The sequence below is a fragment of the Trematomus bernacchii genome, unplaced genomic scaffold (assembly GCF_902827165.1).
Source record: "Trematomus bernacchii unplaced genomic scaffold, fTreBer1.1, whole genome shotgun sequence".
NCBI classification, from domain to species: domain Eukaryota; kingdom Metazoa; phylum Chordata; class Actinopteri; order Perciformes; family Nototheniidae; genus Trematomus; species Trematomus bernacchii.
This window is the reverse complement of record NW_022988098.1, coordinates 4,665,870-4,727,185: the sequence shown is the minus strand read 5'-3', so window position 1 is coordinate 4,727,185 and position 61,316 is coordinate 4,665,870. Positions and strand designations below refer to the sequence as shown.

Below are 61,316 nucleotides of genomic sequence, written 5' to 3'. Positions count from 1 at the left end.
AATGACTCCTTTAAAAGTAATGTAAAGACTCTGTAACATCTCAGGGAATGTAATCAAGTGAAAAAACCTGAGTGCAGGAAAACACAGGATTTAAACTCAAATCTGTTAAATCTGGTAATTGAACGTCTGTTCAGCCAATTCAATTCATGAAATGCGGTTTAAAGAAAGTTCCATGATTGCCACCAAAGGAACTCTAATGAACACCTAATTGCTCTGAACAACAGGCTTTGTCCCAGTGGCTTAGGACGACTATTGAAACATAAAAATACATTCTCCACATATAAATAGTCTGCGTTGCATTTAAGGAGGCAGATTTTTTTAGCCAGTATGAATAAATGCAGAGCTGCAATGAGAGTCCTGATGAGAGCTCTTTATGAGGAAATGATCTGCTTTTAGGGAGCCTCTGGTGCTGCAGAGCCTTTTCTGTTCCCACCGCCTGCTGTGTTGCTCGGCTGGTTTTCCGTGTCCTTAAGCCGAGAACCGCCCAAACCAGTCTTTAAAAGCTGTCACACCCATTATGGGTTATAAACCTGTTCTTCTGTCCTCCCTGTGAATGACAAGCCGGTGTTTATAGCACCCAACCCTCCCTGTGGGCCTAGTGTTTTAGAAGTCTGCTGTACACATGTAGATTACGCTGAAACCCTTCACCTCCTTTTCCCACTCACTCTTCCTTCCTACATTCTTTCCACCACCAAATATCCTGCTTGCCTCTTTATGAAGGCCACAGTGGAGCAGTTTCACTTGCTCTCAGAATCAGGTTTATTACCAGGTAGGTTGACACGTACGAGGAATTTGACTTGATGTCATGGTGCATATATAAAAGTAAAACAAAAATTAAAAAACACAGATGGAGAACTATTTTAGGAAAACTATAATAACATATAAAGTCAAATATAGCAGTATTTACATAGAAATAGAATGGAATAAAATGCAGTGCTCCTTTCCAGTGTTTTGCCTCTTGAGCGAGCTCAGGGGAGGTCTCAGACACTTCCAGCTTCTCGGCTTTAACCCGAGGCAGAGAGAGGAACTGGTGGGTTGTGTGGGTGGGGGGGGGTCGTTCTGTATCCAGCTGTCTCCTTGTGTCTCTGCGCCGCTGCTGCTGCTGCTTCACACCAGCTGCAGACAGACATCAGGCGAGGCTGCTCCAGCTGACACTCCGCTACATCAACAATGGGCTCTTATGTGCTTCCCCCTCATCTAACACTACAGACAAAACTGGAAGATGGGGAAGATTATGGCGATTATGGGAAGAAAATGAGCCGGAAGTGTTGAAACCATTCTGGGGAACTTTTTAGTTTTTTGATAAACAAGCTCTATCTACTGATGTTCTTCGAAGCGTCTTATTAATGTTAAAAGCACAAAAACAAATTCCCATTGTCTTATTGTCATGGTAAAATAAAAAAGGCACTCTCCCGTGAGTTGAGTATCATTAGTGCCTTTCAGCCTCTTTGTTTTGGTTTTACGCCCCAAAACTTTTAGGTTCCACTGTTGTGAACCCTGTTTTTAGAAATAGCAAGAAGCTGTTTTTGGTAAAAAATAAAACTCATAATAAACCAACTGTAAGCTGCGTGACCAGCAGACAGACAGTGTTAACAACTTGCTAGGAAACATAGCGTAGCATTGGGCTAACCAGCCACATATTTCCCTTGGTATTTGGGCTCCTCGGAGCTTAAAGGAGAGTGAATATTGTCATAAAATGCATTCATTCATTGAATTGATTCAATAATATGACTGTAAATTAACTCTAATATTGTGCTGTGACTTTTTGATGTGTAAATAGGCAACTGTTGCCGAACAATTTAGCCATTACAACCTCATAAGATTATGTTGTACAATGTTGTATGACAGCTTGTTCTGCCCCAAAATGCTGCTTTAAATCACATTTATTTTATCAAGTAGTTACACATTGACTTGTGTTTCGACATTAGCATGTGGGGCTTTTTTGGTGATTGCAGTCAGGTTGTTGTGTCTTTCCAGGACAGTAGTCCAAGTTGTCTCTGCCCGAGACTTGAACATCTTGCGAGAGTTCAACCCAGTCTCACGGCATTTCGTGTTTTAATTCGAAATTAATTTCATCTATTGATTCGTGTTCACCAACACGATTTTCACCTTTTTTTCGTGTCACACAGAACGATTTTAAATACAATGTATTTCTATTGGTAGTATGTTTCGTGCCTGCAACACGTCTTTTTGTCCGGTCGGGTCTTGGAAGACCGGAAGCTGTGTGGTTCATAAAAACATGTTCTTACTCAATATCTTACCCTAAGCCTAACCCTATCCCTTTTATTTTAAATTGTATAATGTCTGAGTTGTTTTGCCGTCAGTGAGGAAAATAAATGGGGCTCAGAGCCTCAGAATACTGACATCTGTATTTTATGCCATCTTTTTTTCCTTCTAATTTGTTATTATTTGGTGCAGGCACGAAACATACTACCAATATAAATACATTGCTTCTAAAATCGTTCTGTGTCAGAATAGTTAAATCTGTATTTTTTTTAATGTGTTTTTCCTTCTAATTTGTTATTATTTACATTGCTTTTAAAATCGTTCTGTGTGACACGAAATAAATGGCGAAATCGTGTTGGTGAACACGAATCAATAGATTAATTTCGTGACTATAACACGAAATGCCGTGAGACTGTGTTGGAGAGTTTGTCAAATCTAGGATAAACATCTAGCCATGACCGGGTTATTGTAAAGAAACATGTTGGCATCAAAGTAAGCTTTTAAAATGGAATCGTTTTGGTGTCAGGACTGAAACGTACATTAGTGAATCTAGTATCACATAAACAACACCCATTAAGCAGATGGATGTCAGACATGTCACCGCTGCCATATGGCTCAGACAAGCTCAGATTAAATTGACTTTGTTGTGCCACGGCTTCCCCTGGATCAGCACACTTACCTTGATCCAGGGGGTAATGGCTTTGACACGTTGTGGGTGTGTGGAGAGGGAACAGTGGGATTAGCTGCGCGGTCACATGGGCTAATAATACAGACACCCTTCTGTAGAGGAGGCAGTGAAAGCAGCGTGGGTGTACGGTCAGATTGAAGAGCTCATAAGGATGTGGCAGCCTGCAGAGGTCACAGGGGGAATCTGTCACGTGATCAGCTGGGTCCAAGCAGGCAAACCTGCTTTTTTAACAGACTGACAGGCTGTCTGAGTTATGAGGCTTGCTAACTAGCTTGGCCAGTAAGAAACCAAAGCCTCACGGGCATGCTGAGGAATGGAGGGGTCAACCTGAGTGTGCATTACCAAAAACATTTAGGCTACCGGTGGCTGCCTGAATCTTCTTCAAGAAACTGATACTGGCCTACGTGCTGTGAATGGATCAGGCACTACATACGGGACATGGATGCACTTTGCTCCAAAGCGGCTAATCGGCTAGCTAGCAGTGGGAAGCAGCTATACCCCTCAATAAAAACATGCACTGTCTTGCAAAATGGTGGAACCAGATCTACATTGATATCAGAACTGCAGAAAGTCTACACATATTCCTTTACAGACTGAACACCGACCTATTTCAAGTGCAACATGGCCATCAAAAGCTAAAAAAACACATTTCTGTATGTAGCACTTTAGCCTTTTTGAAGCTAATGCACTCGCGCTTGAGATTCTTTGGCGTTATTGAAAGCCAATGTACTTGCAGAATTTCTCGCTGATAATCTTCATGGTTGATTGCACTTTTTGTAAGTCACTAAATGTAATGTAATGCCCCACGCCTATGTGCGGTGGAACCCAAACATGACACAGTCGTTGCAAGTGCTAGCAACTAGCGCAGAAACAGTACACAGGTTTGCTTTTGTGTCACTGACTCATACTGCCTCACTGAACATTACCTTTGAAGCAATTATGATGTTTCAAAACGACAAGGGTTCATACAAAAATACCAATAACTAATTAGTGTTGTTGTTTTCCTCTACTGGTTTCTGTCAAACACCAAAGACACACCTGTTGGGCATGCAGCACACACACACACACACACACACACACACACACACACACACACACACACACACACACACACACACACACACACACACACACACACACACACACACACACACACACACACACACACACACACACACACACACACACACACACACACGTGTTGATATGATCATCACAGCAGCTGCAGCTACACAAGGGCCTCCACTGTGCCCCCAGAGACAGACATGACTTTACACGAGTTTATTGCCACCAGTGCTTGTGTTCACTCCCTCGTGTTGCACAACATGGACGTAGATGAGGCACGGCAGGGGAGGACATTTATCACTACTGAAGCACTGAGGAGAGCCACTGGAGTACTGTCACACCTGAGTGTGCAGAGGTCATTAGCAGGGTTCATTTAGAAAAATACCACACATACCTTTCAAAGTAATGATGCAGCCTAAAATGGATTTTAGTCATTTAAAAACAGAAGGGCTAGGTCGTTTATAAACTGTAGGCACTGTAGAAAAAATACTGCTGATTTAATTATTCAAGATTATTTAAAGTTGCATGTTTTGGGAACATTTTCTGATATGAATCTGAAGCTTTGAGTGAAATGTAAACAAACCCCTTTGTTGACATGTTAGGAATATAGATAGGAATGAAACAGGAACATTTGGTTAAGTGCTACTGAAATGGAGGTTTCTGTCTCAAAAAACCTACATTTGCAAGGCCCTTAATGAACAAAATAGGGTGAAAATAGTAGTTACCACTTAAATAAAGATATTATATTTTTTGTACTGCATGTATCTGAAAGAAGACAAGTAAAACAAATTAGCCTAAATTGTTGAATTGACTACACTAAAAACTAGAGTTTTCTCTTGTAGTTTTTCACCTTAAAGGTGGGGTAGGTAATTCACTTCAGAAACACTTTTTGTTATATTCCATGGAATGCTCTTAACATCCCGATAGCAATGAATAAATTAAATGCTTTGACAATAAATATATACAAATATCTCATCTGTGGAAGCCGTGGCGCTGTAAAAAGCACGTCCAATCATCTGCCTTGGCCCGCGGAAGATAATTGGATGGCCTACCTGCCTGTCAGCCTTCCATCTGTGCACAAACTTATCTCGTGCCCTCATTGGACATGTGCGCGTTCGTGTGTGTTGGAGGTGGGGCGGCAGATTTTTTTCGGTTGTGTACTTTCAAATTCTAGCGCACTCAAGCTGGTTTCTCCATTCTTACCTACCCTACCTTTAAGTATATTAATAAGTGTAACGTTTGCACACCGCTATAACAAACAGTGGAGCAGCTGAGCATTTACTGTAAATCACATTTTCCTTACTGCTCCTAAACTTCAACTTTTCAATGCGCCAACCACCTCTTCGGGCTAGAAAAAATTAAGTAAGACAACCTTCATCAGAGAGCACTTATGTCAGATAGAAACATTTAACTAGTATGGAGAAAGTCTAGGAACAACACAAAATGTGCAATAATTGTGTCAGTGCAGGGAACTGTTTTGAGCAACAGCTAAATATTGCAACAAGTGGACATCAGGTCTGAATGAACACAGGCACTTTTAAAACCAGATTCAGTCTTTGAAGTTCTTTCCAATCCCCATCATTCTTATCTTCATGTTTCCCCCAAATCCTTACACACTGCCTGCCACGTTACATATAACACAGTTGCACATGGATTCTCCTTATCTGCAGCCAATTTCAAAAGGAATCCTATTTATGTTTTTGTCTGAAGTTGCTGACCCAGCGAGTTGAAGCGAGGTTTGGAGGTGAATGACTGCAGATGAATCTGTGCAGCACTCAGCTCTCCACACTATAATCTACTGCAGGCCATTGATTAGCATGAGGGTAAGTGGAGAGTTAGCCAATCCATCAGCCAGAGGGGCATTGTCAAAGATTAAACAGAGCAGTGAGAGGTGCGGCAGGAATACTGATGGTCAGGGTTAAGACCTCACACTCCTTTGAAGTCTTCATTTCTTATATTGACTCAGTGTTTGTAGAAGTATTTATTTCATAGCTCAAGACAAAGGTTTCTTTTCTGAACTGCATGAACATGAAGTTGGAAAGGTTTACAGTACAGTGAAGTACATATATTATACTTGTATACAAATGTGAGTTACGTTAGTTGAGCAGTCCCATTTCATGACAGGTTCTACTTCACTACATTTCAGAAAGATATTACATAGAAAACATATGAAACACTTTTAAAATACAATGCATTGTACACACGTTTGATTTTAAAAGATGAATCAGGAAGGAAACTCCATCTGGAGGGAACTTTGGGATTTTAGCCTTCGCAGACCATTTACATGCACAGAAAACCTATATAACACACTGACTACAGGGAAGGGAGAACTCAAAAAGCATTATAGGGCCTCTTTAATTGTGACGTTTTACAAATCACACAGTTCAATGATCAATCCAAAAAAATATTAAAATGAGCTCTGCTTGAACTTTATTGGGTCATAATGTATTGCAGTGTATTGCACATATACTCCCATTTGATGTATAAACTCACAGTAGACATGTTTCTGCATTGAGACATTTCACATTTGGTACTTCAAGTACATTTTCCTCATGATACTACTTACACATGTTCACATTTTCAAGGCTGGACAAGTATTTATTTACAGTGTAATATATATTTTTTGTGAATGATCTGAATACTTGCTCCACATGTAAAGAGAGATTATTCCAAAACTTCAACACTTTAGCCTTCAAAATACCCTGGCAGTGATATGTGTAGAGTCTGCACCCTTGTAGTCTTTGCCACAGAACGACACGTTGATTTCACAACTTCAACTGAGCCTAAACAGTTTCTGAGACTCATTAAACTGAATTATGACGTCTTCAGAGTCTGCAGCTGTGCACAGGAACACATTGCATAGCAGAGGAGTGAAGTGCATGAAGTAAAAGTGCCCCGACAAGTTCTGGGTGGAGCAAGAGATACCCTGAGGTAAAGATAAAGCCCTTCAGATTACAAGCTGTCTTTTTAAAAAAAACACAACACAGGAAAACAGACTTTAAAAGGGTTTAGACTGAGGCATTCACAGACAAATCCAAGTCACAATCTTTGGTGCGTAAAGTCCCTTCAATCCTTCAGTTTCTCCTCCAGGTAGTTCTGGATCTTCATAAGTTTCTCCTCTTGCTGACCCAGAGCCTGCAGCAGAAGACCCATGGGTGACCTCTTCAGCCCCACGGCCTCTATCTTGTTCTCCATCTTATTCTTCATGTTGCGCAGGCGATAGGATGCGTGTGCAAGTATCACTGAAAAGCAGATGGGGAGTGACTGTGAATGTTTGGCAAAAACAAGCCTATAAACTTTGTTTCGTGATGAGTCAAACCAGAAGAGTATCAGCGTTGAGAATCTAAATTTCAGTCCAAAACATGTTTCATTGATTTTTGAAAGATCTGTGTTGTCATTTCACAATACTCCAAATTATCCAGATTATGATACCATAGCTAGATGAAATATATATATGTAGTGTTGGGAGGGTTGCTTTCAAAATGTATTCTGTTTCAATTACTAGTTACCTGAGAAAAAATGGAATCAGTAATTTCATATAATTTGTATCTTAAAGGTGGGGTAGGTAATTCACTTCAGAAACACTTGTTATATTCCATGGAATGCTCTTAACATCCCGATAGCAATGGATACATTAAATGCTTTGACAATAAATACATACAAATATGTCATCTGTGGAAGCCGTGGCGCTGTAAAAAGCACGACCAATCATCTGAGCCGGCCCGACTAAAATAACTGGATGGCCTACCTGCCTGTCAGCCTTCCATCTCGTGCACAAACTTATCTCGTGAATGTGAACTTTGAAAATAAGAAACCTATTTATAGGAAAACCTGCCTTTCATTCAGCATATTCAGGCAGTAGCCTATACACCAACAATGAAACATGAGCACATACTACAGTTTAAAAAAGCAGAAATAAAATCTGAGCTCACAGGAAATACTCTGTTTTAGTTTAAATACATACAGTGAAGCTCACACACAGAAAAGGTTCACCTGCTGAATTAAAAAAAGAACAAATGAACCAAAGAAAGTGAAAACCATAAAGCAGATTCAGGCAGTAGACGTATAGATGCACACTTAAAGTATTATCCTACAGAACAGTACAGCTTACAGAGAAGAAATAAAATCTGATCCTTTTACAACAAACACTATATACTCTCTTCTTTAGTAATCCCCAATTTTTTGAAATGTAATAGTAATCTGATTACGCCTTTTTGTATGTAACTGTAAGGCAACACTGTTACTTTTTTTATTCTGATTACAGTATCCTGTGATTTCTGTTACTCCTCTAGCCTGTTAATATCCCTTATTCTATTGACATGTATATCGACTTTTTGCACTACTTTGTATTTTATTATATATGTTGCATTGTTGGAGCAGCTCAGGTCAGAAGAATTTCATTGCCATTTCTACACTGGAGCTTTGTGCTTAGGACAATAAAACCTTTGAAATTGAAATTGAAATCTGTGTGTTTACTTACAAGCCAGGGGGAGAGAGATGGCAGACAGGAACCATATGACGCTCCCCAGCATGCAGAGTAAGATGTAGCTGGTGACCGTGAGGCCGATCCCGAACACTACGGGGTTGACTCTCTTCAAGCTGCCCATGAAGTCTTGGTTCTCTGCGGCCCACACTAAGCCCAGGAAGATGGCCGACCCCAGGGCCATGGCTGCGAACATCCCCTCAGGGTTCAGGCACCTGGCAGGGACACACATGAGAGGAAACGGTCAGTTCAATGTATTTTTGGTTTTCCCTTTCCTGTAGTGTGTTATATAGGTTTTTTTTTGTGCATGTAAATGGTCTGCAAAGGCTAAAATCCCTAAGCTCCGGAACATAGTGACATCACTACTTAACACTCGCATTGCTATTGGCTGAAGCTCCAACACATTATACGTGATAGGCTAAGGGGCGGGACATTTCTAAGCGGTTGACCAATCACAACAGAGCCGGCCAGCTAACCAATCAGAGCAGACTGGGCTCTGGTTTCAGACAGAGGGTGAAAAGAGGTGCTGCAGCACAGGCAGTATGAGAAAAATAAAGAGCTTTTGAACATTAAAGCATGGAGACATGTCACAGTAGAGACACTACATACTAATATGAACCTGAAAATTAGCATAATTATTTTTAGTATAATAGGGCCCCCCTGTGTGTGTGTGTGTGTGTGTGTGTGTGTATGTGTGTGTATGTCTGGTCACTGGCTCCACCTAGTGGTTGGATGGAACATTGTACCTGTTAGTATCACAGACATTATGCATACCAGGACAGGCGCAAAGATACAGTAAATATACTTGTAATGCAATTCATTCATTTCAGCCCTGAAAACCCTTCAACAGTTTAATTTTTTTCCTCAATTGTAAAATGCACAGCTGCATTAATTTACTTGTGACACAAAATAATGCAAAATTGAAATTATCCATATATTGTAGAACAGTATATATATATTGCTCCAAAGAGTAATTTACATAAGGAGATACATCTTAACCCACTGTCCACTTTACAGGTGAGATCCTTAACTCGCCAGCGCCCTCTGGTGGACGAACTATGTAACAACCATCACATTTTTAAATCACCTGAAAAACATCTTTCTTGTTACTAATGGTCATCACATATTTGTTTATATCAACTTATCTGTCATAAGCTATAACAAAACAATATATTCTTCAGTAGTCTATCCACTGTAAGAAAGTTACTACATTTCTGAAAATCTCCAGACATCATGTAAATAAACCAAAAAGAAGGTTAGCTTAGCATTAGCCTTTTCCACCAGTCCTGCTAGAAATGCTAGCCCCTTGTATTCATGCTAAATATTTGCTTCCTGCATGTGTTTAAAACATTTTCCTGAGTCTGTAATTGAGTTGAGCAATTGTGCCTCTTTGCATGTGACTTTATATTTTAATCTCGATTCAATACAAGTTTTACCCTCCGCATATCTCACACACATCTCACACACACCCACACAAACACAGTGAATGTGCCAACAAGGGAACCATGCTTTCTATGTTTTAACTGTGTAAAAAACAAATGTAATGTGTCAGTCAAAGTCCATCTTTGCTTAGGATGATGACTCAGAATTGACTAAATTATCCAATACTGTGTGATCTCCCTAATCTGGGGTTCAGCTGTTTAAGGCGCTGTTTTCCCACTACTGTGCTTCTGCAAACGCTGACTAGACAAACCTTATGAGGCCTTCAGGACTAAAACACCAATATTTCAACACACAGGTCAGCAGACAGACCATGACGGAGCTATTCGTATGTAAATTAGGCTTTGGTTGTTGGAACAAAGTGGTGCCAACTATGAGAAGATATTTCCCCAGATGAGAGATTTAACCACTTGTTTCCTGATCTGAGTAAATCTGTCTTCCTCCTTAGATAATAAACTAGTTCTTCAGGAAGTGTGCAGCAGTCTAGATTAGAGCTGCTGCTTATACTTGAATGTATTTATTATGGCACAGGACTATGATAGAGCTCCAAAAGAGTGTTCATACTTTTAAGGGACAACTCAAGACATTTATATATACAGTCAATGCTCAAGACCCACTTTTTTAATTGGCTTTTAACTTAAATATATGCTTTATTCTGTCCTGTGTTCGTTGACTTCTGTTGGTATAAAGTGTATTTGTTAATTACAAAGTTAAGAGTTGCTCTATTAGGAGGGGGTTGGTATTGTTATTATTTTTGTTTGTTTGTTTTTTGTGTTTTATTTTGGTTACTTTCTGTTACTTTTGCATCTTAAAAGTGCTAAATAAATAACTTGAATGCGGTCTGTACTACCACATTACTACATAATAGGTGCTTCATGACATACATTTTGCATTATATGGTAATATCAATTAAAAAGTCTTACCTATATCCTACATAAGAGGACACATTGGTTAAAACTTGTTCAATTTGGTAGAAAGAAGACAGTTTTATACAGAAAGTAACAGTGCATCATGCTGAAACATTATTTTCCATTCACTCCTAAGGGACTCAATCCAACTGTCTGTGGTCTGAAGTGGAACAATTACTCAGATCTTATACTTAAGTAAGTACCAGAGTGTAGGAATACTCTGTTACAGTAAAAGTCCTGCATTCAAAAAGTTACTCAAGTAAAAGTCGATCAGTATTAGCATCAAAATATATTTAAAGTACCAAAAGTAAAACTACTCATTTTGCAGATTGGTCCATTTCAGAATAATATATATGATATGTTTTGTTTATAATTATTGATCATTAAAGTGTACTTTGTATACTGCAGGGTAGCTTGTGAATTTACTCCAGGTGGAACTAAAGTCTGATTTAAGAGCTGATTATATTTCATATCATTAAACTGCATCTGTAACTAAATGTATTAAATATATGTAGTGGAAAGTACACTATTTACCTCTGAATTGTAGTGGGGTAGAAGTACAAAGTAGCAAAAACATTGAAATCGTACTTGAGTTAATGTTAGTGACTTTACACCACTGTAAAACTCTTCTTCACAAAACTATATATCCTTTCTGCACATGTTTACTTAATCCCTTTAAAGTAGGCTACATTGCAGTTTAAACTAACAGGACAACAACAAAAAACAGCAATACACATGAGACAAAAACAACCATGAAAAGTGAATTTAGCTGCAAACAACCAAATAAGCACATCACCAACTCCTGTATGCATATTATGTAACTTACCCAACAACGATGAAAGCTACAAGGGCTATAGCGATGTAGTTGGTTTGATAGTAAAGCAGGTTGCTGACCACCCTGTTGCCCCATCTCGTCAGGTCCTTCCCGTCCGGTTTGCAGAACCTCTCCGAGCCGGGGAAGAAGTCTTCCCAGGATCTGAGCGGAGTCACCTCCACTTGAGCCATTTGCTGCCAGCTCCGTGTACTGATCTGACAGGACTTCATCACAAGCCGTGAAGTCACCAAAGCAACACACTGAACTCTCGCGAGAAGTTGTAGACAGCAAGCTGCTCTCGTCGGCGTGTTTTTTTTGTGTTAACTTTATTAATCAAGAGTCATTTCCAAACCTTTAAGGCACTTATTTTCAGTCAATAACATTGAATGGTGCAAATAAAGAATAGATAATCGTTAACAAGAAAGCAAGGGGTCTATCCAGTTACATAAATAAAGTCACTAAACCACCAAACTGAAATCTCGCGATCAGTTGTGGACAGCAAGCTGCTCTCGTCGGCGTGATAAAACCTCACGCTATTGGTCAGAAACCACCGAAACACTTCCTGCTTAGCTGCATGCTCATGTCAGAGAAGGATATCATAAATTCATAGTAGCGTTGTCTGGTAATAACACTTTCTATATGAGTGGCTCTCAGTTGTGTACGTTATGTTTGAAGCGTTAACATTGCCATGTTGTTTCTCATGTTCTCGCGATGTTTGAGCAGCTTTACAAGTCAGCCAGCCAGCGTGACTTCAATGACATGTAGCTAACAGTAAGCTAGCTCTCAAAAAGCTCTAAATAACAAACACTTGATAACTTATTGGTTGTTTGTACAGATGTGGAGCCGGATATTGAAGCCTCGGGTGATTGGTAGAACAGCTTTCTATTGGAGGAGTCTCTTCACCATGCAGCTGAAGACCAGTGAGTTCAAGTCTCTGTTCAGTGAGGGGCTGAAGGGATTAGCAGGTGAGATGTGACAACAAACACACCTCTAAACAGTGCTAATACAGACCTCTTGTCTTCAGTAAAGCTAGGTAGTGAACTTTCACAATAGAACAAGTAATAAGGTTCAAAGAGGAACATATTAGATCAATAATATGGCTGTCAGATATTAGCTTATTGCAGATACTGTAAACAATATATTGGTGGTGGCTATAACAACTCTTGCAGTACAGAACTATAGGAAAATACAAGTTTGAGACTCATATTATATTAGATAAGATATACCTTAATTCATCCCAAATTGGGACATTGTTTTGTCACAGTAGTAAAAAGTTAAAAGCAATTACACAAGCTCATGTAAAGCTAGGTTGCGGTCGAATACTCCAAAAAAACAGCTCCTAAGTTCTAACCCTATCGTCTATTCCTTGACCTCGGAGTGAAACGTCATGGGGTTAAGGGATAGTGGATAGGAGAATTCAAAAGGATTTAGGAGAAGAGACTGCGGTACTTTAGAGAATCCGACTGCACTTTCACTATCCGACGTGTTTATGATGCGCCAGCGGAGGTCATAAATGTGGCCTGCTGCGGTGGGGAAACTACAGTTTTCTATACAGCGGACTACAACAGGGATGTTTAATAAGAACGAGGGACTACTGTAAACTCTGCACCGTGCTCTGATTGATTGATTGAAAAGTTTATTAACAGCTTGTATATTGGGTACAGTACAGTACAGCTCAAAACATACAATTGTTAAGGGGATGCAGACCAGAGAAAGACTTTCGTCTTGTTTACATCAGGGTCCCCCATTTCCAATTCATCATATCATTTAAGACATATAAGACATATTTGACATACAGATGGCTTATTTACAATATACATACAGGTGGTTTTTTACATACAGATGGCTTATTTACAATTTTCATTTTAGATTTCGTTCTAATACATCCTAACCGGACATTTAAGACATACCAAGTCTACAGATATACAGTTAGTAACAGAGTCTAAAATGCGAGTATATACATAGATGGGGGGGGGAAGCTGTCCATTGTACGACAGGTTGAGATTTGTACCATTACCGGGGCCAGTTTTGCAATGCTTTCCCCCGAAGGTGCTCTTTAAGAGAGGTTTTGAAGGTAAGTATAGTTTTACTTTCCTTTACAGTTGTGGGAAGAGCGTTCCACCTTGATGTGGCATAATTGCGAAACGTGTATTCCCCTTTTTTTGTGCCAAATCTGGGTTTTACATGATTTGTGGAGCTCCCTCTGGTGTTATGATCATGGTATTCCTTGACCTTTGGGAAGAATTTTGACATGTACATGGGTACCATAGAGGTGTAGTGGATCTTGTAGACCAGGCCCATTGCAAGTAGCTGTACTCTGTCGTCTACTCTAAGCCATCCTAGGTTGTCAAAGTGGGCAGAGGTGAGGTGGGTTCTAGATGAAAGGTCAAGCAGTAGTCTGACCAGTTTATTTTGCGATGTTTGAAGTTTTATTTTTAGCGCCTTGGAGGTGCTATGGTACCATGACGTGCAAGCATAGTCATAGTACCCTTGAATGAGTGCTCCTGCCAGAGTTTTCAGGGTGTTTTTGTTTACCAGAGAGGAGATCCGGTATAGGAATCTAGTTCTTTGATTGACTTTTTTTATTACATTGGATGCCATTTTGTCACAGGAGAGGTTTGCCTCAAGAATAGATCCTAGGTATGTAATTTCCTTCTTACTTGTGACAATAATGTCACCCACTGCAACTGAGAAGTCGTCGGATTTGCTGAGATTATGTTTCGAACCGAAGAGAATGGACTCTGTTTTACCCAGGTGTAATGATAATTACTGATGCTGTTGTTTTATGCTTTATGAACGGGGACAACAGAGAAACATATTCTTCATGACCAAAGTTGGAATTGAAATAAAAAAGGAAAGTGAAATGTATGCTCGTCACCCTCTCCCTCCGGTCCACATTAATACAAATGATCCCAATACGTATGATTGTATGAACTATGAAAAGATCTTAAAATCAATACAAATGTATTTATTATAAACGTTAGTCCTTAACATCTATCACTGTGTATATCACCATTCAAACATCTTTTAAAAGTTGTTAAACCATCTCTCGTTTTTAATATAGACTTTATTTAGGGTCGATATGTGTTGACTTTACTTTAAAATAGCAGATCTCTGTGACATGATATAGTTTTTCCGCTTAGTGAACGTGTGTCTCTGCTCTCAGGAGCTGCAGCACCGCGGCTCGTGTGTGTGTGTGTGTGTGTGTGTGTGTGTGTGTGTGTGTGTGTGTGTGTGTGTGTGTGTGTGTGTGTGTGTGTGTGTGTGTGTGTGTGTGTGTGTGTGTGTGTGTGTGTGTGTGTGGTGTGTGTGTGTGTGTGTGTGTGTGTGTGTGTGTGTGTGTGTGTGTGTGTGTGTGTGTGTGTGTGTGTGTGGTGTGTGTGTGTGTGTGTGTGTGTGTGTGTGTGGTGTGGTGTGTTGTGTGTGTGTGTGTGTGTGTGTGTGTGTGTGTGTGTGTGTGTGTGTGTGTGTGTGTGTGTGTGTGTGTGTGTGTGTGTGTGTGTTAAAATGCGGTAAAATGCTTCAATCTGGTCCACTTTAAGCACACATTACTAGAGACTAGGGTTGCGTTCGAATACTCCAAAAAAACAGCTCCTAAGTTCTAACCCTATCGTCTATTCCTTGACCTCGGAGTGAAACGTCATGGGGTTAAGGGATAGTGGATAGGAGAATTCAAAAGGATTTAGGAGAAGAGACTGCGGCACTTTAGAGAATCCGACTGCACTTTCACTATCCGACGTGTTTATGATGCGCCAGCGGAGGTCATAAATGTGCGCCTGCTGCTGTGGGGAAACTATGGAAACTACAGTTTTCTATACAGCGGACTACAACATGGATGTTTAATAAGAACGAGGGACTACTGTAAACTCATCTAGAGACTCTGCACCGTGCTCTGATGCTGTTGTTTTATGCTTTATGAACGGGGACAACAGAGAAACATATTCTTCATGACCAAAGTTGGAATTGAAATAAAAAAGGAAAGTGAAACTTATGCTCGTCACCCTCTCCCTCCGGTCCACATTAATACAAATGATCCCAATACGTATGATTGTATGAACTATGAAAAGATCTTAAAATCAATACAAATGTATTTATTATAAACGTTAGTCCTTAACATCTATCACTGTGTATATCACCATTCAAACATCTTTTAAAAGTTGAACAAACCCCACACAGCTCAGTAAAGACTGTGAAATGTTGACTTTATTTGATCATTTCAGTAAAAACTAACGTTCATATTTCTCTTTTTGATTATAATACTGATGAACGTTCAAAACAAAGCACTTTGGCAACTTACCACATACGTTTTAAAATGCTTAATAAGCACCGTAACTTTCATGATATAATTTCTCGTTCATAATCGGTTGTTTCCGTGAATGGCCGACTGTTGTGTGACGGCAAATGCTGCGGCCGCAAGGCATTGTGGGGCAGCATTTTCTCCTCTCCTTTCGGTTAGGGAGGTCCAGTGGTTCCTAAGCTAAAGGAGGTTATAAAGGAAGTTTGAAACCTCCTTTCCTTTTAATTTAGAGAATTCGAACGGCACTTATCATGGCTGCCACTGAGGGACTTCCGGGTCATTTCACTCCGTTAGGAAGGTTCCTAAGCTAAATGGACTATTCGAATGCAACCCTGATCTAGGGGACTACAACTCTAAACACCCATATGAAAAAGATCGGTTTACATTTTAATAATCAAATATGTGAACATAACCAATAACCTACCATAACAAATAAATGTAACTTATTTTATTTTTGTTGTTCATTCATATCTTATTTTACCTAGTTAAAATGTATTTATGCATATTTTTATATCTCTCAAGTTTTAAACGATATTTTTGGTTTACTGTCCTATAGTATACATTGAAATGATTTCAAACCTGTTTATCCAAATAATTATAAAGGAGTGCCTTGGAAATATTTGTTCACATAAATTGCATTTATCTCTCTCGCTCGCTCCCACGCCCACTTTGGCTGTGAGCTGCGGACGCCTGATAAGCCAACACCCCCCACTTTCATCACTTACAGCGCCCATCGTACAGGGCAAATGAAAAGTGTAACCGGGGTGAAAAGGGTGTTACCTTTACTTAATTATGAATGTTGTTACATCAAGGCCGAAAATTAGGATGAGCGCAAACAGTCAAAAAGGTTTTTTTCCCTCCCGGTGCTACCAGCGCAGCCCCCCCCCCCAGAACTTGTTTAATTTGTTATCACAATTACAAATGTCATGTTTTTTTTTATTCTTGAAGAGAATGTCTTTTTTTCTGGCATTCTTCCAGGATTAACAAAAATAAGAATAACATTGAGAAAAATCTTTGAAGTAAATGGCTGTTGTTAAACGCTTCCCACATTTACTTCAATCGTTCAGTAGAAAAGATAAAAGTACCCCAGCAATACACAATAGAATATATAAAGAATAAATTAAAAATCTCTTCAAAAGACAAATACACTCCAAAAACTGAAACTTATTGACATAGGTAATATACATCAAAAAGGCTTCAAATGTATTCAGTATTGTATGAACATGTTTTAATTGGGGTGTGGACGTCACATCCTGTAGGGGGGTCCGGGGGTATGCCCCCCCGGGAAGAAATGTTTGAAAATGTAAAGTAAAATGCTTCAATCTGGTCCACTTTAAGCACACATTACTAGAGACTAGATCTAGGGGACTACAACTCTAAACACCCATATGAAAAAGATCGGTTTACATTTTAATAACCAAATATGTGAACATAACCAATAACCTACCATAGCCAATAACAAATAAATGTCATTACATGTCAATACATTCATATCTTATTTTACCTAGTTAAAATGTATTTATGCATATTTTTATATCTCTCAAGTTTTAAACGATATTTTTGGTTTACTGTCCTATAGTATACATTGAAATGATTTCTAACCTGTTTATCCAAATAATTATAAAGGAGTGTCTTGGAAATATTTGTTTACATAAATTGCATTTATCTCTCTCGCTCCCTCCCACGCCCACTTTGGCTGTGAGCTGCGGACGCCTGATAAGCCAACACCCCCCACTTTCATCACTTACAGCGCCCATCGTACAGGGCAAATGAAAAGTGTAACCGGGGTGAAAAGGGTGTTACCTTTACTTAATTATGAATGTTGTTACATCAAGGCTGAAAATTAGGATGAGCGCAAACAGTCAAAAAGTTTTTTTTCCCCCCCAGATCTGGCGCCCTAGGCGACCGCCTATGTCGCCTATGCCAAAAACCGGCCTTGTACACCATGCTAAATGTATGTCTGCATAAAGCTGAGTTATGATCGGTCATAATAACACAGAATTTGGTGATGATTAAATAGTTTACAGTGAGATTTACTTCCATACTTTTGTCCATACTCACGCAGCCCTACAAATGAATTGAGATTTCCACACAAATGTTCTTTAGCAAGTGTGCAGAGCAGTGTTGATTTAAAAAAGCAATTTGAAGGTTGGATATTTGTAAACCTTTTTTTGTGTATATATATTAATAATTTAAGATGTAAATTAATTCCAGTTTATTTGTAGTACTTTCTATTTTTATTGTGACATTTGGTGGCATCAATGTGTGCATTTGATACAGATAATGGAGCAGTTGCTTTAGGGCCACAGTGTAGGCCTATATCCCTTAAGGTCAAATAATGAGATCCTCGACCTCCGCCCCCCTCTCGCACCTCCATACAGAGCCCCCCCACATATCAAATCCCAACTTAACCCCTGGGTATATCAGTGGTGGCTTTAACAACTCACAGTAGTGTAGATAAAGACATGTGCGAGACTTATTCGAAATACTGTCTCTGTGAAGAGGATTACTTATGAAAACATAATAGTATTTTGGTGGAACTGTATTAATCTGATTTTAGTATTGCTCTTCATTTAAAAAATATGGTACTAGGCCTGATACAAATGAAAGGCAAACTCGACACAGGAGAGGCCAACATTTTCTGATGTGCTCACCTTGTTTGAACATTTCACCCTAATATGGGTCAAATATGATTATGTGTTTGTTAAACTAGAACTTCATACAAATGTTTAGCCTGGAGAACATTTCAAAAGCTGTTCTGCAAGCAACAATAATCGTATATTAAGTAAAAAGCAATAGGCATATAAGACTAATGGGCAAAGTGAGAACTGCAGTCAGGATATACACAACAAAAACATTTTAGTTTTCTCAGGTTTTGCCTTTCAAGTTTAATTCAAGCTAGTGCAATTGTTTGTGTGCCCTGACACATATCCTCTGTAAAGTCTCCCTCTAAGTGTGTGTTTGCTGTTTCCAGAGTTGTTTGGGAAGCACCAGCATGAGCTGAGGATCGCTGGCGGCGCCGTGCGGGACCTGCTGTCCGGGAAGCGGCCTGACGATGTGGACTTTGCCACCACAGCAACTCCAGAGGAGATGAAGCAAATGTTCCAGAAAGCTGGCATCAGGATGATCAACAACAAAGGAGAGAAACATGGGACCATTACAGCAAGAGTAAGAGGCACGCAGGATGTAACTGTATCCTGCTTTCAATTAGTTACATTTCTGCTTTCAAGCTGCTGTAAACACTACTTAAACTATTTGCCAAGTCCTTTACTTTTGCAGAACATTAGCTTAACTTTAAAGTACTCATTGTGCATAATAGCCCATTACATAATCATATGTATTAAATGATTGGATTATGACTATTGATGCATTTATGTATTCATCAAAGCTGGTAAATGTGGAGCAAAATTGAATTACTTTATATGCTGTTGCTGCTGGATTACTTAACCTTTTAATAATATAACAGTTTTTGGATAAATAGAAGAATCACTGTTCTCATAGCATTTGCTGATTGTGACACAATATATTTATTTTTTTCCTTTTAAAATATTTTTTATTGATATACTTAGTCCGTAACAGATGTGATTCGCTCAGAATACAAACTCAGGTTTGTTTTACATAAGGGAAATCACAACAAAGAATCAAAAAACAAAACAAAAATGAAATAAAAAGTATATTTAAATTGAAATTAAAGCTGATTACAGAGCAATGATATGCAGAGGGGACCTAGATATGTTCTCATTATGTCTCCCAGTCGCTTCTATTCATATTCATCGAAGGTCGAGCACTGTGCTGAATTTATGAATAACCATTCATACACACTTACCCAGCTATACCCATGTTCATATACATACATACTTACTTACTTGAATACATATACATATATACAAATGTACAAACATGGGCAGTCTCACAATCAGCAGGTAAGCAGAACTGAAAAGAACCCGTGTGCAGTGAAGGAAAACATGCTCAGGGTTAGGGCCCTCATTAAAAGAGCATTAATGTTGTATTTTAGTTTTTGTGTTTGCAATATTCTATCATTTTTCTCCATCTATTATCAGCTATGTGTTTTGGTTACTCGTTGTATATGTTTTCCTTTCCACATTAGACACTTGCCCTCTGAAATACTGCTAACCTTCATCTAAGAGAGTGGCTTTGACTTCAGAATGAGGCCATATTTACACGTCTCCAGGCATTAGGCATAATTCTTATTTTGCCTTTTTTAATCATCGGTGTTTTGTTTATCGGTTTCGCGCACAGCTACACAATGAGAACTTCGAGGTGACCACGTTGCGGGTGGATGTTCAGACGGATGGACGTCACGCAGAGGTGGAGTTCACCACCGACTGGCAGAAAGACTCTGAGCGCAGAGACCTCACCATCAACTCCATGTTTTTAGGTATTTGTGTTTTTTTCCCACTCAATTAAAGGACTTGTATTTGTGTTTGGTATTAGTTCACAAGACATTGTCCCCTATTTTATCACGATTAATTATACTTGTCAGACGTTTATCATCTTTATTTTACTCTCTCACAGGGCTTGATGGCACATTATACGACTATTTCAAAGGATACGAAGACCTGAAGGAGCGCAAAGTCCGCTTTGTTGGCAGCGCTGAACAAAGAATCCAAGAGGACTACCTGAGAATACTGCGCTATTTCAGGTGGGATGTCTTTATTTCACTTCAACCTTGTGTTAGGAAAATATCACTCGTCACCGGCTTGAGCTTCAATAACAGGATACATGTATTTATTATCCTTGCAAGAATAGAAGTAGTCATCACACACAGAGCATTTGGTACAACTAGTTCCTGAACAGTGTCCTTCACATGCTGATATACAAGAGAGGGAGTTACACAGTCACAAGATGGAGGAATACCGGTTCAAAGCAGTATTCAATGTTTAGTTCAGATTAGCTCCACGTCAGAAATGAACATGCTTGTCATATGTCTATCTCCATAGAGGCTGAATCATCATGTTAATCACATAGCTATCGTATGCCTAAAACAGTCCTGATGCTCTTCTAGGTAATCATACATCCTGTCATGTACACAGCTACGTAGGGCCTTTGTTATCATGTGTACTCTGATATTGGAAGAGTACATTCAGTATTTTCCCAACACCTTAAAAGGAAAAATTAAATAAATTAGCAGAGAATCACTTATATTTCTACTTTATCCCTCATCTCACTTTGAACTAAAATAGCCAATGAAAGAAAGAAGAAATTCATCATTTGTATTTGTTTGACGTACAAGAACCTCAACCTCCAGTCTCTTATTCCCCCCCCCCCAGGTTTTACGGCAGGGTGGCTCCGGAGCCCGACCGTCACGACCCGAAGACGCTGGTCGCCATCCGGGAAAACGGTCGTGGCCTTGCAGCGATATCTGGAGAACGGATTTGGACGGAGCTGAAGAAGATGGTTGTTGGTAACCATGCTGATCACCTGCTGGAGCTGATGTACAGTCTGGAGCTGGTCCAGTACATAGGTGAGAGGGGGGGGGCAATCAAAGGTATTCAAAGATCATTATTTTTCGCCTTTTTTCAGATAAGGCACACAGATGGAGTGGAAAGTATAAAAGAGAGGAGACAACGATGACATTTAGCAAAGAGCTGTGGGTCAATATATCTGGGTCCATTATGAAATATGTTTAAATATTTATTTACTCAAGAACACACGAGAAAAGGTTGTACTTAAATAAACCTGACCTGATGGCAGTTATTTATGATAGTACTTACCATTATTTACCATTTAAGAAAAGAATAGACACTTTTATATGAAGCTGGGGCAGAGGGCAGTTTGCTCACCTCTACTTAAACACTAGAAAAAAAGGAAATCGGAACGTGTTTACTTAACATTTTTTCAGTGCTGTTTTTCGATTAAAGGGGGGATATGTGGTTACAGTATGGATGCACATGGCTGTTTCAAACTACTGCATTTGGCCAAGTTTGGTAAACATGTCCCCACCTGTTGGAACGTCTCCTCCAATTTGGTCCTGGCTCAGACCCCTTTTTGAAAATGTTCTGAGACAACATGTAGCATGCTAATAAGTCATTGGTGCAATCCCAAATCCTACACTTGCAGAGTTTGTGGTGTATTCCAGCTTTATATGCCTCTGTATCGTTTTATGCGTTTCCATGTCGGCCTCGTGTGGCCGAACCGTCTATATGATAGAGAACTGTAGCGGATATGACCGTTGTCGTCCTCGTGTGGCTGGGGCCTAAGGATCATTGGGATTTGGCCATTGTTTCCAAAGTACATGCATCAGTAAATGGGATCAGTAGTGTCAAGAATCGGATCATTGGAGCTGATTCTAAATGAGGAAATATTAAATGTTCTTCCCTGAGATGGAGTGGATTCAGTGCCCCTTGACTTATGTGAACTCTGGTATTAGTGATCACTAGGCAGAAATGATTCAATGCCTCTTGATTGTTGAAGTCTTCTCAAGTAATTCTGTACGATTTCTACAAGGATATTAAGACTTTTCGGCTTTTTACCAACAGCAAAATGTAGTATTCTGTGTTGTTGTACTTGTTAAAGTCACGTCTGCTGCTCCTCAGGTTTGCCTCCAGATGGCAACGTGGAGGAGATTAAGCGAGTGTGGCAGAAAGCCAAAGACCACTCTCCCAAACCCATGACCGTCCTGGCTGCTCTTTTCCGCCGCCCGGAGGAGGTGGAGAGGATGGACCTCCGGCTGAAGGTGTCCAAGGAGGAGAAGACCCTGGCTCTGTTCCTGGTCAAATACAGACAGGAGCTGTGCAAGAGCAGAGAGGAGCCGGACAGCCTGAAACCCTTCACTGACTTCATCATCGACGTGAGTTTAAGCCTCCTCTGTAGAAACAAGCCCATGCTAATTGTACATGTGTGGTGTTATAAAAAAGACAGGAGAGATTTATGGTTTGGACACTTAACAGAACAATGTAGTCATTGATTAATATAACATATTCTTATCAGGCTTGATTTTTCATCAGCTTAGTGATGTGCCAGTTGATGAAGTGACTGCTAACTTAACATCATAGTGTCTATCACACTTAAAACAGATCAAAGTACAGAAGTATAAAATATAAATACTAGCACAACTATAATGTTACAATTAATTTAATCTAACATTTCACAATACAGTCCGAGTAATGCTGTTCAACATCCATTTTCTGCACCATGGGAAAAATAGTGGAAGTCTGTGCACGTCTTAAACTCAGCTGGAAGCATGTTCCAATGTTCGATGGCCATAAAAGAAAAGGCAGCAAACCTAACAGGTTCCAGATTAAATGTGCATGTTTTCCTCGCCAGCTATGATGTTACCTGTACAAAGCACGTTTGCGTTCTGAACTGTCTGTCAGACAAAACAAGACAAATTTGAAGACTTAACATTGGGACATTGCGCTCTTGGGAAATGTGTTCAGCTCTCCCCAGGGGACACAAATAATCAAGTCATTTAATCAGCCACTGAACCACACATGAACATAATTGTGACTCCAGCCAACTTTGAATGCAGGAAACACACTTCGTTAACTCGCTTCCTTCATCTTGCTGGACAGTTTCCACCTCCATCCATCACCCACTTCTGAATGAAAAGTGGGTTTTTAAATATCTACACACCGTTTACTTTGCTTTGTGTTAGAAGTGGGGAAAAAAGGAGATGTCACACATTTCTGTGAAACAATTAGGAATATTTTCTTCAAAATAGTACGACAGTTGTCAGCTGCTGTCAATCAAATCCAATCAAACACGCCCACAAATCCTGATGAAGCAAATCAGAGGAGTCTTGAACTCTAAATAAATAATTACCAACTTCCCCCTTTTTTAATAGTGCTTATAATTATTTGATAGGAAGTACTTTAAATCTGACAGGGGCTTTAAAGGTCCCCTGTTATACTGTTTTTCATCAATATATTATAGGTCTCAGATATATACAAAACATGTCTCTGAAGTGATTGGCACCAAACACCAAACAGATCATTTCAGCATCCCATAATCCCCTCTGATTCAGCCCTGTTTCAAAAGTGTTGATTCTCTGTCTGTTACTTTAGATGAAAAATAAGGAGCCCCTCCCCACGCCCCTCTGAGAGATATTTGGTTAAAAAGAACACAATGGTGCTCGAGGAGGAGATTCAGGTGATAAGGTGGGGGGGGGGGGGTTACCTTGGTTGGTGATTGGCTAATGGTTACATTACACAAGTGGCCAAAATCTGATCAGCTCATTTTCAGACAGGTTTTTATATAAATGGATCAGGACAAAAAGAGAAAGAATATTTTTTCCTGAAACTTTCAGAATCTCTTTCCACAGAGGGGACACATGTTGATGTAGAAGAGACATGAAGAAGAGGGGACACATGTTGATGTAGAAGAGACATGAAAAAGTGGATTTTGCATAATAGGTGACCTTTAACTCAAATGTGTCTTTTCAGAGTCGAGAGCTGGACACCCAGAGTAAAGTGTGTGAGCTGCTGAAGTATCAGGGTGAGGAGAAGCTGCATGCGGAGCTCAGCGGGTGGTCCGTCCCTCGCTTCCCCGTCAACGGACACGACCTCCGGAGGATGGGCATCACGACGGGAAAGGAGATCGGCTCCACCTTACAGGACCTCCGCGACGTCTGGAAGAAAAGCGGCTATCAGATGGACAAAGATGAACTCCTCAGTCACGTAAAGTCGTGATTTGAGGAGGAAAGTGGACGTGCTTTTGTCCTGTCGCACCATAATGGTTTGGCTGCTGTAATCGTGCTCTTCAAGGGTATTGATTGAGACGTTTTAGTTTGAGAAAAACAGAGCTGCTGATTTCATTCTAAAGTAGCCCTATTTTGTTCTCCATCACCATATAAAGAGATCACAAAATGCTCTAGCGGGCAGCATATGAGGACAAATGTGTACTAGAAACAGCTTTTTATATAATTTGATATATAAGTTTGGTTTTGTCTCCTCAGTTGAACTGCAGATGTGTATCATTTCTGAAAAGAACATGCTCTATAAATAGGTTGTACTTTTTATTGAAAAGACTGAAATGGTGATTGAGGTTGAGGTGCATGCAGTGCAGAATACAACTCCGTGTGTGTGATGCTGTGTGAAGTGTTTTCTGTGCTGGGGAGAGGTTGCTCCTCCCTCCTGCAGAGAAGAGGAGATATAAAGCCCTCTGCTCTCCTTTACTAGCATTTTACTCTCTGCCTGGAGACCCTCAACATGTGTTATTTTACCACTAAACTTTCATATCCCGATTTTTTTTCTAGGAATTTCCCTAATATTTAAAGTCATATTCCAGGCTGCCTGCTTATAATTGTTTTATTGAAATGCCCCACTTCATCTAGATTAACCTGTAATAGTGTATAAAGGCTACTTTTAAGCATGTCTTGGTTCTTTGTAAACATCAGTAACATCACTTTGGAGGACGCACACTCTGACGATGATCCGCGGGATGAGCGCTTGGCTCGGGTGGAAATAGCTCTCCTGTCCATCATCTTCATCACCGCGGGGATCCTAAACTTCGGGCTGCTGCTGGTGCTGTGGAAGCGGAGGAAGCAGCTCTCCAGGATGCGCGTCTTCGTCCTCCACCTGTGCGTCGCCGACCTTGTGGTCACATTTTTCCAAGTTTGCCCGCAACTCATGTGGGATATCACTGACCGGTTCGTGGGGCCGGACGTATTGTGTCGCGCTGTGAAGTATCTGCAGGTGGTCGGGATGTTTGCATCTACTTATATGATTGTAGTGATGACGATAGACAGATATCAAGCCATCTGCAAACCCATGGTGACTTTCCAGAGGCGCAGGTCGCGCTGGAACGGTCCAGTTTGCGCCGCCTGGTGCGCCTCTCTCATCGGCAGCCTCCCGCAGATCTTCATCTTCTCCCGGGTGGAGGTGGCCCCCGGTGTGTACGATTGCTGGGCTCAGTTCATTAAACCGTGGGGCCCCAGAGCCTACGTGACGTGGACCACTCTGGTGATATTCGTGCTGCCCATTTTCATGGTGATCGTGTGTCAGGTGCGCATCTGCCGCACTGTGTACAACAACTTCTACATGAAGACGCAGCAGGGCGCAGGGAAGGCCAGGAAGCCGCTGTCCTCGCGGGCCAGCAGCGTGGTTGGGGTGTCTAAAGCGAGGGTGAAGACGGTGAAGATGACCGTAGTGATCGTGTTCGTTTACATCCTCTGCTGGGCGCCTTTCTTCACCGTGCAGCTGTGGTCCGTGTGGGACGTGGAGGCACCCACTCAGAGTAAGAGGACAGGGTTTTGGATCTCACAACATGAACAAATATAACATTTATTTTGTTTTTGGTACAGGAAAAAGACACAAGACAAGGCATGAGGATACAAAGTAAAGCTGCTTCAATCTATAGAGATATCCCATTATGAAATATGAGGAAATCCAAATATCACAATATATCTGATTGACTTCCGCTGCTGTACACCCAATGAGAGTTTTAATAAGTTATCATCAGTAATGTGGAATAAATTGGGGTAGGTTCAGAAAAGGAGGCACCTGCTCAGAGAAAAAGGACAGCGTTTGGTATCTCACAACATGAATAAATATTACATATTTTGGAAGCCAGACACATTGAATAAGCCGTAGTCTATAGCTAAACCAGCTTTTTTCTATTTATTTTGAACATACTTTTCAGATTCAGAATACTTTATTGTCCATTATATGTATTTACATTTACATTTTTTTTCTTTGCCACTGGCAAATAAAACATTCACCAAACACAGTAGCCTACAACAAACTTTCTTTTTCTGATGTCCTTATCTCTTTCATAATGTGTGCAATGATATGTATTCTTGCCGTGTTTTAGGATTTGTAACTATATATACCGATATGTTCTCATGTCTTAAAAAATCATAAATGCATAGTCTGCCCCAGAGAACACAGGAGTATGAGTGTTGTCAATTGTTTACACCTCCCTCCCTCCCCCCATACAGAACTGCAAATGTAATCGCAATTAAAATGTTACCTCCAAAAGGAATGACAGGGAAAGTTAAATATTGTACTTCTTTTGTTTCTTCCAGGTGCTACCTTCACCATCCTGATGCTGCTGGCCAGTCTGAACAGCTGTGCAAACCCCGTCATCTACCTGCTGTTCAGCGGGAAGCTGCCAAAGACCCTGGTGGCCCTGATGTGTGCCGGTCAGCCCGACCTGAAGGAGTCCATCCAGGAGGAGGCCACCATGGTCAGCTCGCTGTACATCGTCAGAGTCTGTCAGAGTCTGTCAGAGAGCAGACGTCCGGACCCCTCGGAATCTTAAACTCACCTCAGGACAGCATGGTTTTCGCACAAGAAAGACTTACGGTATTGTCATTGTCTAATAAGTGTGAAGAAGAAGTCAGTGTAGTTACAGTATAATATAGTGAGACAATATTTTTGAGGTAAAACACACACAATAAGTCTTTACAGGGATATTACAATGGAACACTTGCTATCAAGTCGGTATTACTTTACACATTCTTTAAAAACATTGAACGATTGTTTTACTTTTTTTTAAAAAACCATGCTAGTGGTGTGGTTCTAGAGATGGTGGTTTATCCATTGGTTGGTCCACCACTTGGGTCCAGACTGACACTACTGGATGGATTCCCATTACTTTTTGTACAGACATTCAGGTTTCCAGAAGATGAATACGTTGACTGATTTATTTAGCGCTACCAGCAGGTCAACGTTTTCCCATATCCACCGAATCATGTTGACATCTCAATCGTTACAAAAGATGCATGGCATTCATGGTTCCCTGAGGTTGAATTGACTCTGTTGATCTCCAGACCTTTCTTCTCCTGTCAATATGAAGATGACATTTTGTGGTTTTGAGTGACATGTCCTTACAACTGTTGAATGCATGAATGGTTCCAAGGGGATGAATTGTAATATTTTTGGTGATCCCTGACTTTTTCCTTTGTTGCATCATCAGGTCAATCTTATATTTTTCCATATCTTCGGTGTACAACCAACTACCTGCACAACTAACTATTCCCATCAGCCTCAGCCATATTCTGAATGAGCATCGGGAGCACCAGGAGCTTTTCCAATTGGCCTCTCGACACATAGGGTAGAGCAAGGTCATTTGGGTACTCAGGTAAAATAGGATAAAAAAGGGTTCTACAACCTGGGCTCTTTTTTTTTTGTATGCAGCTAATCTTCAAACTAATATAGCATTGGTGCTTAAAAGGTTGTTTACATGAAACAATCATTTTGAGATTTAGATAAGTGAGAACATTGCATAAGGTTGATGCACTCAACGTCGTACATTTTTGACCAATCACTCCCTGGATGGGGGCAGTATATTGTACAAAAAAAGGTTTAGGTAATACAGTTACATTTTAAAATGGTCAATTCAATATGCATTAGTGGCAAGAGGATTGTCTTGCAAGTAGATTTAGTGTCTGATTAGAACCTACAAAAATGGAAAGGTTGGTTTTGTATTTCTTTAACAGTTTAATTGTCCAATTGTAATTTATTGCAGCTTTTCTTAGCTGCCGCTGGTCTTTTTTTGTACCTACATTTGCTCAAGAGTTCACATAAATAAAAGTTGAATAAAAGTATCAGCAACGTGACACATTATCAGGTAGAGAAAACGTGTTACCTATCTAACGTTCTCTGAATGCTAAATACTGTATATATATATATTTTAATGAAATATTAATATGGGAGACTATTGAACGCCAGTAAAATATCCAAAGAAATATGACCCTGAATACATTACATTTTGATTAATAATTGAATACGATAGTTGGAGCTCACAGGAGCATAAAACATACTCACTGCTCAGTTTATTCTTTCTCCTTTTTTGGGACATATTGTGTTTTTTTCCCTTATTTATTTAGGAAGGTGGTCCTTTGAGATTTTCAGATAATGGCCATACCTTTCAAAATGTTGAGAAGCCCGGGTATATAGTACATTATAATTATTGTATTATATACAAATGAATATTATACTGGTCAGATGGTTCCAGAGATATTTTCCATCCTGCTGCCAGTGCCATTGTGCCAACATGTGTTTTTATAGCTAGCATTCTTTTCAAAGAAACACATTCTGTTTTACGTCTATTTAACTGAAGTTATTTTTATAACAATTGCTCAGTAATCTTGTTTGGATTAAGTGTGTCATTGGATGTGTGGTTGGTGGTGAATCACTGGCTCAGCCTCATGTATGTTTATTTGTAAGTAGCAGATGGTAGCATAAAAACACACCTAAACTAAAATGGTTAACATGGTTATCAATATACCTACTAAACATCTGCATGTACTCTGACATAGCAACACAGTCTCACGGCATTTCGTGTTATAGTCACAAAATGAATCTATTGATTCATGTTCACCAACACGATTTCGCAATTTTTTTCGTTTCACACAGAACGATTTTAAAAGCAATGTAAATAACAAATTAGAAGGAAAAAAAGATGACAAAAAATACAGATTTCAGTATTCTGAGGCTCTGAGCCCCATTTCTTTTCCTTGTGGATGGCAAAAAAACTCCGACATTATACAATTTAAAATAAAAGGCATAGCTTAGGCCTTAGGGTAAGATATTGAGTAAGAAAATGTTTTTATGAACCACACAGCTTCTGGTATTCCAAGACCCGACCGGACAAAAAGAGGTGGTGCAGGCACGAAACATACTACCAATAGAAATACATTGCTTTTAAAATCGTTCTGTGTGATTCGAAAAAAAAATGCGAAAATCGTGTTGGTGAACACGAATCAATAGATTAAATTAGTTTCGCGACTATAACACGAAATGCCGTGAGACTGGGTTGGACATAGACATACAAGTTTATGTTTGTGGCTTTCATCAAGGTCACTTCTCTAGGTTTTTTCATACCAGAAATCCCTGCTCCCCTCCAAAGACTGTATATAAAAAGAAGGAACTGTAAGTGTCAAAGGAGGGGGGAAGCAAGTACAACCGGACACTAAACAAGACCATAATGTTACAATTAATGCGCTGAAAACAAATTGTGACACGGTTAACATTTGGAAACAGGGACGAACACCCAAACCTGACAACGTGGTAGCGTCTTGTCGACCTCAGGGTAGCCACCCAATAAAGCATATTCTTTATGTCTATTGTACTCTAAATGGGATCCTTATTGACAAAATGAGGCTTGAAGTATACTCCGAGCTATCACTTGAGACCATAAACTCATGAGTAAAAAATGTTTACATATGTATTAAATCAACTAAGAAGTAGTGTCATTTTCTCACTGACTTCTATACAATCTGACATCTTTTTGAAACCACTTTTTAGTCGCACGTGGTGGCCATTGAAGAGAATGCACCGACTTTACTGTTCAAACCTCTTTGGGACAGCATTGACCTTAGCATTCGCACACAACACTGTTTGCCTAAGTAGAAATGTTTCTTATTTTCTCAGTCAAAAATTGTATTCAGGAGCCACAGCACAATATCAGGATATTTTCTCGAAATAATGAACACGTATAATGAAATGGACATGCCATTTGCATTAAAGTTGGTGCTTATATTTCATTGGATGTTACATTTTAGTCAAGGATGTTAATGTAACAAAATGATCTTGTGAAATGTTTCAGAAATTCATCTAAATGCTGTGTGATTTTAAAGTGTTTCACTCATATGAGAATGTGGTTTATCTTGTAAATATGTATCTTATGTCCATTAAATGTGAACTTTCAATCTAGTTTGCTGCAATGTTATATGATTATATGTAAAAGATATCTGATTGTTGTTGGTCATAATAGTCAGTAATTACACAACATGTGTCTGTGATTCAAATATATATCTTCAAATATGCAGCTTGATGCTCAGTGATCAATGTTTCAACATGTTTACATTTTTGCTCTCAACCCCTGAGGAGAGACCTCTGTGGTGTTGCCAAATAAACTGTCTTTTAACATTTCTATTTCCCTTCATCCCAGCGCCGTTCTACTTGTTAGGGAAAATATTCCTTTGGATTTAAAGTTCAAACACTTCTTAGCACTCTGTTAAGTCCTGAGCCTGTTTTTCAGGTCTCAGGCTCGAAAATGACATTCCCAGAACAAATGACCATAACTTCACTTCTAAAAGGGGTAAATTAATAATCTTTTTTCTCAAAGCAAGGTTACATCTGTGAGTTGGATGTAGAAGTGTCAGAATCAATATAGATGTTTTTATTTTAAAGTAAATTCAGATTGAACATAGTAAAACATTTTTAATTATAGTGTCCGTCCAAAAAGAAAAGATTAGTGAAAACCACCCTTGGATGATGGGTTAGTAGACTAAAAGCTTTAGGAATCCAAACTATAACATATAATAAGTACCCATACTTGCCAACCTTGAGACCTCAGAAAGCGGGAGCATTTCCAAAACCACCGCGGGGGGGGGGGGGGGTGCTAGTGGATCGCCGGGGGCTGGACCTGTATTTTACAGGAAAGGAGTGAGCAGAGGGTAGAATTGTCTATTCTTGTTCTGTTTGCTGTGACTATCTTCCTCACCCTCTCAGACTTTCAGTTGCGCGCGCTACGCTACCATGGAAACCAAACAATGGTGTAGCTGTATTAAAGTCCGAGTGGAAACAGTCCTGAGTAAATCTGATTTTGTCAGAAATCGGGAGAAATGCGGGAGAAATATGACCCCGGGAGGAAACCGGGAGAGGGCAATGAAATCGGGAGTCTCCCGCAAAAATCGGGAGGGTTGGCAAGTATGTAAGTACCCTGTATCAAGATTGATGCAAAACAAGTGAAGTTTGACCTTTTTAGAGAGATTTAGAAAAAAAAAAACACTTCTGGGGTCATTTGGGTGCATTTTCCATATCTCTGGCCCCCCTCGGTCGATTTTGATGATTGACATCTCTTTTTAACCGTTAGAGCCAATAGAATCGAGGGGAAGTTCCTAAAATCCATCTAAACCTTACCCATTGGTGAATGAGTGCTGCGTAGCCAGAATGCCCAGGAACCGGAAGCTGCGATACACTCTGCTGGCTACCATTAGCAGCTAATATAAAATCTCCGATTTTTACATAAAAATGGAATTATGGATTATCAATATTTTTTTCAAAGTGACAGACACATTGGATTAATTTATGGATTAACCTTCAGCCGCGTTTTTATCTTTTTAATGCCATTGAACACGACTTTTGATCAGAATAACAGCTAAGGTGAGACGATCTCCCGTGTTTGCTCCGTAATGCTACATGTTGTGATGTCTGTGTTTGCTTCCCCTGTCACGAGTTTGGATCGCTCAGTGATGATACTAATACCTATAGAATCTGTGGAATCTCAGTTTTAATCTGATATCCTGTATGTGCAGTTACAATAAGTAATAAAGGTATTTTTACCTTGAGTTCTGTGCTAAGTGCGTTAGCATTTTTTCGCTCAGGGGTCATTTAGACGCTTCTTATGAGACTTGTGTTTTGTTTTGGTAAAAATAGTTCGTATTGTCAGTTAGCTGAGTTTCTTCCCGTTAATCTGGTATGACACATTAATAGGTTTTTAAATATTAAGAAGTCCTGAGACACAGTTTCGTGAAAAAAACCCTGCAGCCCCCTCTACCGGGGGCTATCGGGCTAAACAGGTTAAAGGTCCCATGTCATGCTTTTCCCATCCCCTTGTGTGTTATGAAGGTTTTTATGCATGTAAACGGTCTGCAGAGTCAAAAACCCTCAAAGTACACCCTGTAGCGAGTAAAACTCTAACACAGTCTATTTTGCCCCAAAACGCCTCGTTGGAGATTTCTCATTTTCCATTGTTTACTTCCTGGGTACTGTGACGTGTGAATACCCAGAGGCCACACCCTCTGCCAGCATTTCACGAAACAAAGCTTCACAAACCTTTCAGCGATTCATGCCGGATATGTACAGCGTAGGGCACTGAAGAACGATGCTGTTCCTACTTTGTTTGGACCAGCGGGAGATTCGGGTACACAACCTGTAAGTATTCATTGTTGTTTGTGTATTTATGATGTTTAAAACAAACAAGGTATCTACCACGACTGTTTAAATGGGTAAACGTTTTTCGGGCTACTAAGTTGGGATCGCGGAGAAATGCTCTCCGCAGACCCATGCTCACAGCGTTATAAACCTTTTTCTTACTCAATATCAAGCCACACTTATTGTTTTTACTTCGGCTGTGAGTGTTTGTGTGTGCTCAGGATGAGTTTCGCTTGTTCTCGCTGTATCGCCGACCTGGAAGCCTGTCCGCTCCTCGCAGCAACGAGCCTCGCAACTTCCCGACCAATCAGAGCACACTGGGCTCACAGGGAGGGGGGGGCAGGAGCTCCAACAAGCCGTTTAGGACAGAGAGTGAATACCGGTGAATACACATACTTTACAGAGATGCTGTATGAGAAACCAATGTGAGTTTGGAAAATTGCACAGTATAAATCTATTTTAGTATACCTCAACAATGGAATTATGATCAGTAGAAATGGCCATGACTCGGGCCCTTTAAAGGGCTCAGACACCACTGTTTGTCTGCAGTTCATCTTGTTTTCTGACACCAAAACGTTTCCTCATTCTTCAATCGACAAGGGGGATTATCAGGTGACGGGCAGAAAGACATTTTTCAAGGGTAATTGCTTTGTCTTGTCCAAGTGATTAGCATATGTGCCATAACATGTCATTGTAACATATGTCATGTGAGAAACAAGAGCAAAATCCAACATATTTCTAATGGGCTATGAGTGTCTGGGCTACAACGTCCCTTCTGTCTCTTACTCCGTGACTAAGCTGCACAGACAATCCAACAAAAATGTTCACGCAAAAAATGCCCTCAATTTGTCCTCATTAGAGACTTTGTGACAGCTAGAAGACTAACGCTCAAAGGACGAACACTGCAGCGTCCCCAGCTGCTTCACAGAGTGGGGAGAGAGTTGACTGACAGGTCGTGGATTCACTCTTAACCATAGACTGTATATATAGCTCTTAACGCAATTGAGTTTCCTCCAGTGGAAGTGTTCTCCAGGCTTGCCTGAAAAAAATAACAAAAATAAAACGTCTAAGAGCTGAAATGGTCATTTTCTTATCACACTCAATCACACTATAATTTTTAGGCTGTAAAATAAAGTGTTTCAAAAAGGCTTTTAACGGAAAAGTCACATAATTTAAAGAAAGGCCCTATTATAGATTGTTGTGCATGTAAATGTTCTGCAAAGGCTAACATCCCAAAGTTCCCTCCAGAGGGAGTTTTGTCTTTTCTCTTCAGGCAGTATGAGAAAAACAAAGACCTTTTTAAACCTTAAAGCTTAGAGACATGTCACAGTAGAGGCAGAAAATACACAAGAACCTGAAAATGAGCATTATTTCCTCATTAAATAAATTTTAAACACAAAGAATTAGCAACCATTAAGCTCTAAAATTAAATTATGAATACATTTGATCACATGATACAGTATCACTACATGACATTCCTCTCTGTTTTACACGGTTCTCAAGCACCTTGCACTTCTTTTTCTGTCTGCTCCCCATGATAATCCAACCAATTTTCTTCAATGGTGACTTCCAATTGCATACAATTACCCGAGACTTGAGATGTGTTATATAATGTCTTTCTTTTCTTATCTCTGAATGATTTTTTGCTTTGTTAGGTCTTTCTCAACAACACAGTTGTCAATCTGAAAGGTAGTTGCAATCTATTGATTGGATAAATGGTTAATAGTGAGCTATATAGGTTGGAAACAGCTTGTGGTCATAAGGCCTGCCAGCTATAATATACCATAGTGAAGAGTATACTATATAGCTGCAACAATGAAATGATCAACCATAACAATATAATGTCACAAGAGTCTGACATCACTGGCTTTAAAAATAATTTACGGTCTTGCGCAGAGGGTAACGTTTTAAGACCACTGCAGCGTCCCCTGCAGATCCTGGCAAAAATGTGTTCCTCACCAGTTTCAAAAATGAAATTTGAAGTTTTTAAATATTTTTTCTGCCAGAATCTCTTTTAAACTTTCCTTTTGTCATAAACAGATCAGACTTAGCAACCAAATGTTAAGCAGACTGACCATGACTGATGACACTTCCAAATCAAAAAGTTACACGACGCTGAGGTAATAAAGGCATGAATAATTCTATAAAGATGTTTTGGAGCTAGATAAGCCTTGGGAAAGCTGTCAAACATTATGCCAAGATTCTTAACAAAAGGTTTATCTTTGAGGAACTAAATGGCCAAGAATACCAAAAGAGACATTTAATTGGTCTGTTTACCAAACATAACAACTACAGTCTTATTTAAAAAAACATTGAGAATGTTTGAATCCATCCAACACTTCAGAAAAAGCTAAAGGGTAACCTACTATTTTCTTTCGGCAAATAATATCTTAAATTGTCAACAAAACAATAAAAGGGAATTATGTTGTTTATTTAAAGGCATTCCGTGTTCAGCCTCTATACAATGGGAACAAGAGAAGACCCAAAATGAACCCTTGAGGTACTCCACAGGTAAGTGGGGCTGGAGCCCATCAGGAAATATTCCCTTGGTGAGGGCAATACCTTTAATGCATAAATAGTAGGGCTGTCAGTCGATTAAAATATTTAATCGCGATTAATCGCATGATTGTCCATAGTTAATCGCGATTAATCGCAAATTAATCGCACATTTTTTATCTGTTCTAAATGTACCTTAGAGGGATATCTTTCAAGTTTTTAATACTCTTATCAACATATGAGTGGACAAATATGCTTTATATGTTTGTTTTATCATTTGAACAATGACAAATATTCTCATGAATATTAAACACAACAACCTCTGAACATTACAAATATTCGCCTCAATTCAACCTGGAACCTCATACAATAATACAGTGTGTGTGTGTGTGTGTGTGTGTGTGTGTGTGTGTGTGCGTGTGTGTGTGTGTGTGTGTGTGTGTGTGTGTGTGTAGACACTGTGATGGATCGTTGGAGCTATGTGCAGCTCAAGGCATATATGCTCGAATGGGAGCTGCCTGGACGCTGCAATCATGTTGCTATCCGTGCTGAGTGTGCTGACTTCTCGTACAATGTCCCACTGTCTGGCTACCTGCATAAAGTCAAGTGCTCGGCGCAGTTTTCGGCGAAATGTCATTGAAACAGCTCCTTATATCCGTTAGCGCAGCTAGCTAGCACCAGATGCTAACAACAACAACACGTAAGGTGTGCCTCGCTCGCGCGAGTCGCGCCACACATACACACTCCCTCCCGGTCCTCCCGATGGCCTGTCCGGGCCTGCCGGTGAGCGTGGAAGTGTGGTCTGCCACAAGCGGGCGGCAGGAGCGGGGCTGTCAGCATCAGCTTGTAGATGGTATTTTAAACTCGATGCGCTCTGAAACTACGGCGGCCGAGGACAAAAAATACACATGCGTTAATCGCGTTAAAATAATTAGTGGCGTTAATTTTTTTTTGCGTTAACGCGTTATTAACGCGTTAACTTGACAGCCCTAATAAATAGATGATTGTTAAAAACTCTCCAATTAACTGTGTCAGGACAATGACATTGTGCAAAGACAGACTGAAGACCTTTTACATACAGTTTGCTTCGATTATGTTATTGTAAATGCCACTGAATAAAGATGGCTTGAAATCTGGACCAATCAGGCCTATTACTATAATAATAGGCCTGTTATTATAATGGGTCCAGATTGCTTATCGGAAAGACGCTTAACTATAGCATGTTTAAAAGCAGTTGGAACAAAAAAAATTCACATACCATACTTACATGTAAAGCTGAACATAATTGAAACCTTTCAATTAAAATGACCAGCGCTGTAAACCTTTTTTTTTTTTATTATTCCTGTAAATGCATTTTAAATGATCACCATCAGAAGATTAGTATTTGTCCAGAGGTGGGACCAAGTCATTGTTTTGCAAGTCCGAGTCAAGTCTCAAGTCTTTGCGCTCAAGTCCGAGTCAAGTCTCAAGTCTTTGCGCTCAAGTCCAAGTCAAGTCTCAAGTCAGGATGGGCAAGTTCAAGTCAAGCCCAAGTCCTAAACTTTGACAAAACGAGTCTTAAACAAGTCCTTTATTAGTCACATTAATCATTTAATAATCCATTTTCTCTCTGCTGGTAAAGTAACGTGTTTTTTTCTATTTTAAGAGGGATCAGTAAGGTTAGGCTACCGTGACGGTTTGATTCAGAAGGAGTTCAATGCATAAGATCCCTGATGTTGAGGTGACCAGAATGTTTATTTCCACTGTGTACAACATGTTATAAGGGACCCACAACCTATCTTTATGCAGGGATAATGTGCAGCGAGGCGTCTCTATGGGGAAAAGAACACCTGAATCTAGATCCCTCTGCAGGTGGTACTTTAACTATATTTTGATGATAATACTTTTCTACTTTTACTTGTAACATTTTGAATGCAGGACTTTTTATTGTAACCGAGTATTCCTACACTCTGGTACTTTTACTCAAGTACAAGATCTGAACTTCTCCCACCTCTGACAATAAATCCTGAGTGGTTACCAAAACAAAACCCTGCTCTGAAGGTTATTTTCATTTGACAAATCCTGCACTCAGCTTTGCTTTCTCCAATATCATTGAAATGCAGCCAGATGCTGCTTATTTTTTCGGTTTTTGCTCATTTCTTGACTTTTTCCGACGCGCTTGCATTTAAATCCGTCTCCCCGTCTCCCCGTGGCTCTGTAGCTGGCCTGTACCACTACACTTGCTGTCTTTGGAGCGTCTGCCCCCCACCCTTCTTTCACATAATGGTATGATCCTAGTGTGTCCTTGCATATGATTGGCCGCATGGTGGCTCAGCAAAATAAAGTCCCGTCCCTGCCTGCATGGATTCACAGCAAGAGTTGGAGCGGCTGAAGATTCTGCTCTCCCCGACGGGAGTCTGCTCTTCTGAACGGCAGCTCGCGATCGGCGTGTTGGAGACCTCTGAATTAAATTATCAAGTCACCTCAAGTCAGAAGGCTCAAGTCCAAGTCAAGTCCCGAGTCATTAGTGTTCAAGTCCAAGTCGAGTCGCAAGTGTTTTGTGATTTTGTCAAGTCGAGTCCAAAGTCATCAAATTGGTGACTCGAGTCTGAATCGAGTCCAAGTCATGTGACTCAAGTCCACACCTCTGGTACATACCTCCTAAAGTGTCCTCAATGTGTCACCTTATAAGAGGCAACTTTCCATTTCGAATGTGTACATTCTGCTTTTCATTTCTCTCATACATTAGGGAAAAGAAGGTGCTTTAGTGTGGTTATTAATGAGGACAAATGCTGCTGTCAAGGTTTCTGAATTAGACAACTCTTTGTACAAAGTGCATTGAAATCTAAGCATGAGCTAAATTAGTTAAAGGGGACCTATCATGCAAAATGCACTTTTGTACGTCTTTTATACATGAATATGTGTCCCCGGTGTTCCAGGGAACTCACCAAGTGTCAGAAAACACAACCCTCTCTATTTTCCTCCATACCCAAATCTCTAAAAAAGGGGCTGCAACGGATCTGATAAAAACTGATCCAGATTTGAATACTGTCCTGACGTCAGGACGGTGGCGCTACGGCTATTGGGCCAACTCCACCAATCAGGAGGAGACAGCCACGGCCATTGTCGTTCGAAAGCGCTGGAGACGCTGTAGTACATATGCCAAGCCTGTAAGTGGCGCTGTAGTCTGCCACAAAAGCAGCGAAGAAGACTTCCCGCAAATAGTTACCATGGTTACCCTTCTGTTTATTCTCCGCTGTGGCTTTTTTTCTCCCTCCCCGAGGCAAGCGTTTGCTCCCGCTGCTTTAATTCAATGCAATCCCTCCCCGTCGAGGCAAGCACTGTAATTCTCTCCGGTTAGTCCACCAGCAGATGACAAACACCCACCTCTCCGCCTCTTCCAAGGAACGAGGGGACCGTGCGGCAGAGTTTCAGTTTCAGTTTGTTTGGCCGGTCAAGATGTCCGTTAAAGTTTAAATCTTCTGTGTCCATTTATCAGAGCTGCTAGGCCCCGATGTGTAGCGGCTCTGAGGTATTTCTACTTGTTGGGTCGAGGAAAGGTTAGGTCAGGAAGTTACTGAGCAATATGATGTTTTAATAGCTCACAAAGGAACTGACCATTTTGATAAGCTCCACCTCCCTTGTTGCTGTCTGTCAGGCTGTCTGCACTTCTATAATATACAATAATACAAATGAAATGTAAGTAATTATATATTTTGAATACTACACACACAACATCATGTTTAAACAATGAGGTAAGGGTAATAGTTAGAATTCCCAGTAGGAAAAATTGAAATACATTTAGGAGAACATTTGCAACTACTGTACCAACTAAAAATTTGAACTAAAACTAGAAACCTGTATACCTACCTTGAAACCAGCATGGCCTCGTTAGCTTCACATGTCATCAGACAACTTAGTTATTAATTTGTTTTTATGTGATTGTTGTTGTTTTTTTAAAGTATGTATCTTGTCGGTCATAGTTATTCTCTTAGATAGGGAGAGCTTCAATTAAGGTACCATGATGCAGAACGTTATTCTCCTCAGATCACCCAAGCCCTCTCTTTCAGGAGAGCTTTCCAGACTCAAAGACTTCCTCAGCTGCCATTATAAATAAGTGTGTACCCTCCAACTCCCCCATCTCATATCCAATGGAGTGAGTTGGCAAGTAAACCCACCAAACAGCTCTTCAATGCCAATGACTGGTCAAATGCACTGGTGTGTCTCTCGGTAAATGCTAAATCAATATATGTTCAGGTAATGAAATCTAGTCTAGATGTAATATGAGGCAGATCTGCTTAGTGGCGCTGACACAACACATGGCAAACTAATATTTTACCATTGTGTTGTGTGTTTTCACAAAGGAGAGAGAACAAGGAAGTTCTCAACTCAACGTGAGCCACATATTTTTTGCTTTACTAATGCATGGCTGGCACTATGTCTAAGATAATAGATGCCTCACTACATGCCATGAGACAATGTTGTATTGCCAACAACAACGGGGGGGGACTGCGTCGGGTCGATGATCGTGTTGCTTTTAATCATACGAAGCCAGATTAAATTAAATAACGACTTCTCCAACCTTATACTTTTCTCCAGAGTGCCGTGGTTCATTGTTTATTAATGTGTTTCAGCGGCATTTAGCGACCGCTGCAGTGCTGGCTGCTCTTCCACGGGAGTTAATTCTCCCGTTAGCTCCGGGTTAGCTCACACGGCTCTAAAGTATTCACTGTCTGACTGTCACACAAGCAGCTGATACATATCCCCAGTTCCCCTTAAGTCAATGTGTGTCAGTCTGAATTGACGCTGTTTGGCATCACAACGCTGTTATGAAAGTTTCTCTGGTATAACATGGGTGATGTTAGCATAGCAACCGAAGCTAAACTGACTACTTGCTAAGCCGTTTTCTACAGGCACATTTTACCGGCGTATTTTTCATTATGATTCTACTTGTGATAGTCGGACATGACAACCTGTGCAGCCCATGTATTGATTCCATCCGATAGCTGCTATAATAACAAACAAAACGTCTGCCTGCTCTCCACAATGATCAATAACAGCGAACGGATGGTCAAAGTAAGGTACAAATAAACAGAATCACACGAAGCCTGGTTAGTGTTGCCTGACTTTATAAAGTGTGTTTTTTTTTTATAAGTGTGTGGTTGCCTTCTAGTCACTTTGCTCAGCGCTACTGCTTGTAGGCAGGCATGACGAGACTCTTCAGTCGACCCATGTTCAGGGGAGGTGGGTTTAGTTTCCTGCACGCCTCGACATAAGAGAGACGTAAGCGATGCCGCCTCTAGCTCCGAAGCTCTTGCCTCTAGACCGACAATTTTTTGGAGCTGGAAGTGAACCGCATTCCGGAGCTATGACGCGGCGCCGCTGCGGTGTGAACAGGAAAAAGCGCCGGTGTGAAAGGGGCATTAGAGTTAGACCTGCTGAAGTAAAAGACACAATACACCAACATAATACACATATATATACTACAAAAACAATCCATTTGACAAAAGAACAGACATGTAATGTGAAGATATTATAAGAATGAATGTCAGGAAGATGTCGAGCAGCTTCTAAGCGACGTCAAACAATTGTTTACCATGTTATTTGGAAAGAGGACATATTATACGAACACACAAAGCAATTCTGAAGAAAAACTGTTCACAAGGAAAACCATCAACCACTCAGTGAGAGAGAGAGAGAGTTTACGGTCCATACTGTGTCATGAATCCAAGCCAACGCTTCATTCATTCAATCTTTGCCCCTTGTTTTCCACATCAATAACTCGGTTCCTTTCAGATGATGCACTCCTGCAGACATCATTTACAAAGAAATGCAATGTTTATATTAAATGACTCCAGCGAAATGCAGAAAAAGCCTTGAGAGAAAACCTGACACACTCAGCAGGAGAACTGCGACGTAGGAAAACATCCAACAAGACATAGAACTCAAAAATAAAGCCAAAGCTATAATGGTTTCAACACAACACCAGCGACGGGATCCAGACCTCAATTCACTAAAACATCCCTGGCATGGCTTGATAATTACTTTCAAGCTCAGAGTTAATAGAGCTTTAGGAGCTTTGCAAAGACGAATAGGGGAGAAGCAGAGGTGACACAGATCTGCCCACACGTATCGATCTGTATTTACTTTTTTCTTTTGACAATTTGGAAAGTTAAGTCATTTTTGAGCTGCTTTTGCAACCGTTAGTCCTGTGTAAATAAGATAAGGAAAATGGGTAATTCTCCAAGAACATGCCAAATGGTTTAAACGGACACAATTTGCTCTGCCAAGCAAAATGTACGCCTGTGCTATTTGCATGTTCTAAATAAAGTAATGCATGAGTTTGGCATACAATTTGCCCCTATTGACACAAATGGCATCATGCTGTTACAGTGAGGTAAAATAATGAGCGTGTTCAAATAGAGATAAATAAGGGGTGTCTGATCAAAATCATTTATTTTGGGATGCAGTAACATCTTGCTTCGGGAGCATATGTCTACTGACAAGATCAGAATCAGAAAAAAAAGGGGCAAATTTGCACTTGACTTTAAAATGAAAGGCAATCTACGTTGCTTCCAGCTTGAGAAATCGTTAATATGTGATTTTACCCCCAAGGGAAGCAAGTTAAACTGCAAAGTGTGGAAACAAAGCCTTATCGACATCCTGATATATTTTCCTATCCTTGCTACCAAAACCAACAGGTTGTCCAAGCTGCTAACGGTTGTCCAGGGATGGTTATGGTCCATAACCATCCCTGGACAACCATTATGGTCCATAACCATCCCTGGACAACCGTTAGCAGCTTGGACAACCTGTTGGTTTTAATTGTTTGTGTTAGTGCTTTGTGCTCTTTGTTAGCTGGAGCGAGCCAATGTTCAGTAGTGTAAGTGCCCGTGGCTTTATGTGGGAACACAGTAGGAGCTGTCCAGATGTAGAGTGACTGGTAGCATGTTTGCTGCCTTGACAACAAGCAATCTGAGAAAAACACAAGGCGGTTATCAGGATTAACAAACTCTGTCTTGTATCACAGTGTAGGCCAACACTCAGCTGGGTTTACCTCCTCCTCGTTAGATGTTAGAAATAACATGTAGGGTTTAAAAAAAGGTATTAAAACATTCCATCACACACTCGATCCATGTACTGATCAAGCTTCTTCCATTAACCATTTGAAACATTTTGCCAAAACTGGCTGGATTACCTATCCTAAGTAATTTATTAAAGTAAGGCAATATTGATGCTGATCTTGGCAAAGCATGAGGGAAAATAGATGATCAATACCAGAAGAGCATGGGGATGTTGAACCACAGTCGAGTGTTGTAGACTTATTCAAAGCCAGAGCTGATGCACGGCATATTAATAAGACTGGAGCCGTGGTAAATTCAAAATGAGATTCCTCATATGCAGCTTGATTTATATTTTGTACCTACCTACATAAATCTTCTAATCATCAACATTTGACATGTCTCACACTGAACCCACCTGTCACTCACATATAAGGTCCATTCACCCTGTCTTTGTAAATTAAACATGGACTATTCCTGCACTGTGAAGGGTTCATTTACCAGCGAGGTGAGGTCAAGGTAAAGGAGGAATTTCAGTACTATTTTGTAAAAGAAAGTACCACTTTAAGATTTCTGATCATGGCCAATTTTGAGAACAAAGACTTTGAGAATGTGGAATTTCTTCTGCAAATGTACTAGACAACTAAACTGTTTAAAAAAACCTCAATACTGTAGTAATAATAATAATCATAATAATCATAATAATCATAATAATAACAATAATACAAATATAAACAAAATGCAACAACGGACAATAACAAATAAGATGTTGTGAAATAAGACAGTGTCAGAGGCCTGTACTACGAAGCTGGTTCAACCTAACCTGGATATGTTTGAGTTAGCCGGTTGGCCCAATCCAAAACATACGCGCTCTGGCTAAACTGTACTACGACGCTGGTTATCAAGTGGATCGCTCAAGCCAGTAGTGTCCTATCTAGTTAGGTGCGCGTTCACATGAAAGGGGTGGTATTTGGAGCATTCGACCAATCTCAAACACGGACAAGCGTACTGACAGCGCAGCGTCATACTTCCTGAATGAAAAGTGAACTTTAATATTAGTCAAATATGAAGAAGTTAAACTTTAAACATCCATGACTTAAACACTTTATCCAGGATAAAAGCCACATAGCTGCACCTGCAAGGTGAATACAGCTGGTAAAAGAAAAAGTGTTTGAATGCGTACATTAACAGGTTTATGAAATCACTGCCCCATCCAAGACACGAGTGGATCTGACTTTAATTAGGAGAATTTGACTCGAGTGTTTCGTCAACTTAATGTGTTACTTAAAATAATACTTCTGCATACAGTATGTGACACTGTGAGTGTTGCACGGCCAGATACGGCTCAAGAAGCTGACTCAAATAAGGAAATATATGAAATATGATACATTATGATGTGATATGATATGAATGATAATGGGACACATCGACGTCTGCACTCACAGTGCCGCGGACTGTACTTAATGTTACTCTGATCCGGTTACTTATGTCGTGGCAGATATTTAAGTAAGCTTTCTTAACGCTAATATTATAATAGTCAGATTGCTCTGAAGATGGGAGGGGATATTCTATTAATTTTCACGTTCACACAGTCAGTTGATTTTGGCCGGCCGTCTTTCCTGCAACGGCAGTTTTTCTGTATTTCCTCTATCCTGTAATATGAATTGATCGCTTTAAACTCCGCACACGGAGCTCTGATTGGTCAGCAGGCGGTGCTTTCACTGAGTTGATCTCTTAGCCTGCAACCTAACCTGCTCCGGAGCAGGTTTGCCGCTCAGCATAAGTTACCATGGAAATCTAGCCTGCTAAAAAGAGAACCAGCGTCGTAGGACCGGAAAGCCCGAGATTTCCCTGAAGTTAGCCGGCTAAGCGAAAATCCAGCTTCGTAGTACAGGCCTCAGGTGTCCCACAAAGATCAACCTTAGGTCCCCTGATATTTACTATGTAAGGGATGATGTGCTGCGAGGCGGTCACTCATTTAAAAAGAACACCGACAGGGAGAGCAGGATCCCTATGTGAAGCAATATTGATTTTTAATGATTTAATTGTGTCCGCTAAGAAAAATATGTCAGTTCCACTGCCTGCAAACGTCTGGAACTATGACATCAAGGTAACTTAAAATGACGGGAGCACTGATCGGGGTTTTCTGAACTTGTCCAAGTCTGTTCACATTTTCTTTCTGTAAACAATAGCAGAGTCCATACCGTGTTCCCGTTAGTACTTAGTTCCTGTCTGCTTTCTTCTGTTGATTTATCTGACATCCAGAACTCTGTCTTTTAACCTCTCTCCTTCTCTTGTGTTGTTGTTCTTTTCTTTACTGGCGACAGTTTAGCCATCACAAATCCAACAATTTGTGCTGTACACAAGGATAGAAGTTAATATTCTAAAAAGTATTCCACAGTGTTTTCTGATGGATAAACTAATGATGGTTGACCACAGCTTACGTATAATTGACTAAACTTCTTTCTGCTGATTGATATGACTGAACATCCTGTGGTCCCTTGATCACAGCATGCGTCCTTCTTAGCAGTTAGGCAAAAATAGCATACCTCTGAAATTCGAGTATTCAACAAATCCATTTACTAAACTGAATAAATCGTCTACTATGGCTGCAGAAACGTATTGATTCAGATTTTCTGGCATGTGTGGTTTTTTACGAAACCCTGGAAGGCACATGGAGCGAGATTTTTTTTTGTACAGGTAACAACTAGCGATATTGGGCACTGCATTTGAAGACTTTTCCCAGAGGAGTGTGGATGGCAGCTCTGGAATGAGACCTTCAATTAATGTGGACAAAAACTTGATTACAGCTCGCGTAAACCCTAGTGCTCGGGCTATAATCCCTGGGTAATTCCCCGTCTCCCCTGCTGGATCATCATCTCTCATAGGCACCATTTGCATAGAAGACCAACCAAACTGTTCAAGGTAGGTAGCATCATATACATAAAGGTGAAATGTGAGCAGAGTCTCTGGTGAAATACATGCTGCATGTATGATGATTAACATGTGACCTGTGCCTCGTGGAGCACAGGTTCATTAGTGCACGTGATCGAGTGCTTGTGTAGAACCAATTCGAACGTCAAACCACATGCATTTAATGCTTGGGAAGACTAATTTTTGTTTCTTTTCTAAAATTACATTCACTGGTGTTTTGCCCATTGTACATAACTCACATCTGTTGGGGAAATATTTTCCATGGCCCATAACTTTGACCCAGTTTATCAGTTCATACTGTCCTGACTGAGCACAGACACCTGTAGCCTTGGCTGCTGTGCTCTCAGTGTTTTGTCTCCCTGTTCCTGCCTGTTGGCGTCAGCTGATAGAGGTGTTATCATTCTATCTTGTTATGCACAATGTTGATTATTCTCTCTGAACTAGCTAAATACAGTACATGGGTCTGGGGTAGAGTTCTTCAGAATTGATTGTGGCATCTCAACCGTGTGGTCAAACTGTGGCCCGTGACATGTCTTGTGAATTCTCCGGCCGAAGCTCCAAATAAACCGTCAGTGTTTGCCATCAAAGCTCCAGCTCTCCTTGTGTCTCTCTGAGTCCTGACTCCAATTCCTTCAGAAGTTTCCCCCACAACATAATTATACAAAATGTGTGCATTAATGGGTGTAGCGGGCATAGAGGAACATCAATACGTGTCTCTTGGGATTATGCCACTTACTATTCCATACATCATTTACCTTGAAAGGCACATACAGTACCAACCTGGAGATATGTACTACTGCATGTGGTTGGCACATTTCTGTGAATGCAACAGTTCTGCACGTATTATTATTATTATTTTTTTTATTATTATTATTATATGTATTTAGCTTGTTCTACATTGTTGGACATTTCTATCCAAGCCTGGGTACAAGCAGCACTCTTTCACGCTGTCCTGAAATATGGTTACAGAAGCTCTGAAAAACATTTCCATACTAAAAACACAACATATTATTGGTTAACTTTTTATTAATACAGTTTGGACCAATTACTTCATGGATTATCAGATCGATAAGGTCGAACAGAAGGGAAAAACCTTCACCAACAAGTGGTGGTTCATCTCTGGACCAATCCCAGCTGGATGATTATCTAACAGTCCAAGGAATGAAAGCCTGTCAGGAAGTGGAGATGTGTAAAATAAAAGAAAAAGGAAAACCGACAGTAGCATTACCTTGATGTGCTCAAAACAAAAGAAAACGCAACTTTTATCAAAGACACCATATCAGAGCATGAGGCCAGTGTCTAAATAATGCAATAGAGCTTATACAATGTAGAAGGTCATTGTGTTGGAATTCTCTATGAAGTATTTCAGATAACACCAGCCTGTGTCAAAAGAAAGGTTTCAATTACTTTCTAGGGATAGCTTATGGATTGTTTCATCTTGTAAACTAGTTTTTTGTGTGTCTTCATAACAAACGTCACCAAATGATTCCTCACGCACGTCCAAGTAGGGATTCTCAATCTTGCCCGTTAAATGGTTAGCAGAGACGTGCATGGGCGAGGGACACCGAAGAGTTTACCCCACACAATTGTCAGATTCAGTACAGCCTCACGTATCTTCGGCGGAGAGGAAGCCAAACTGCTGCTGGGATAGACTCTGTAGCTACACGAGGAACAAGGGAGCCATATGGATCCATCATTTTCCCTTTGAAACGGAGGCTATATTTGAGTATCTGCTGCACAATGGTCAATTTGTGGAACAGCAGACTGAAATGTTCTTGGAGCTATTGAAGCTATGGTGATTTAGTTCAAACTGGTGAATCAGCTATTGTGGAAACTCAAAGAAGAGGTCGATGAAAAAAATGTCATGTGTCATTTTAGAGGAACTGTAAAGTATGAACACAATTATTCCCTACCTCCAATAATATGCCTATTATAGCTCCAAAGACCCTACATCAGGGGTCACCAACCTTTTTTAGGGTGAGGGCTACTTTAAAAAAATAAAACAAGTCGGGGGCTACTTTTACTCCTCTTTTTTTTGTTTTTTGCAGTGTATATATTTAGCACATTTTAAGATTATGATATGCTGACCTTTAACCTCTGTGTGCTGTTTGGATCTGTGGGACCCGTTTTCAGTGTTTACTCAAAGAACATGTATTCAATTTAATTATTTTAACCTGCTTTATTTGGGGGTGGACCTCACACCCTCTAGGGGGGTCCGGGGGCATGCTCCCCCGGGAAGATTATTTTTAAATGTTGAAGTGAAATGCATCAATCTGGAGCACTTTGAGCACAACATGAATTGATGGACACAGCTCTCAACACTCAGATGAAAGAGAGCTGTATACTTTTCAATAATCCAAACATCTTTAGAATATGATCACAACCAATAACAAATCATTTAAACTGGTTTATTCTTATCTTTTTATTTATGCTTATTTTACTAATCACTCCCCTTTCAAACTGTTTTTTGTTTTTCTTACTGTCCTATACACATTGGAATGATTTCTTACTTTATCTATATTAAATAGATAAAGGTGTGCTCTCCTATAGCTCGCTCGCTCTCTCTCTCTCTCCCCCTCCCTAGCTGTCTCTCTCCCTCCCTCCCTCCCTCCCTCCCTAGCTCTCTCTGGCCGTTTCTCAATCGCGAGGATGCTGGCTTGGTAGCACAGCCGAGCCGAGCATCTTGCTTCAGATGCAAGGCAAGAATACTTCCTGGCATTCGGAAAACAAAGAGTGGAACAGGCTAGCAAGTGTGCAGGTGTGCGTCATATGAGAGGCCCCGCCTTACATCTTCCGCCACAGATTTGGGGAAATTGGTCCATGCGCAAAGCATTGTGGGGATTTTAAGGACGTGAAGTCTACCCATGTGCAGCCTCGAAATTTCCCCCAAACCAAGGACGCGGCCTCGGTGGAATTCCAAGTATGCTGGAGATTGGAACAGTCCTTCGGCGGCACTCAATGACGTAGCATCCTTGAAATATTGGCTTGGAAGCCAATATCCTCGCGATTGAGAAACGGCCTCTGTCTCGCTCGCTCACAGAGGCTGTGTGCTCCTCCGTGGTGATGACGGCTTGCGTTAAAAAATAATAATAAACATATTTTTAAAGTGGGGGGACACAAACGGGATTTCGAAAAGAGCGGGGGACATTTCCCCCCTGTCCCAGGTGGAAATTACGCCATGCGTGTGTGTGCGTCAAGTGCAATAAATATATATGCAAGTTGCAACACACAGAGTAAAACTCTGCCCCTCATGTGTTGTATAGGCTGGCATGATAGGCTGTTCAATGGGGCTGATGTGTTGTGTAGATTCTGCCAGAAGGAAAATCAGCGGGGAGGTGCCACATTGCTTTTCCTCCCGACTGCAACGCTGGTCCCGCAAATCAAGCAAGAACGTGATTGGTCGATATTCATTGTGGGGGTGGGGGGAGGAGGGGTGTTAGATAGATATAGAGTTGTAGTAAGTAGATAGAGTTCGCTATGATTGAGGTTTCGTTTATGCATAGGGTAGATTCTTTTAATTACATTTCCTTTTTTGTTTTGTGTATTTTATACATTTTGGATTTGCTTGGCGAGCTATTTTTAGAACATGCCCCGCGGGCGACTCACGTTGCCCCTGCGGGCGACCAAGTACCCGCGGGCACCGTGTTGGCTACCCCTGCCCTACATTGAAAGACAGTAAACCAGTAGGGGAATTTGAGGCTGCAGACCTCCACTGAGAATAATGTGCTCCAACATTTAATTGGATTTTCCTTTGTTCATGTTTTACCCTTACAAGTTTCATGGACATAGGGCCAGTCATTTTCCTGCAATCCTGGCAAACTGACAAAGAAAGCAAAAATAAATGTATTACCTTCTTGTCAGAGGCTATATTAAAGTACAAGGTCCTAATAATGCCTTGAATTTAAAATACATGATCTGCTCCACATGAGACGCTAACAAGGTCCACTAACAAAAGAAAATTGAAAGATCCAATCTCAATTGGTTGACCTTTCGATATTAAAGGCAAAGCTAGAATTACAATGAGTGGAACAGCAATTTAAATATTAATGCCCAAATGTGGATTATATCACTTAATTGTTGGGGACTTATAGGAAAGAATATAAAATAAATAATGGGTTTTTAATTTGCAGGAATTAAAGAAGGCTTCATTTTTTTTATATTGTAAAAAAGTGAGCCTTGTAGTCACAATGAATACCATCTTCCTGCAGTATGCCAATAATGACTGATGTTAAGTTCAAGCTCAGGGCACCATAAAAGGTTAGCAGAGGTCACATCATAATGTCTTTTAAATTGAAAATTATTTATATGATCTTGACAGGCAGATGTGCAAATGTGTTGCAGCACAAAGCGAATGCAAGCTTTTGATTCTGCAAATTCCTCGATAATGCAGCAGCAATAGGAATGTTAATTACGTTTTTCGAATTTCGAATGATCTTCATAAGTGCTTCATCCTTTCCAAACACTACTAATTAATGTTTTTATATGATTCTTTAATGAGGCTCAGTCGGGTTCATGCACGTATAAAATGTCATTGCAAGAGGGAATGTTTCTCAATGAGTTCTGGGTCTCTGATCCTATAAAGAAAAACACTGTTATGTTAGCTCGTTATGTCTGAAATGTGCGGCTGAGGAATGTTGTTCATGTTGTGAAGACGCTCTCTCGTACGAGCTTCATGTTTTGCAAATGTTCTAAGGGTAACTCCTAATTTAATCACCTTGCGTCATGTGTTTTCATCAAGATAGATTGCTTCAATCAATGTCTGTCCATCTTGAATGCTTCTTGGACCATATACACTTATCTTTTCTGAGATCAGAAAGCTTTTCAATCCGACCAATTTCCATGAAATCACTAAGTGTAAAAATGGGATAAAAGTATCTCTTTGAAAAAGTCTCCATCAGATGCCTTCAAGATTTGTCCCCCTTCTTACACCTGATATGTTTCCTCTCTGCACACCTGCCCTTCATTCCCTAAATTAGCCCCTCAGCTTTCATACCAAACACTTTTCCTTTACCTTCGCAGCTTCCAGACTGTTCTTTCCTCTTTCTATGCACCTCATGAACACAGTTGCAGGAAGAGATATCTCGCCTATATATATAAAAAGCTAATTTCAGGTTTGCAAACAAATCATGAAAACTAACATTTAGTGTAACTGCAACACACAGACAACCAAAACATGGGGGAAAAGATTGAAAATAAAAAATGTGATTATTTTTTGTTCATAACTCCAAACTGCAGTTTCTCCAGGAATATGTCATGATTTTAGTTTTGTGTGTTTAGTTTCCCCAATCCTGACAGAATACATTTTTGCTTTTACACTCTTCTATATTAAATAAAATGTTGTATACTGCAATTTGAACTTTTAGTCATCCAATAAATTCTTAGACCCCATTGAATAAAAGACCCTATTGATGCGGAGCGGCACACACTCCCTGTTTCTTTTATTCGTCCTATTTGCTATTGTTCTTTTAAAAGTGGCTTACTGCTAACCTTTTCAGCGAATAAAAAACACTTGCCCTTGGTAATTATATTAACTATGTTTTTTCCTCCTCTCAAATTCAGCCTGAAGTCAATCTATTTGTTATAAATTCAACGTAGCTCTTCCCAGAGTGTATGATTGTTATCTGTGATTCTGTTTTTATCAAACTCGTATGTAGCCTATAGGGGAAATCTTTCAAAACTGACAATATTACTCTATGCACTCAGAGAGAGATTCTCTTGTTGGTGCTCTTTACCCAATTACCCATCACTTCCGCATGTAGGACCTTAGGCATGAAATGAGCAGAGGCAACCCAGATAAATAACCATATTAAATCATAGTGGTTTCTAAAAAGCAGTTTACACCACTATACTCCTTCAGCAAATGAAAATACATTTTGACTATGCAGACTACAGTTTATTGCTGGAAGTGGTAAACAAACAAATGTTCAATCCGCAATTTGTTCAGTTTTTTTGGTACCCATAATTTGACATTGACATGGGATTCACATATGGTTTCTTATGTTAGATTTTCTGATCGGAAATCAAACGTTACATGTTTCAAAATTAAATGTAGTTTTCACAGTGTACAAAATGTATATTCAACACAAGGAAATGTCAGTTTAAAATTTGAGGAACTTCAAATAATATGTCAATATAAATATCATATATTTAAATGTTCAGATGTTTCAGTGTTCATTCAAGCCTAAAGTATGAAACAGTACAAAATAGGTTATATGTATACAGCGGTTGTATCAAGTTCTCTTTATACATCCATGGCATTTATGTGTAATTTTTTTCTTGAAACATGGTCCGATGTTCATCTGAGTTACAATACCGAAGAAACAATTTGTTTGAACACGTACAATTATTGTTGTAGGTCCATATTGAACACATCATTCAAACATTCACAGCGTAGGTTGGAAAAACTCTTGTTCGAGGTCATTGCTGCAAAGGAGGCTCAACAAGTTATTAAATCCTAGAATTCACTTACTTATTCCACCAGCGATGTTGGGTTTATTTAATAAAGACATTACATATAATAAATGTTTGTGTATTCTTAGCTTAAGCTCATTTCTTTGCCTATAATAGTGACATATTATGACCAAATCATTCAAAACCAGGACATTTGAAACGGTTTCTTGCCAGTACAATGTACATCTCCAACATGAACACAAACAAAATTGTCCTTCAGGAACTAGTGCGCCTGTAAGTGCATCGCTGGGGGGGGGGGGATGTGCCTGGCGAGTGAATCACTGTGTCGGAGGCTTCAGGAACTGATGCTCCTGGAGAGAGACTTTAATGTCATCCTTCTATACGGTGCAGTACCCTATACAGCAAAACAAAAGTGGGTTTTTCCTGGTGCAAAAAAAAGGAATGAAAAACACACATTTTACAGTAAAGCAACGTTTGGACTAAGTATAAGGTGGTACAAAAGGTAGCAGCAGCAGCAGCAGAGAATCGCTCCCTGAGGATATTTATGCTAAAACAAATGTTCTGTCTAGCCTTTATGTTGCTCCTACTTGACCACTTTAAACATTTCATATTGACACCAACCCTAGTTATCCCACGTCGGGAGAACACCTGTCTCCTCAAACATTCACAGCGTAGGTTGGAAAAAGCTCTTGTTTGAGGTTAGGCTCCAAAGGAGGCTCGACAAGTTATTAAATCCTAGAATTCACTTACTTATTCCACCAGCGATGTTGGGTTTATTTAATAAAGACATTACATATTATAAATGTTTGTGTATTCTTAGCTTAAGCTCATTTTTTTTGCCTATAATAGTGACATATTATGACCAATTCATTCAAAACCAGGACATTTGAAACTGTTCTCTACTTTTTCTTGCCAGTGTACATTTATTGTGCCGTTCATAGAGTACATCTCCAACATGAGCACAAACAAAATTGTCCTTCAGCAACTAGTGCGTCTGTAAGTGCATTGCTGGGGCGAGTGAATCACTGTGTCGGAGGCTTCAGGAACTGATGCTCCTGGAGAGAGACTTTAATGGCATCCTTCTATATACGGTGCAGTACCCTTGACAGCAAAACAAAAGTGGGTTTTTCCTGGAACCGGGTGCAAAAAAAAGGAATGAAAAACACACAATTTACACACAAGGTGGTACAAAAAGTAGCAGCAGCAGCAGAGAGTCGCTCCCTGAGGATATTTATGCTAAATTGATGTTCTGCATGTCATGAGGAGCGAGGTATGCTTTCAAGTGACGTGTGTGTGTGTGGTGTTTGTCGTGATACAGAAAGAGCAGTTCGTTATTTATAACACTATAATTCTACTCTGTGTAGCTGCTTTCTTATATTGCCACTCTGATTTGAGCAAACACCAGCTCCTATCTGCAGCCCTGATGGAACTGAAGCTGCGGGGTCAAGCTGTTATTACTCCTAAAGGAATAAAAACACATCTTCTGCATAAAGGAAAACAAAATGTTCTTTCTGGATGTCAGAATGCCTTTGACACAATCAGGTAATCAGGTAGGAGGGAACACAGAGGCCGTTTCTCAATCGCGAGGATATTGGCTTCCAAGCCAATATTTCAAGGATGCTACGTCATCGAGTGCCGCCGAAGGACTGTTCCAATCTCCAGCATACTTGGAATTCCACCGAGGCCGCGTCCTTGGTTTGGGGGAAATTTCGAGGCTGCACATGGGTAGACATCGCGTCCTTAAAATCCCCACAATGCTTTGCGCATGGACCAATTTCCCCAAATCTGTAGCGGAAGATGTAAGGCGAGGCCTCTCATATGACGCACACCTGCACACTTGCTAGCCTGTTCCACTCTTTGTTTTCCGAATGTCAGGAAGTATTCTTGACTCGCTTCTGAAGCAAGATGCTCGGCTCGGCTGTGCTACCAAGCAAGCATCCTCGCGATTGAGAAACGGCCAGAGACAGGAAGCAACAGGCAAGACGGGGGGTGAACACTTTTCAAAAATAAAACAGGAAACCAAAGACAGAACACAACACAGACAGATCGTGACTAAATCTATGTTTTTGCAGTTTGCTTTTGCTAATTTTTGCCTCTGAAAGACTGATTTATTTTCTTTTTATTGGTGGGCCTGCACCAAAGTTTAATAACAGTTACTGTGCTCAAAAAGCCTGAAACAGTTTTTGTCAGTGGTAACAGCACATGCCTCGTTACCCGTCTTCTTAAATTCTTTGTGCAACTCGTTTTATTTATTTCATTTTATACCTCTATTCATGTGCAATTTGCATGACTTTTGTCTCTTGCTGTAGGCTATATTTGTGATGTGATTGACCTGAACATAAGTTGACATAGCCAAAGTAACGTTGGCACATTGTTGCTATAGCATTGACAGGGAGCATTATGAGGTATTGACCTTAAGGTAAGGAAACAAATCAATGAACCACAATCTAATGGAAACATACTATCTAACCTTTATGTTGCTCCTGCTTGACCACTTTAAACATTTCATATTGACACCAACCCTAGTTATCCCACGTCGGGAGAACACCTGTCTCCTATAATAAGGATTACTGATGGAAGGGTAATCTATGGTGAAAGAAAGAATAGGTCAACCAGGTTCATTTCATTAGTTGGCAAAAACCCAATTTAAACCCTTACAATAGAAGCTATTGCTTTTACGTCTTAATCGTACGTAAACGTCATTTCTGCTAGGGTCTCTCAATCAAAACAATAACAGAAGACCGCCCATGGGAGATGGTCTTCTCACTTTCTCCCAGTTGAGATTACTTCATTGTTCATAGTTCAGGATATTTTTACCAGAAGAAAAATTCTAATGTACTTCCAGGATCCGTGCTGATCTTCAGATTTTTCATCTTCATGGTTGATTGCATTTTTTTGTTAGTCGCTTTAGATAAAAGCGGAATAATAGTAATGTAATGTTATCTAGTTAAAACAATTAGTAAAAGTGTACTGTAAAGATCTGGCTCGACACCAGATAGAAGTCAATTTATGACAAAAACACAGACTGACAAAAACACAGACTGACTCATTACAGAAAACGGAATAAAATGCACCTTTACCTTCGATAAAATTAGGTCTAAAGCTTCCTTTAGGTTTAATATATAACATAGGTCTCGTCATTTTTAGACATAAGTGAGTAAATGTTACATATTGAATTTTAAAGCAGAGTGTCAAGTAACCGTACAGAGCACTAACTTTGGAGAAATAGTAAAATTACTTTTTTTTTTAGATAGATAGATAGAGATATTCCTATTCACCTCTTAAATTGTAAAAAACCTACCATGAATAATCCACTTGGAAGATATGCACAGCCACAGACTATTCTCTGAGGCTTGACTAATGAAGCTGACATCCAATTCTGTGTCTGCCTTGTTTCAGATATATCATGAAACGTGGAAACGTACAAAAAGAGGACAAGTGTTGGGAGTATACTCTCTGAAAAGCAATCAAGACACATTCATAAAGACTATCGTTAGCCTGTTTGTAATGTTTTAGTCGTCTTGTTTTAAAAAAATGTTTTCCCTATGACCTGTAGCGCTGAAAAAGATAGTAAAACTCTATGACGCTGAAGTCAGTGACATTAAAAGGCTTAGGAAAGTACCTCTTGGTTATTTCAACACTCTTTCTGATAGCTCTGTAAGAACATTGAGCCATGTTAAGTATTAGTTTCTGCAGACATTGTTTTACAAACCCACACCCCCCCACATGCGTAATGAAAGTTACACCTCCCCCTCCCCACCACCCTTTGCCTTTATTAAAAAAGGTGTTTTTTTGCTTAAAATCAAATCAAATGTTGAGAACTCTTACCTTTAGTTATTAGGCACTTCTTCATGCTTCTGTGCACCCCCGATGTGCTTGGTCAGGCTCCCCGGAGAACTGCTGAATGTGTCAAGAATTCCTACCATTTCCTAGTAATGCAAAAGGAATTCGAGTTTTCTCAAGCTCAATTTCCAAGTGATATCCCTGTAGAATTAGACCAGAAGAAAATCTGAATAAGGCTATTTAAAAAGCTATTTATCTTTCTTCTTTATTTAACAGGGTCACTCAGTAAAACCAAATCACCAGTCCAACTATCAAGCATTTTTTATAGTGTTTTCAGTAAAGTCATCACGTTAGCTTGCACATGTTTGTTGTGCTTATTTTAAAACTCAATAAACCTAGAACTCATCAACTGGTAAAATACAGTAATATCAATATAACCAGGTCAACATCTTAATTTGTTAAATACTTAACAAAAATGTGCCCAATACTTGCAAAACCGATACCTCCGATAGCATTCGCATATTAGCATTATTGTGATCAGTAGCATGCAAGCAGCAAGTGTGACTGTAGGCCTAAATGAATTATGAATGAACCGCTTTTGATTTTATGTAAAACAAATATAAAAACCTTAAAGGTCACCTATCATGCTATTTTTAGGCAATAGCATAGGTCTCAGATATATGCAAATATATAAAAAACATGTCTATGAAGTGTTTTGCTCAAAATACCAAACAGATCACCCATTCTAGCCATGCCTCATATCCCTTTATTTCACTTCCTGTTTCAAAAGTGCTGATTTGGGGTATAAAGCTTTTTTTTTTTTTAAATTGATAAAAAAAAAAGGAGGAGGCTGAGCTCATGTGGGAGATTCTACCGGCAGATACTGCGGTGATGAAACGCCATATCATGGATTATCAAGGATTCTTTCTGAAACAGTATGGAGCTCAAAGGCTTTCTCTCTTGCCGGTTATACCACAAGGTGAGTTCCTTTTTATTTCCTGCTTCTTCACACACATGCTCTCCAGTACAGGTTAGCTCTGAGTGTTAGCGATGCTAATGTAAACACCGACCATATTACGTCCAAAACAGTCAGGCATTGTTTCCAGTGGCGTTTTTATATGTACAAAAGTGGTGGGGCACAACAAACGTAGATGTCTATATATAAGCTTCTGCAGTGACGTGCAGTGAGGTTCATGGCTGGTGAGGCACTGGCACTGACTCTTCAGGTTTACAAATATTATATTTTGACCTAAACCAAAATATAATATTATTTTCAAAAGCTTTTTTTGTCTGATGCTTCGATTAATTTTAAACAGACAGTTCAACAAAAGGATACCCAAAAAATGTAATTTTATCATTTAAATATTGAATTGTTCTCTCTTAGTAAGATCCCATTTTCAATCAAATTGCGGTCTTACCTTGACTTGAAGATGAAGTCCATTTGCCTATCCTTCTGGACAAAAATGTCTATAACTTTTTTGTAAAAGTCCTCCTTATGTTCTTGTAGTTTCAAAAGTCTATCATAAATCTAATCCATAGATTTATGATAACATTTTTTATAAAAGTAGGGTAGACATGTGGATGTTATCCGGCTGATCAAAACGTGCATTTATCTAACAGGTACGTTTCCCACAGATCTTATTTCCAGCTATTTTCTAAAATCCTCTGGAGAAATCTCATTGCTTTTTTGTCGAGGGAAGCCATGCGCAGCTTACTTCCTGGTTTTAGGACGCGCCACTGCAGCTCTCTCGTCTCCTCTTCACACACCACACTTTTCGCGGCACACGTACTTACAGCCAATCAGCTCTGAATGATTTGAGATGACGTATGGTGGGGATGGTAGCTCCATGCCCCTCTGGTCATTATTTTTTTGCCACACACATTTCATTACAAAATACTCTGAGCATGCGCAGTGTAGTTTTTACAGTCACCGTTGACTTCACAGCGAGAGGGAGGGGCATAATCAGGTTTTGTCCCACATGGCTCTAAACAGCTCAATAGGCACACACTGTGACTGTAGACACACTAATTAGAAGAACACAGACTAAAACAGCAATGTACAGACGAATCAGATGATTAAACATGATCTTAAAATATATTTTATATATTTTTTTATTTATTTTTTTGCATTTTTGTAATCATTATTTGTAATACTTTCTGCTGACACTAGGTGGGGCTGTGCCCCACCTGCCCCTAATGACCAGTCGCCACTGATTGTTTCTGATAGGGCCGTGGGTCCACATTTCCGATATTACGTCATATCGGACGCAAATCTGGATCAGCTCCGTTGTTCCCCCGTTTTTAGAGATTTGGGTACGGAGGAAAAGAGAGAGGGTTTTATTTTTACACATATTTATGTATAAAAGACATCAAAAAGTGCATTTTGTATGATACAGTAGGTGCCCTTTAAAATAAATAAAAATAAATGAGGCAATAAACATATAAATACAGGCAAATGTCAATTTATAACTGATTTAATGTTTCATTTAAAAAAAATGTATTTAATATTTAACATTGAATAAAAGTACCCTGAAATAAACATAACAATTGTAAAAAAATTATATTTATTTTTCTATACTGACTTATCTATGAATTAAGATATGTTTTTATATTTGTATTACCTTATTTGTTTATTTAAGAATTTCTTTCTGTATTTATGTATGCTATGAATTAAATGGCATCCCATAGCTGTAGACACACAATCACATTTGTCATCATACCTTCTTAGCATTCCCATCAATACTGTTCCTTACACACAGCTAAGAGTCAGAAGACACGTAGGAGAAATCGACCGGTCTCTTTAGTCGCCCAGCATGGTCATGGGCCAAGATTAATGATCCAAGAACTGACTTTCTGTAATGTGCACCTTGTCGTAAAGCACCATAGGAACTTAAATAGAAAGCTGTTTGTTCTTCTGGGTACAGAAGAGGTGGAGATCTCTGAATTAGCCTCTAATTGCTCAGCGGTTGTAAGGCCGCATTAGTTGTATATTGTGTAGATGGAAGCTATTTCCAACCCCTCATTCACACATCGCCACTCAGCTTGCCTCCTTTTTATCCTCTCCACCATTTCAAGAACACAAACACTGCAAATACTTTGAGACAAAATGTACCAAAGAACCATGAACCAGATATACATGGAGTTTGACGATAAACATTTTCTTGGGAACAAGAAAGGTGCATTGTTGCTACATCAGTTCAATTAGAAATGTAAATAGAAAATATATATTTTCTCTTGAAAATATGCTCATCAATGTTGGATCTTCGATTTAATACAATTGTAACACTCCCTGGATTTACCATAGCTTCCATTGTATCCCACATAACAAAACTATTGCTGAGGGATTGTATGTGAATGATGCTTTATACTCGTTACCTGGATATTCTAACGGTGTAATGTTAAAGGGGACCTATCATGCAAAATGCACTTTTGTATGTCTTTTATACATGAATATGTGTCCCCGGTAGGGATGTGCATCTCCATCACTGAGGCCGATGCGATGCGCATCTCGATACGTTGTCAACGATACGATACATTAACGATACCTTTGAAACACCAGGCGATGCGATACGATATGATTCACCCCTGTTGCGATACAGTTCGATACGATTTGATTAAACATTATGCGATTCGGGGCGATACGATGCGATTCAACACGATGCAAAATAATGATACTTCAATATGGTACGACAGAGGATTTTTGTTTTATTCCTTATATGCAGCAAATCATAAATTAACAAAAAATTGCTTTACATATTTGCTTTTCTCTACTAGTACTGCACATCCCATCATGCTGTTTATTTTTTACCTTTTTTACCTTAAAAAACTCTCCAGAGTACAGTACAATTGTATAACACCTCACAGTTAAACAATTTAAGGATGCATTGCCCATGATTAACAATGTGCAAATAACAACTACCATAGTGCAATGCCCATACAACTGCCAGCCTGATGTGCTTAACACTCATTCATAGGCTAACTCACCAGTGAGCAGAAAGCAGTGGTTTCTATATGAACAATAAAAAATACAAATAACCTTTCACAAACAGGTATTTCATAACTGCTTACAATTCTAAGGAAGACAACTAGGCAAAACTAAACACCACTCTCTCTGACATAACACCTCACTGAGTGATTTAACTCATCTTTCAGGTTTTTCTTTTCAGCCGCAGACCCCATGTTGCCTCTATGCGCGTCGCTAAGTTCCTCGTACTACTTGTGTACTTTAAAGCGGCACAGCATCGTTTACAATTTGCAAGCGATCTTTCAAGTTGACCGTCTTTCTTGAAAAATCCGAGTGTTGCCAAACGTTTGATTTGTAGGTATTTTTCGGTGCGCTGTGTTTCACTTTCTCCTCGACTTCCATATTTGTTGATAACTGAGACTCTCGGCCTCCGTAGTGCGAAGCAAAGATCAAAGATCGTCTCTGCTGAGTGCTGACAAGATGAGGGGATATTATATGAATGAATCGGTTTTTTACCAATGCAAAGACGCTACAATCGATGCATCGCGAGTTCAACCCAAACTGTAGCCGATGTGCACTCTTTCAGCCGGTGCACTCGCATCTTGAACGTTTATGCCGGTGCACCGATGCAAATCGGTGAATCTTAACATCCCTAGTCCCCGGTGTTCCAGGGAACTCACCAAGTGTCAGAAAACACAACCCTCTCTATTTTCCTCCATACCCAAATCTCTAAAAAAGGGGCTGCAACGGATCTGATAAAAACTGATCCAGATTTGAACACTGTCAGGACAGTGGCGCTACGGCTATTGGGCCAACTCCACCAATCAGGAGGAGACAGCCACGGCCATTGCCGTTCGAAAGCGCTGGAGACGCTGTAGTACATATGCCAGGCCTGTAGGTGGTGCTGTTCTCACAGAATCAGCCCTTGCAAAAACAGGGGTAAAAAAATGCAAATTGAGCGAAATGAGGCATGGCTAAAATGCATGATCTGTTTGGTATTTTGAAAAAAAAAAAGTATAAATATGCCTTATATAGGTATGGTCCTACACTATATTATTATAATATAGCATGATAGGTCCACTTTAATGTAAATACCTTGTTTACAGTCTCAAAAACACACCACACAGGTCGATTATTAGACAATGTATCTTAGTAGGTGTTCTAGGATCTGTAATGGCTCTGCATACCGTTGCCCTCAGGCAGCGAACACCTATTTGTTCCTCACATTGTGGGCATCTGAAGTGGTCTTGGTAGAAAGTAAAACTTCACTTACGTGTTATTCGAAATACACCTAAACTCATTCATGTTCTTCCAGGTAAGTTTTAGTTTCCCAATGCACTACAAATACAAGGTACACATATGTTGCGTTAACTTATGTTATATTGCTGTCTTTCTAAAAGATAAAGCAATGGTAAGGATACAGATTATGCTGAAACAAAATAAAAATCACAATTAGATTTTTCTCACTTGCCTCTTAGGTCTTCCGTATTATTTGGAAAATATCTGATTGCATATATTTTTGCAAATATTGTATATGTATAAATATATATGTCTTTATGTTTTAACATGTATGTGTGTGCATGCATGTGTTTGTCTATGTGTATATGTGTATATATGCTATGTATCTACTAACACGATACGAATACTTACAATTTGTGCTTGAAGACAACAACTTTTGAATTATGACAGTCAATTATTTTCTCTCTGCGTCTTTGGTTGAGAGTTAATACCTGTAAAACAGCAGTATTGTTATTTTTCTCTATGTACATATGTAGGTGTTGTGCTTTTGCCTCCAATTATTCTTAAACAAATTATTATCTCCTTGCAAACTACTTAAAATAGTCTGACAGAAAGAGGATGATACTTAGTGCTCAGTGCGGTCTGAATTCAAATAAAGGTTCAAATTGAAAGAAGGTGCGA

The 61,316-nt window shown here is 39.8% G+C and overlaps 3 protein-coding genes across 6 annotated transcripts; 2 read left to right on the top strand and 1 right to left on the bottom strand.

Moving 5' to 3' along the window:
- Positions 1 to 5,945: 5,945 nt before the first annotated feature.
- Positions 5,946 to 11,859, bottom strand: arl6ip5a (ADP-ribosylation factor-like 6 interacting protein 5a). Its single transcript, XM_034121914.1, has 3 exons — positions 11,637 to 11,859; positions 8,460 to 8,677; positions 5,946 to 7,221 (listed from the first exon to the last, which is right to left on the bottom strand). The coding sequence occupies exons 1-3, from the start codon at positions 11,852 to 11,854 to the stop codon at positions 7,046 to 7,048; spliced, it is 612 nt and encodes a 203-aa protein (XP_033977805.1). The 5' UTR covers positions 11,855 to 11,859; the 3' UTR covers positions 5,946 to 7,045.
- A 297-nt stretch (positions 11,860 to 12,156) lies between these two features.
- Positions 12,157 to 25,180, top strand: trnt1 (tRNA nucleotidyl transferase, CCA-adding, 1). Of its 3 annotated transcripts, none has more exons than XM_034121890.1 (8): positions 12,157 to 12,246; positions 12,460 to 12,544; positions 18,896 to 19,089; positions 20,182 to 20,320; positions 20,458 to 20,584; positions 21,213 to 21,406; positions 22,479 to 22,732; positions 24,327 to 25,180. In XM_034121890.1, exons 2-8 carry the CDS (start codon positions 12,460 to 12,462, stop codon positions 24,570 to 24,572), a joined length of 1,239 nt encoding a protein of 412 aa, XP_033977781.1. In that variant the 5' UTR covers positions 12,157 to 12,246; the 3' UTR covers positions 24,573 to 25,180. The 3 variants fall into 3 exon arrangements, with proteins under 3 accessions (XP_033977781.1, XP_033977779.1, XP_033977780.1); XM_034121888.1 differs by having other exon boundaries at positions 12,460 to 12,589; XM_034121889.1 differs by lacking the exon at positions 12,157 to 12,246 and having other exon boundaries at positions 12,269 to 12,589.
- A 56-nt stretch (positions 25,181 to 25,236) lies between these two features.
- Positions 25,237 to 28,435, top strand: si:dkey-178o16.4 (vasopressin V2 receptor). 2 transcript variants are annotated; one of them, XM_034121891.1, is made up of 2 exons: positions 25,237 to 26,118; positions 26,909 to 28,435. In XM_034121891.1, the coding sequence occupies exons 1-2, from the start codon at positions 25,254 to 25,256 to the stop codon at positions 27,142 to 27,144; spliced, it is 1,101 nt and encodes a 366-aa protein (XP_033977782.1). In that variant the 5' UTR covers positions 25,237 to 25,253; the 3' UTR covers positions 27,145 to 28,435. The 2 variants fall into 2 exon arrangements, with proteins under 2 accessions (XP_033977782.1, XP_033977784.1); XM_034121893.1 differs by lacking the exon at positions 26,909 to 28,435 and adding an exon at positions 26,186 to 26,317.
- The last annotated feature ends 32,881 nt before the right edge of the window (positions 28,436 to 61,316 follow it).

Bases quoted from the DNA above. Each gene is read 5' to 3' on its own strand.
- trnt1 (XM_034121888.1), top strand. From the start codon at position 12,460: ATGTGGAGCCGGATATTGAAGCCTCGGGTGATTGGTAGAACAGCTTTC. The intron at 20,321-20,457 runs GTATTTGTGTTT...ACTCTCTCACAG, and splicing joins CATCAACTCCATGTTTTTAG to GGCTTGATGGCACATTATAC. The intron at 20,585-21,212 runs GTGGGATGTCTT...CCCCCCCCCCAG, and splicing joins AGAATACTGCGCTATTTCAG to GTTTTACGGCAGGGTGGCTC.
- si:dkey-178o16.4 (XM_034121891.1), top strand. From the start codon at position 25,254: ATGTCTTGGTTCTTTGTAAACATCAGTAACATCACTTTGGAGGACGCA. The intron at 26,119-26,908 runs GTAAGAGGACAG...TGTTTCTTCCAG, and splicing joins CGTGGAGGCACCCACTCAGA to GTGCTACCTTCACCATCCTG.
- arl6ip5a (XM_034121914.1), bottom strand. From the start codon at position 11,854: ATGAAGTCCTGTCAGATCAGTACACGGAGCTGGCAGCAAATGGCTCAA. The intron at 8,678-11,636 runs GTAAGTTACATA...TGTCCCTGCCAG, and splicing joins GTAGCTTTCATCGTTGTTGG to GTGCCTGAACCCTGAGGGGA. The intron at 7,222-8,459 runs GTAAGTAAACAC...TCTGCTTTTCAG, and splicing joins CATCTCTCTCCCCCTGGCTT to TGATACTTGCACACGCATCC.